Source organism: Parasteatoda tepidariorum, chromosome 1 (genome assembly GCF_982258835.1).
Source record: "Parasteatoda tepidariorum strain Cologne lab strain chromosome 1, Ptep-v5.0, whole genome shotgun sequence".
Lineage (NCBI taxonomy): Eukaryota > Metazoa > Arthropoda > Arachnida > Araneae > Theridiidae > Parasteatoda > Parasteatoda tepidariorum.
The window spans coordinates 117,641,096-117,713,184 of NC_141755.1; the positions used below are offsets into that span (position 1 = coordinate 117,641,096).

Genomic DNA, 72,089 nt, shown 5'->3' on the forward strand with positions numbered 1-72,089 from the left:
TTCCCCTTTCTTAACATTTTTCGTATTTAATTGTCATAAATATTTTGTAAAAATTCAATGACGTATTCTTTCAGAAGTGTGCTCAATAATTTTCAGTTCTCTAGTGGCAATCGAAACGGGCTACAGGTGGCGCAAAGCCGAACTCTCTACCTATGGCTTCACTTCGCATGCTTTCACCATTAGCGTGTGGAAATACATAAAAATCGGAAGTACGTTAGTTTCTGTCTTGATTTTCACATAGATTAAAATCTTTCAAGTTAGGAAACTATACGGAACTGGAAACTACATTAAACATAGCTCTAAAAGAAAGCGCCAAGGAAATTAAAAAATTCTTTTTTAAACATTTAAATGCGAAAAAATAATAAGAAAGGGGAAAATATTGTAGTACATTTCTATACAATTGAAAAGATGAGGAGAGGGAAGGGTCAAAGGCATGGAATTGGTCTTCTCCCCAGATGGCATATTCAAGCATTGCAATCGCCAAGTTTCCTAACTTAAAAGTTTTTAATCAATTTGAAAATCAAGACAGAAACGAACGTACTTTCTTCTCTCGTGACTCTCCACACGCTAATGGTGAAAGAATGCGAAGTGTTGCCATGGGTAGTGAGTTCTGCTCTACACCCCCTGTAACCCATTCCGATTACCAATTCATATAATTCGACAAACTCACATAATAATAATGTAGCACCCTTTGCAGTTTCGTAAAAGTTACAAGTATTTATGACTTTTAACAATACGTATAATTATACAGTAAGTATATTTAATTACTTGAAAGAATTCTAGCGTTTTAATAACTTTTCTTTCTATCGACATCATAAAATGAGTACTTTGTAAATGAACTGCAGATAGAATCTAAGCTAAATAGTGTGTTGAATCATTCGATTCAAATTTTGCGAATCGATATTGATTCGTTAAGTCATACCTAAACGCTCCTAATGTATACCTTAAGTCATGTATACTTAACGTAAAGTATTGTTATTCCAGTAAAAAAATTACTAAGTTCGAATTGAGATCTGAATGACTTGATTTTAACAAATGATTTGAATCACTTAATTTGAATCCCTGGTTCGAATAGTGATACGGATTAGAACATTGGTAGTCTCAAACCAAAAAATTGGGTCGGCTGTTCAACGATGATTGTAAAATAAAATACTTTTTATTAGTTATTTTACAAACCATTAAACAACAGTACAGTATATACTTATAAAGTGCAATTGAGAGATCCTTTGTAAACAGGTTAGTGGCAGGGTAACATTCGTCAGTTTACTCGCAAGAGATTGTAAAGTATGTTGCTGCAATAAGAATGCATTATGATTTAAAGTCGTGAAAGCCAATTAAAAGGAGAAATAATTATTCAGATAAAAATCAAATCAATACTTAGATATTTAATACAGGAAAAATTCTTACGATGTATTTGCTAAAATTATACTTTAATAAACACATATTGATTAGCATGTTCAGTGCCCTACCAATTTTTAGGGAAATTCCCGTCAGGTAACGCGCGCTGCTTCGAAGCACTCAGCATAGTAGTGTAAAGCATACTACTAATAGAATGAAATAAATAAAACTTTCCTTTGTAGTAAATAAAAATTAAATAAATTTTCAGTAATTACTCTTAACAGGGTGTGTAACCAAATCTTTCAACAAAAAATAAGCATCTTTTAAGCACTATATACATTAACAAAATAATTTTCAAAGACTTGAGGTGATGAAACAACTCGTTTCTGACAAAGAACTCTTTTCTTGATTATATTAGCCACCATAAAAAGAATCGAGATATTTTTCGGTTCGATTTCAGAGGGTAGAAAATGAAATTTAGAATATCTTGCAAAGAGTTGCACATGAGACTGCTAGAAACTCACCGTACTCAGCTCAGTAGATTTGGAATCGCAAGTATTTCATCAAACATGCAAAACGATTGCCGTTTTCATACGCTATGGACTGACGGTACAACGAAAGGGATTGTCGTTGAATGAATTGTGAAAACGTTGAATAGAACAATGTGAAAAAGCACGCTTCCGCATAATACATGGCGAAAAATCAACACAATAAAGAAAAAAATCTCATTTTTGAAAAGGGAAAATTAAGCACTTTTTAAAAACACTTAATGGAAAAAGCACCTTTAAGGGCTTTTAAGAAACGAAAATAAGCACCTTTAAGCACTTTTTAAAAACACTACGCACCATGTTTAAAAAGTGAATTATTTAGTTTTATGTATCATATTTTATACAGTCAAACCCAGTCTAAATAGAAATGCAACGTCTAAATAGAATGTAGCTTGCAAAACAAGTTAAAAATAAATTTTCTTCTTCCAGCGTGTGCCAAATGTAAAAGATGAAACAGTTTCCGAACCAACTGATGTTTACACCAGGAAAAGAAAATATATTACAATAGGCATACCTTCTGTGGCGCGGAAAAAAGAAAACTACCTCCACAAAACATTGAAATCACTGCTTGAGAACATGGACAAAGATGAAAGAAAAGATGTCACAATAGTTGTTCTTTATGCTGACAGTGACATCAAAATCCGACACAAAAGACTGAAAGAAACAATGCTTCTATTCAACGAATATGTCCAATCAGGTTTGCTACTTCTCATACAAACCTATCCCGAGATATATCAGCCGATGAAGATAACTCGCCGGCTTTACAACGATACGATAGAGAGAATTGCTTGGCGATCCAAGCAAGTGTTAGATTTTGCTTACTTGTTGAAATATTCCAAAACGTTTTCTGAATATTTTCTAATTTTAGAAGACGACATAGAGTCGTCGCTTCATTTCGTAAGCGCCATCCAACGATTCATTCGAACGAGGGAAAATTCGGAATGGGTGTCTCTGACGTTTTCGAGTTTCTACATTATAGGTAGATTGTTCAAGTCGGAGGATTTGAGGAAACTGTCAGAATTCCCGGTGCTCTTTCACCTAGAAAAGCCAGTAGATCTTCTGATCCTCCAATTCCTTGATATCATGGTTCCTGAGAAAAAGATCGTCACCAGGAGAATACCAGGGCTATTCCAGTATATGGGACTTTACTCTTCACTCGATGGCAAAATCCAAAAAGCAAAAAACAGAAGCTTTTCGAACAACATACGAGTGTACCACTTTCCCAATCCACCGGCAGATGTCGTCACTACAATAGGCGTATACAAAAAGCACTACCCGGAGTATTGCTACGACGAATCCGATAAATTCTTCTGGGGTAGCGTACCGAAGAGGAATGACAGTTTTGATGTGATTTTAAGGAAACCCGCAAATGTACGTAGAATTTTCGTCAGTTCCGGCCTTCCGTCACACAAGGAGGATATTATAAGGTACGCAGAATTAAAAGTGGCAACAGTTTTCAAGAAAATGCTGACAGACAGAAAGGCTGTTTGTTCAGAGTTTAACACCGTGGCTCTTTCTGAAATGGGAAAAGCGGATGCAACGGTCAACACGACATTGCCTAAAGAGAACATTCAGTGTATACGGATAGAATTCATCAAGAAGCAATCAAACTGGTTATTGATTAATGAGATATCGGTTGATATAGAACGTACGGAAAATGATTAACTCTTTTTCTGGAGCATTGAATTTTGTTGTTAAAATGGCTTTTAATCTGAAAACTATGAATAAAATTTATTACCATGGTGAAAAAAACCTTTTCGCTTCTTTTTCTGCAGCTGCACCAAAAAGTAATAAGAGTAACCTATCTATATTGTTTTCTGGTGCTTAAGTTTAATTTTCAGGGGCAAATTCAAAATTGTGTTAAAGATATTTCAGAAAACTGTAAATATATTTTGACATAAATATATTTTCTTGTAATCAAAATAATGTTTAGTTTTTCTATTATGCAATCACAATTTTAAGAATCAGCAAGAAATATTTAAATTGTGTCACGAAAATAATATGATTTTAAGCAGATACATACACTCAAATCTATCTATCTTGGATAGCACTAGAAAGAAATAATTAAAAAAAGAGGTTGAAAGTCATAGAGGCTTTAAATGTGGTCAGTTAAAAAAGTATAGAGAAAAATAAATGAATATATATAATTAAAATACAGAGAAAACATGAAAAACAATAAAAATTAATGAGAATAAGGAAAATTATTAATATAAAATATTTCTAAAAATACTTAAAAAATTATTTATGTATTTAAAAAAACACACACAATTACATCAGCTAAAAAGAGTGCTTTCTCATGTTGTATCAATATAGCCAAAGCAAAATATATCAATACAATAGTGTGAGGAGCATGCAAACATTTTTTTTTTATAAAATTTGCTTTGGTTATATTGATACAATATTAGAAAGCAGCACTTCTTATTGCGGATATAATCATGTCAGCTGATGAAGAGATTATATCTTTTTATTCATTTTGTTTTCCAGCTTTTTAAAAAGCTTTTTTTTAAATAAATAAATAAAATTTGTATTTTAATAAGTTTATTCTTCTCTTTTCATTAATTTTTATTATTTTCCATGTTTTGTCAATATTTTAACTTATTTTATGAGTTCTATCTATCTATCTATATATATATATATATACAATCTATCTATACTCTTTATACAGGGTTCCCACTCATTCAACAATGCAAACATTAAGCACTTTTAAGTACTTTTTTGAAAAATTAAAGACTTAAAAATAGTATGTTTATCATCGAATGCCACCAGAGACAGTGCAAATTGTTTACTTTCCTAAAAAAATCAATCAATAAAAAAAATAATAACTAACAATTTTATTATAATGTAAGCACTGATATAAGTGTATTAATTAACAGGGTTTGCCAAAGAAGTACCACACAGTTTTAGTTTTTGCAAACCCGGGTCGGTTTTTAAAAAAAAAATACATTTTCAGATTGTTAAAAGTTAACATCATTCATATTGTGAAAGTTAACGTATGAAACTAATCTGTATTCCATTTTTAATGATTTCATTGAAATTGATTTGTAAAATTAAGAGCAGAAATTAGGATTTTCAATTTTTTACATGCATATTAAAAAAAAAGAAGAGTAAATATAGAAATTTGGTAAAAACATTGAAAAAATTATTTTTAACAAGTTTACACTACTAGACTAGCAAATGTGTTATATTTACTTTTATGATGAAAGGCACAAAATTATTTCCAGCCAAACCTGTTATTAGGAATTGACTTTACATAATGTAACTAAACATTCTGGTAAAAACATGAACTAATTTTAAAGCAACCAAAAATTGAACAAAAATTAAAAACAGTACATTAAGTTGTAATGTTAACTGAATAAAATGATGAATAAAATCTAAAGATCTTTTAGTTGAGTAGATTTAAATTTTTCTGTAACAATCTGCTTATCCTTAAGAAATAAAAATTATAGAGTAACAATCAAAAACTTTAAAAAAAATTTACATTGTAACATAACAAATTATAAATAGTTACCAAATATTTAACTTTCTTGTTAGAAGTCAATCATGCTTTCTTATTTAGTAATCAGGAAAAAAATTTTAAGTATTTTTGGAAAAAACGAAACAAAAAAACATGAGGTTTACATCAAAAATCCAATAACTCCAGGTTTTTGATGGAAAACCAAGATGGGCTGGGGTTTTTCAAACCCTGTTTCTTACAAATCTGTTTAATTTTCAGTGCAATCATGAATTTTAAAAAATTTTATGCTTTCCATAAATTTACAGTTACTTATTACATATTGAAATATTATACAAATTTATGTAATTCTACAAGATTTTAGGAAATAGATTTTGTTATGGGTTCCAGTACAACATTTTTTTCTGATACTTCTTTTCTTAGCATTTTACTTAATTCCTATAAGCAGATGCGTTACTAGTAGAACTAAATTTCTTGAATTCTGTCAATTTTGAAGGTTAGCGTGGGTCTTCCCTTTAGGTACCTTAAAATCGCCCCCCTCCCCCAAAAGCACTATTTCTTCCATGTGCAGTATCCTCCTTGACATACTATTTTTTTTCTTTTAGAATGCTTCACTCTCCTCATAGAGTATCATTCTAGGTAATAGGCAGAATATATTAATGAAGGACAGGCTTTCTTCCCCTTAATCTTAGGCTTTCTTCTCCCACACATTAATTTTTGTCTCTCTAAAATGCTTTACCTTTGATGCATGGTCTAATTCTAAGTGATAAAAGAGCGACACTTTGTTTTAAAAAATTGAAATGAAAAATTGTTTCTATCAACAATAGTGATGCTAAGAAATTAAAGACTTTTAAAAACCTTAAACCAAAATTAAGTACTTTTAAGGGCCCTTATTTTCCAAAATAAAAATTAAGCAGTTTTTAAGGACTTTTAAGGACTGTGGGAACCCTGTTATATAGTTGCAGTTTATGCACAGTTAATAAAACTTAATCATTTTCTTCATTTTTTTTATTGTGCTATATATATATATAAATTTTACAAATGTTTTTTTTTAATCTGAAACTTTATAGATATATGATAGAAACATTCAGGTAAAGTTCTTTTTATAACTGAACATTTTATTTTCTCAGACAACTCACAATTAGAAGTCATTTAAATAAAAGCTAAGCAAAACTGAATGAGAACTGATATCAAAGATTAAAAAAAAATTTACTACAAACTTTAAATTTAATAATTAACTAAAAATATTTACAAAGATATGTACAAGACGATGACACCAAATGCAGAATTGGTGGTGCATCTTCAATTGTCATCCCCTACATCTGAGATTTCAGAAGAATCAATCCAAAGATATGCATCGGATTCAGCCGCAGTCAGCATAATAGGTTTTGAGGGATGAAACGATATTGAATGAACCACTTTATGTCTTTCATGTTTGAGAATTTCTTTAATGGAACCCTAAAAAAATTACATAAATATTTGATGCAAATGAACACGATTTTGCTAGAATGAAATTATGATAAAAATACTTTCTCAATCTATCAGAGGGTAATGAATTAACAATTGAAGGGTTAAAATTATTAATATTTATGTAGTTTTATAGCTAATTTAAATAGTTTTAGTAAAATTATGTTTTTCAGTATACTTCATATCCTATACAAATACAGAATAGGTTTTTTAGTATGTTCCCTACTATAGTGTACCGCTCATTTTAACAAATGATGCCTAAAGTTCATCTCCTATTTCATAGATACTGTTTTATTTTTATGTCCCTTAGTAGGTACACACTTAACTGTTAAATTCCAATATTAATTATTGGAATTGTTTGAAATTATGATAAAAAATACATAAAGTATTTTTCACAATCTATCAGATTGGATTATAACGTGGTCACAAGAGCAAGCATACAACACACAGAACTTAGATAAAAAATACATATGATAAAAAATACATAAAGTATTTTTCACAATCTATCAGATTGGATTATAACGTGGTCACAAGAGCAAGCATACAACACACAGAACTTAGGTAAAATTATGTTTTTCAGTATACTTCATACCATATACAAACACAGTATACGCTTTTTAGTATGTTTCCTATTATAGTGTACCTCTCATTATAATAATGATGCCTAAAGTTCCATCTTCTATTCCATAGATCCAATTTTCTTTTCACGTTCCTTAGAAGGTACACATTTAACTGTTAAATTCCAATATTAATTATTGGAATTCTTTGAAATTATGATTAAAAAATCTATATAGGTCACAATTTACCAGAGGGTAATGAATCAACAATTGGAGGGTCATAGTAAAGTGTTACAAGAACAAGCATACAACACAAAGAACTTATTTAAATAGTTTTCAATAAATTAAGTTTTTCAGTATACTTCACACCCTATTCAAATAGTTTACGCTTTTTAGTATGTTGTCTAATATCGGACAGTATGCCTCTCATTATAATGAATTATGCCTAAAGTTCTGTCTCTTATTCCATAGGCTCCATTTTATTTTCAAGTCCCTTGGAAGGCACACATTTAAATGTTTAATTCTAATATAGAGACCAAAATTAAATAATTTGATCTAGAAAAAGTTCAATTATGCGATAAATCTTCTTAATTCTTACCTACCAACATTGGAGAAATAAAATAAGGGAGATTTCACAAGCGAAATTTTTTTGGGCTGCAAGTAAAGTTTTGATACATCATGCATAATTATGAAATTAAAAATTGGAAATAATATACAATAATTACATATAGCAAAGTAAAAAATATTTCTATACATCTTAATCTAAAGAAAAGTTTTTAAACTATTATTTATAACTACTTAAACTATAAACTTAACATTATTTACTTAGACTATAAACTTTATATTATTTACTTATAATTTATTTACTTTAACAAAAACTATATTAAATTTAGCAAAGTAAAAAATACGTATACAAATCTTAATCAAAAGAAGATTTTTTAAACCATTATTTATAATTCACTATACTTATACACTCACTATATTTATATTACTTTACTTAAACTATAAACACTCAACATGTTGCGGTACTTGCAGTAGCACCATCTATTGAGGAATAAGAGAAGTATTTTTGCTATCAGCGGACATTTTATCACCAAATATTTTTTTCAAAAATTTCTTCAACAAATACGGAGAAATTTGAGAATTTACAGGTAAACGGGAGATAGTCTTAAAATACAGGAGTCTTCGTTAAAAAACAGGAGACTTGGCAGATATGTATTGTTTAGGAGCTTCCTGGCGGCAGCTGTTGGTTGTAAGATTTTCAATGTTCTCAGGCGAGGGGGTCTTTAGGATCTGGTGTAAGCTTTCCTACACCAGGGGGATGAGTAACAACAACAGAAGAAGTTTTCAATAAATTATTTAAACCATTATTTTCTTTGATTTTAACACATAATAAATGTAAAACTCCTTGAATCCCCTTTGAATGAATGACAAGTGACACAACCCCTTAAATTCTTAAGTCTTGGATAGTTGTAATTTATGACCACTCCTAATCTATGTAACTCTCATTATACAATAAATGTATCAATCACTCTGTCGATTTTTCAAACAATAATAAAGAAAGAGTTGGGCTATCACCATCCTTTTGTTAGTTATCAAATTCTTTTTGGCACAAACCATGAGGCTCATTATATCAAATGTCTACTGTTATTCATAAATTTGTAATGCAGAGCAAGGAAGTTCTTTTAAAAAAAATAACATTTACTTTTCTTTTTTTTAAAAAAAAAAAAAAAAAAAAAAACTACTTTAATTTAGTTAAATTTTTATGCAGAAAATTAAAAACTGCAGAGTTTCAATTATAATAGTTCATTTTTAAAAAGGATTTATGTTATTTCCCTTCGAAATAAATAAATACAAGTGCATTCAGATATACTATGTAGAAATATATATAGATTTTTCTGGTTTACAGCATATCTGTTAACAAGTTTTTTTAAAATAAGTTTTGTTAATAGTTTCTTTGAAAACATTACTTAAGATTTTTTCTTCAACCAGTCAAATTTTCATTGCAATTTGTTTTTTAATATTAATGTATATTTTAGTGATTTTTAAAAATTTTTTTTTTTGGAAATTAATATTAACTATTAAACTAGCAAAATATTTCAGTTATGTATTAATTAAATGATAGTTTTAAAATTTATGGTGTTTTTCTTCTTCTTTTTCTTGGATTGATATAAACCTACTTCTTCTGTGTTAGATTTTAAATTACCTTTTCGACCATGACAGAAAATTTTACATGTTTGAAAGTTAAGAAAACCCTGAACTAGAACAGGAGAAATTCGTTTAAATTAAAATTTTAACTTATTCTATTTATTTTAAATAGGATAAATTATATATTTTTAAATTTATACAGTGCCCTGCAATAAAGGAAGAGACACTTTCAGTTTTTGACATTCTTTTAAAAAATTTTCAAGAAATATATAAAGGATTATTTTGAAACTTTAGAAGTGTTTAGTTCATGATCATGTGATTTTTCATACTTCGCATTAAAATTTAAAGTTTTCAGTGGTTTAGGAGATCTACAATAAATTACGAAAGAAAACAAGTATTTTTGAACACCCTATGTCAGAAAATCAAGCAATGAGCTTGTAAACTTAAGAGTAAATATTAATAGAAGTATGGACATTTTTATAAAATATTTAATTTTTTGAAATTCATTTTTTTTCCTCTATAAGTCTATAAATATTTAAAGCAATTAAATAAAATTTTTGGAGCAATTTAAAATTAATTACAAAATTTTTGATTTAAATTTTTTTAAAAACTTGTTATAACTGGGCATAAAAAGAGTATTTAAGGTAGTTTTTTTACACTGAACAAATGCAGAAAAAATTAAAAAAGTTACCAGCAAATTTCTGAGTAGTTTCTGTACTTCTTAAAAGAAAACTCAAAATGATAAGAGGTTTTCCACAAATTTTATTTTGCACTATTAAACAAGATTTACTAAAAATGAGACTAGCATTGTGGGGGATTAGCTACCATAAAAATATATATTCTTTCCTTATACCGTCAGATTTCCGTTTCCGAATGATTATTATACGGTGTTATCATTTATTGTTAAAATTTGTCTTATGATATAAAATATAATTTGTGCAAACCCCCTGATAATTTCAGGCTTTCTTTTGAAAGTACAAAAACTAGTTTTTAAATTTTTAAGTTTCAAATAAGATTTACTACAAAATTATGAAAAAACTTTTTTAAATTTTTCTGTGCATGCGCAGTATAATAAAACTGCCTTAAATACTTAGATCTATTTGAGTTTTTAATGAATTCTTTTAAAATTTTAAACCAACAATTTCATAATTAATTTTAAATTGCTTCAAAATTTTTGTTTAATTCCATTGACTATTTATAAAGTTAAAGCAAAATTTTTTTTATAAAAATGTCCATATTTCCATAAAAATTTACTCTAGTTTTAGGAAACTTCACGTAGTTATTAAAAATAACAACTAAAGTAATCAATAAAAGTTACGAGCTTATTGCTTGATTTTCTGGTATAGAGTGTTCAAAAATACTCGTTTTCTTTTATAGGTTTCCCAAACCTTTGTAAACTTTAAATCTTAGTGCCAAGTATAAAAAATCACATGAACTAAAAAACACTTCCAAAATAATCCTTTATGTATTTCCTGTAAAATGTAAAGAAATTTCATGTATTACTGTATTTCTTGTAAAATTCAAAAGGCTTTGAAAATGGAGACTGATTGGATGTTAAAAAACGATTGATATACAGCAAAAAGACTAAATGAATAGATCATTTATATGAAAATACATGGATTACACAAATATCCTGCATACAAAAACTATAAATACGGTAGAGAGTTTGATGATTCAAAACAAATTATTTACAAATCATACCATAAATCATGTGAAAGACTTATTAAATTCAAGAATCAGAGATACCCAGTAAAAAGCATTTGATCCTTACTGGTTTGTGTAGAGTAGGGGTATTAGTAACACATTTATGAAAAGAAAAAAAAACAAATTTCAAGTAATAAGTTAGATTCAATGGAAGCAGCCCAATCATTAAAAATTTTCCGCCTGATAATGGACAATTACAGCATCTCTTATTTTTTAAAAATTTCAATCAAAACATATTGAAAATTCTTTCCTGAATCCGAATATCTGATTGATTTTCTCCATCAAATGTGTATTTATTTAATTATTAAACATTTAAATTGCCCAAAAAGACCTCCATAGTTGGTACACTAAAAAACGATTTCTGAGTGATTATGACGTCGCATGTGCTGAATGGAAACATACCTCATCCAGTGTTTTCATTATAGAAAAAAAATGGGAGAGAATTTCTCACCCTTCTTCAAAAACAGGGTGAGATTTCTAAAAATTAAAAAAACACAAATCGATTACAATACAAATAGAAAAACACAAATAGATAAAAATTATTTCTTTAATTATAATATTTAACATCTTCTATTTTTTTAAAAATTGAATATTTTTATTGCATCATCATATGGAAAATGTTCTATATCTACTTTTTCATCAGCTATTCTCATTAGGTTGCTCAAATGCTTATCAGTCAATCTGTTACAATATTTTGTCTTAATTCGGTTTTGGGTGCCAAAAGACCTTCAACAGATGCTGAACTATTCTGAATCACAAATGTTGAAAATAACGAAAGATCAAGGTAGAAAAGTAAAACGGATTTTATTCAAAATGTCACGTGACAAAACTTTTCCCAAAATGCACTAGATTTGCGCATTTTGAAATTGATTAATAGAGTGCGCGAATTTTGGGCGGGAATAATTTTTTTTTGTTGAAAAATAGGGGCCAGATTACTAAGTATAAGATATTGAAGACATCTATTACTACTCAAGAATTCACTTCATTGAAAACTGTACAACTATATTTATTGAATATAAATCTTTAAATATAAAGTAAGAAAAACTACATTCAATTAAACTAAACATAACTCTTGAACATCACATAGCATAAGAGAAGAAACATCTTCTATTCAAAGCAAAGATATAACTGACTAAAAACAGAAACACCCACTTCCTTCTAGCTGAGATAATAGGAAGTGACACAGCCAAGAGGAAAATACTGCCCATCTATTTGTTTACATTTTCCCAACATTTTTAAGGCGAGAAAATAAAAAAAATGCGAGATTCTCGCGCTGTAGTGAAAACACTGCTTCATCTATCCGCTAAGGCTATTTTAATGCTCTTTTGTTTATGATATAACTTACATTGTATGAACATTCTTTGTATAATTTTTGGCAGAGATAACGAAACAGAGACGATGTAATTTCGAAAAAGGCTACATCACATGTGAGATAAATAGAGAGTTAAAGTAGCAAAAAAAAAAAAATAGTGACGACTAAAAAAATTAATGATTTCCACCCATTTAAAAAATATTTGTACAGCAGTAAAATATTATAATTTTCAATTATATCTGTTTTATGATTTAAAAAAAATTTAAAGTATAATCTCACAAATATGCACTGTGTTAATACTGAGGGGCTCAAAGAAGACTGTGAACTTTTAAACAGGAAAAAAAAAATCAAAAGAGATAAATGTACATTTTGCATGAAAAAACAGTTTTGTCAACAAGTGACAGGATTTTTTTTCTAAATGATATTGCGATTGAGAAAAATTATAAGACAATGTTCTTCAAATAACCCCTATCTGCAGTTACAGTCTGAGGACAAAATTAACAGAATGACCTGGCATGTAGTAGAAATTATTGTTTTACAGTTTTAACAATCATCAGCTGATAAATTTTTAAACTAATTTTGAATTTGTTGAGAGTAAACACTGCATTTTTTTAAAAGTGGACTGCAGCAATTCTACATGCGTATTATTTCAATTCGCTTTTCAAATTGTTGGTCATTTTTGGAACTCTTGATAGATATAATTTTAGTCATGTTTTTTAATAAAAAGTTGTCTTTAAAAAAAACAAAATAATACTGACTGACTTCAATTAGGTCCCACATGTAAACACAACCATCTTCAGATCCAGAAACTACGAGGGAATCTGTGTCATTGAGGCAGCTTCCTATCCTCTCATTCTTATGGCCTATGTACCTAATTAAAAATCATGTTCATTTATAATAATGGAAAAGATATTTAATTAAAACCGAAGTAAAAAAGCAATTGTTGAAAAAACAATAATTGGTACTATTATTAATCACAGTTGTTTAAGTTATCAAGTTAAAAGTTCCTATACCTATCATCGTCCGTGAGTTACAATCTGGCAGAATTTTTTCGGGCTTTGTGCGACAATCCTCTCTAGCATTAATATCTTTCTGCAATATACTTTTAATAAAAACAAATATACTCGTTATTAATTTAAAGTAACAGAAGTGTCAACTTCAAAAAAATAATAAATAATAATAATAAAATAATAAAAGTAATAGTAAAGTAAATTTTTAAAATTGAATTTGGAATATTTTTTTTATTCCAATATTATGAGCGATATTCTCGAATTTTGTAGGGGAAAACACAGTAATTTTTTTTTCTTTTCGTAAGTCATAATCAAATTTAAAAATAGTGAAATCCGTAGCAGTAACTACCGAAAAAAATGATCGATGACGAAATCACGCAAATAGACCCCCTCAAAAAAGATTTCCTAAATGCGTGCTTCAATTTTGAGGTTCAGTTGTTGTAATAAAAAATTTCGAATTTTAAAAACTGTGTGGAAATTAATAGTAATAGCTGCAAAGAAAAAAAATACAACAAAAATTTCTGCAGAAAAGAAAACCATGTTTTCATTATTATTATTTTTTTTGTGGTTCTCAAATGAGAATAGAAAAATCAGAAGCATTTTTTCCCCTTCTCGATGCACGAGAAAGGCATCCTTTGAATATAATTAGGTAAAGGAAAGATAAAATCTTCAGAAAATTTCTGCAGAGAAAAGAATTTTTCACTTCCTAAATGAGAAATCTTTCTGAAAGAACTTAGTAACATTCTTTGACAATCTCGCCACGATTCTGCCAAGGGGGTTAGTTACAATAAGCAGCTTTAAAATTAGGCAAAATTGAGAATGATAACAAAGACAGAAACAATACTTGAACAAGTTCCCCCCATATCTTGCTTTTCTCTTAAGTGATGGAAGATTTTCAGTTGCAGTCTAACTTTGCATTGTTATTTTACATTTAATTTTGTGTGACATTTAATTTTATTTTTATATACATGATTACAAATTGGCCCATTTAATTATGAATCTAAAGTTTATAAACATTATCTGTTGAAGGAGTTTCATTGTTGAAATGGCAGCATTATGGCTTAATTTTAATAGATTATTTAATATACCCTCTTCCCAACCAAGAGACACAACTATGCCAAAGTTGCACAAATTATTTATCAGCTAGCTTAGATCTTTTAATGAAGTGCCAAGTATAGTTATCATACTTTTTTGAGATTCCACTAGATGAAGTAATCTTGTTGATGACTTTGCGTTGTCTATGAGGTAAATATTAGTTTAGTTTCTTTTTAATAAACTTTAGCTCTCAATCAATCAGGCACAGAGAATGTTATTCATGTGTTGTAACTGTCAATTAATATTACTATAGCTCAAGTCAGCTAAATAAAAGGATTTAGGATAAAATAATTTTAATTTTGCTTAAGTTGAGTTTGAAACTTTTATTGTGAATTTGTATTTAAAATGAAGAACTTTGAATAACAGCGCATTAAGTGTCATTTGTTTATAACAAGTTATCCCTTTCGAGAGGATGTCTTTTAAAGCAATAATTAGAAGATAGTGATTTTTTTTAAAAAACTTTTTAGAGAAATATAAGCTGACAATTAGTGCACTCAAGTGTTTTGCTATTGTGTCAGAAATCAATTTAAATGTGGAAGGGAGAAAACAAAACACAGTTTCTCAATTTTTACAAAAATATAAGCTGAAAATTAATGTACGGACGGGCTTTACTATAGAGTTAGTTCCGAAAAGAAAAGAAAAAAATACACTATATCTATTTCTGTTCTTTTATTTTTACAGAAATATAAGGTGACAATTAATCAGATTAATTGAAAACTTTTGCTAAGTTCATAAATAAACAGAAAGAAAAAATTAGAGGATGTATACAGCCTACAAAATATATAAAATCTTGCTGATTCTTTACTGCAAATTTACTTGTTTGTATTTATGCTAAAAATTCTGCTACCATAATTGTTATTTTCCCTTCAGTAACACATTTTTGTTAAGGTAAAAACACTCCTGCTAAAGCCAGTAAATTGGAAAAGAAGTCATGCAAGTCAAGGCTTAAGAATAGTATAATTATATTAATGTAACAACTTTTTTTATTTTTTAAAATAGCTATTTTAAAAAATAAAAAATATTCCACCCACATTTAATTTGTTTTGCTTGTATAGTTTTCATTTCTCTTTTTAGATGTATTAAAACCAAATAACAAATACATTCCTTTCATTTACTATAAGTTAATAAAGGTTAAAATGACAGATAAAAACAGATTTGATTTTTTACTTAAAGAGGGTTTGGTCTTTGACACGTCAAGCATCATAAACATATTTTAATTGTCAAAAACTGCTTAAAATTCTCAAAAATTAATGATGAGAGTTACTATGCAAGTTTTAATAATGTATTCAAAATATTTATTAAAATACAGGTATACACTAATATAGAAACATATGCTAATATATAAATATTAATATACAACGAAATACAAGTATATTATGAATAATTATATCAATATAGAAATTGAAGTTTTGAGCACAAACAAAATTTAATCTTATTTTCATTTTCTCTTGAATATCTTATAAGAAAATTCTTCTCTTCCTAAAGAATTTAAATCTTTACGTTGAATTATTTTTATTTTAGTGTTCATACTATTAAAATCAAAATAAATTGTACAATAATAATTAAAGTGGATTAAATCCAAATTATAACAATGGATTTCAACAGAATTGTCAAAATCAGAAAAAAAAGTTAATAAAAGTATAAATTTTTTATATTTTGTAATCAGTAATTTAACTTTTAAACTTAAAAGTTTCAAATCACCCTATTTTATTCTATGTAAAGAAATAATGGCATATATAATTGTTTGAATGTTTAAAGTACTTTACAATCATTAAAATGTATTTTTAAAAGTAACTTGGCAACTATAGAATTTCCAGCAAGCAGATCTTTTGTTAGCATGTCGAGTACATTTAAGCATATAGTAACATATAAAGTACATTTATATATCAAAAGGATATTCTTTTTCTGAGAAAAGAAAAGTAGCAAATGAATATTTAAATACTTGAAATTACTTTCAATGTGCTAATTTTAAGTGAAAATAAACTTTATACTAATAAAGATATGCCGTTTATTAAATTTAAGACAGTATTTTGATGTGATGATTAAATGGTAAAATCAACAAAAACTTGTCAAGAAGTGAAATATAAGTAAACTTACTCAATATCTAAAGTAGTTTTCAAATTAAATGTTAACAAAGTTAAAATAAAAGATGATAATTAATCAGAAAGCACTTCACCTCCTTCTTTATCTGTAAGTCGCAAAGTATTGTCTAAACAGCACTGGCCATCTTTTGTGAAGTTAACACAGTTGACTGAACCTAAAAAATATGATAACATAATTTCAAATCAAGTTAAAATTATTTAATGGAAATATACACCCTTAAAGATCATAATATTTAATGGCCGATGGTCTGTGTAAAAGATATCCACTAATATCCACTCACTTCTTAAGGGAGAAAATAAAATCTTTCATAGGTTTACTATTATAATGTTTATTAAAATCTTTTCCATATTAGAAATAAACAATTTAAAAGTTTTACCCATTTACCTATACCATGGAAAGTAAATATACATTAAAATGTAATGAGTAAATAGTTTTACAGAAGAAAGATTTTCAAAAAGTATTATTTCACTTTCAGATACAGACTTAGGAATCGTAGAATATTTTGTATCATGTCAAACCTAAAATTAAAAATCATACTCAATTAAAAAAACTTATTTCAAAATTAATTTTTTTTAAAAAACCTCTTAGACTTCTTTAATATAGTGAATAAAACTATGTTATAATATAAGAACTTTTTTTTTTCTTCTAAAAGAAATATGTAAATTAAAGTGTTTTTAGCTTTGATATTGACAAAGATGTCATACAACCTTTCATATCATATGAAACCTAAAATTTAAAACCAGACTTAATTAAACAAAATTCATTTAAAAAAAGCTCAACAAATTACAGTTTAATACATTAAATAAAATTATGTTAAAATGCAAGAAGCAATTACTTTTACAAAATGAATAAAAATGTAGTAAATTAAAATATTTGATGCTCTGACACAGACAATGACATACTAGAATCTTTCACATCATGTGAAATTTAAAATAACTGAAAAACAAAATTAATTAAAAAAGCTTTTAAAAAAATTAATTTAATGGATTTAAGAAAATGTAATAAAAATAATAAAGAAAAGGAAACTGAAAACAAGATAAATAGCATTTAAATTCATTATCTTATTAATTTGTCCATTTAAAAATCAACAATAAAAATAAGATAAGTCACCTGAATAGGCTCGCGAGACTTGCTATTACAATCCCATCCACAAACAGTATTATCAACTGAAGCAGATAGTATAACTGTAGATTCTTCATTGAACTTTATAGCATTGACATAACCTAAACTGATGAATTATAGTTAGTTTATGAAAAGTATAAATGTCTGTCAACATTTAGACCAAATTCACATGCATACAAAGAGAACTTTCAAAATGCTAACATTAGCTTAACTAATAAACAGTAAAGTTTATTTTTCCAGGCATTATAATCTTTCTCTCTCTCTCTCTCTTTTTAAGAATTGTTTTCTAAAATTACAAATTCTAATAGAGTTTTTCTGCCTAACATTTTTATCTTAAAAATGACTAGTTGAAAATATACTTTGTTTGAAGTTTTTCTCTAAGGATTTAATTAACTTTAATAATTTAAAATAAACCACATTATTACATTTATGATAATTTAAGAAACACATCTTGCTAAAAATTTATCAAAGACAAATGCTATTTAATTGTACTTAATTAATTTATAAAAAATGGTGGAAAAATCACATATTTGTGTTCGATATAATAAAAAAATTTAAAATTGTAAGTAGAACTCAGACAATTGACAGTAAACATGACATCCAGATTTTTTAATTTTTTTAACAAGCAAAAAGACATTTATGAATAATAATAAAAGGAAGAGTTTGTGTGTGAATCATTTGTACAATCATCCTGAAATTCGAACAGGGGCAGCAAGGAACAATTTTTGTCCCAATTTTAAAAATCGTTAGATATTTTCAATTAGCAGATGAAAAATTGGTGGTTTATTTCATATTATTCTTGTTATTTGAAAAGCACTAACTTTTCATTTGCTTCCCTTTAACAATTTTATAAGAAATTCTTACACATATTTCAGGATAAACTTTGCATAAAATGAACATAATATTCTGAAAATTTAGTGAGACTACATCAACTTGATTCTTATATGTTGCACAAAATATTTATTTTCTACTTTTTCGTAAAAAACCTGAAAAAAAAGTTGTTCTTTCTTGCTTTTAAACATTTTAAAATTCTTTTATCTCAAGTTATCCTCCATCTTGGATAGAACACGAAACACACAACCAATGATTAAATTTCTCTTTATTCCGATACCTATCCAATCACCGAAATTTTTTTTAGACATGGTCATAAGACCACTGAACTTTCTTTTCTTGTATTAGCAACAAACAAGTGCCATGTATAAATGAAGCAACTTAAACTATAAACTAGACAGAAATGAAAAGCTAATAGAACTGTTAAAATAGATGAAGAAAATATGCAATATATACATATATATATTTTTTTGTTCACGTACGTTAATTCTTTTGCACATCATTTGAAGAGATATTTTAGTTTTATTGATTTAATCAGCTATTATATTATTCATTTTAATTTATTGACTTATTTATTTTTAAAATATTTTTATTTTAACAAAGTACCAACTGCTGTGCACACTATTGTTTGCCTAGTCTTGGAGCACCTTTCATAAAAATATCTTTTTAAACTCCTAATATCAAATATATAAGTTTCAAAATAAATATTGCATGTGATAAAAAATGTGGAATTTGAAGAAAAAAAAATATATAAATGCCCTTTTGCTTTAAAATAATATTATGTCATACTACTTGTAACTTGCAAGCTTTACATTTTTATATTCTTAATCAATTATTTTATTTTCTTCTAATGTACAAATTAGAAAAAAGTACATTGCAAAGTGAGGTAAGGAAAAAAATATTTGCTGTAGAACCTTAAAAAAATAGTTCCCTTGTACAAAATTTAATATATTGTTTTTCGAACATCAATTAGAACCTTCAAATTGAAAACTTAGAATTGCGTTACTTTTTCAACCAAAGTATTACAGTTTCAGTAATTTTCAAAAGAAAACATTGTTAAACATTTTAAGACAAAATTGATATAAAGTGAAAATAATATCTGGGAAATTAATTTAGACTACATTAACTGGATTCTTATAAGTTAAACTCAAAATTTATTTTGTAATTTTTCCTTCAAAACCAAAGAAAAGTTGTTGTTTTTTCTTAAAAATTTTATTTTATTTATTATTGATTATTAAACATTAAATTAATAGCGATTTTGTTTGCATTTTAAGCTCATTCATTTCACAAAACCAAAAAACAGATATTTTAGTTAAAAGACATAGTGTTTTAGCTACAGGAGCTCCTTTAGTTCTTTGAGCTTCAAGCTGCTGCCTATCAGGTAAATTTGGTCTCACTATTTGATAATTATAGTCAATAATAATGATTGTGATATTATCTTATCCTATAAGTATTATTATCATTAATAAACATATTTCTTATTTTCAACACCTTTGCATATGGTTGTTAGGCAAGGACCTATTAACCAAAAACTGACATTGTTTGTACTAGGGTTGGCTGGTTTAAACCAAATGTTTTTGTTTTTTTAAGTAATTCTTTTAAAAAGTTATTTTTCATTATTTATACTAATAGTTGTAGTTTGAATAGAAAATGTGGAAAAAATAATAAATTTTCTCATAAAAATTGTACATTTAAAAGTGTAAAATTTTACACTCAATGGAAATCTGCATTTCTTTAAATAGAAACATAGATAATATTTTTTAAATGTTTAAAAAATAACTAAGATGAATTTATTTTTACAAGCTTAATTTGTAGATTAGCTTCGGATTTTCAAAAGAAAATTAGAACATTGTTAAAGTGATTTGAAATAGCTTTTAGTGTTAACGCCAGTTTAATATGTAAAGAAAGTTAGAAATTAAAACATTATAAAAATGTTGAAAATTAAAAAAAAAGAAAGCCTATTGTTTGAAATGTGTATCTATTGATACTGACAATTTAGAAATTGCCAATTAAGATTGTAATATGCAACACTAACAGGAAAAGACGATCCTTACAACACCCTAGTAGCTAGGCCCCTGAAGTTTTTTTCATCTAAATAATAAGAACAAAATGTTCAAAACTTCTCTAAAAAAATTTTTTGAGACAGAAGACATTTTTAAGCAAATTTAATCCCACAATGGTTTTAAAACCAGTTTTGCAGGATTTAATTATTTAAATATACTTCTTTTTTTAATGATTAAATTTTTGGTTTGAGAAGTTTAGAAATACTCTTGTTTCACAAAACTGAGTGTAGATTTAAAAAAGACCTTTGTATTAGTACTTTCCTAAAGTAATTGCTAAGCCTTTGAGATTTTCAGGCAGTGAAAAGTGAGAAACTATAAAAAGAAAAAAAATGCACAAAGGACCAACTTAATAGGTATAACCCTAAGCCACCTCAGACAAACTTCTACATATTTTTATTTACTTTTCTTAAAATTTTGAAGATCAATACTTTTTAGCTTAACAGTAGATGGCTTGAACAGATTCCCTAATGTATTGCGGGGAAAAAAATCTATATATTAAAACAATTAAGATCTCCAATAATCACATATGAAATCAACATTAAGAAAATTGCCCAACTCTCTAATAAAAGAACATACCAGCATGACCTCAAAACTTTCTCACTATTTGGGCGGTACTAACGTCCTAATAAAAAATGCTTTTGTCCATTCCATGCTATATGTGAACTATCAGCTGAAGACTGAACGGACGTCTAACACTTCATATCCGTGTCCCATATAAGTCATAAGTAAAGGATTCCATAGTTTTATTGATATATCAGATCCACCAGTCATGCAATAGTTTCCATCAAATAAAAATAAAATAAAAGGATTCAGCAAGAAAAACAAAGAGCATTGTATTTTAAATGGTTAACAAAACATACAATTAAAGCGGATTGTGCGAACAGCGCCTTGTTTACAAGATAATTGATCTTTTAAAATATTAGGATAACCCATAGCTAAAGAAATATACAAATTAAAAAATAGTTTATTTTGCTCTACCCTTGGCTCTACCCAACTTTCAAACTTTCTGCAGACTTTTGCAATTATATGATGACTTAGTGGAGTCTCAGAGGATTAACTTATAGCTTACATAGTACTACCGAAAAATCTCTATGGAGTATAATAAAGCCACAAGCTCATAATTTTGCAACATATTTTCACACCAAAATTGGTTTGGGGCACGGTAAAGTGAAGTTTTGAATTACACCAAAACAAACATTATGCTTGACCATAGAGGAAAAGCGATATTTTAAAACTTCTTTCATTGTGATTCTAAGACTCCACTTTATTATGGTCTCTAAAGGGACTTCACTAAAGCGCAAACACAAAGATTTGTTTCAGGGCGGGAATGATAATTCTGAACATTACTCGACATGGGTCGAAGAATTTTCACCGACTAATGTTGTAAGACTAAATATTGTACAACTCATCTGTTCCCTTTTCTCAGGAACGGGTAGACTATATTTGAGGGTGCCCCATGATTCTCGCCAAGTTGTGATTGCGGTTGATCGCCAAGCTGGGTGATGTTGAAACCCAATCCAGATTCTGATTGATTTAGAATTAGATTCTAGCGTTATTTTTAAATGTTCAATGGTTTATGTAATTTCAGAGGTCCATTAGTTCTACATTGGATAAGGTTAATCTTGCTTCTGGTCCTAAAAAAAACTGCAGTAAATAAGATAAATCTTAAGTTTCTGTATGATTTGAATAACAATGGAAAAAAAGCAGTGATTGACTGGTGTATGAATGAAGGTTTAAATAGTAATAGATATAAATGTCCTGTTTGTGAGAGTTTTTTTCCTTTTCTTTCCGTGCTTACTCCATTAATTTTTGTTTCAATTCAAAATGCACTTTATTGGGTTTATTAGTTTTGCTTATGTTGGGTTCATTGTAATTTTATAAAGTTTTGGCCGATGCTTTGTTGAAATTTTCCAATGTTTTATTGAAATATTATGTTTTGGCCACATTCCTGTTACCATGGACGGTGTACCACGCTAACAGGAATGGCGCCAGACATAAGTCACCAAGGGCACCCTCAAGTATATTTTTACCCTCTTATTAATTGTACTCTGATTAAAATGTACTTGTACATTTAAGTACACAGATGTACTTGTACATTTTTATCAGTGTGAATCTGAAACTGCTCTCTATTCTTGATCTTAAGTATATCTTATAATTTTTGAGATTTGTACTTGTGAAAAATAAGATCGTTTGGTTTTTTTTTTTATGTTTTGAAATTTTGATCCAAATAGAGTTAAATAAAATTTCCTAAGTGTATATATTGTTGAAATAGCAAATTTATTTGAATATCAATAGTTGTTGTAACTACAGTGACAGTTTTTTTCTTCTATTTGTTTGTTTCTTACAGATTGACTTTTTACCAATTCTTTATTCGATTAATTACTTTTCTAAGTACAATACAGAGACTCTTATCCGGAAATCAGAAAACCAAAAATCCGGAACGAAATTTGATACATTTTCCCCACTATTTAAAAAAAAATTTTCCTCATAAGATTTTTCTGTCTTTTTTAAAAGGTGTTTACTTTATCATCATTTTAGAAATAAGCATTAGTTTCCTACACTGTCAAGAGAGGTGAGAGTCTTGTACTAAATAACATCAATCATTCCCTTCTACATAGGTGTTTCTTCTCAATCATAGCTCTGTGAGAAAGGGTGACTTATTGAGCATCTGTTTTCTTATCATCTGGCCCTTAAGCAGGGAGAGTCATTACTGCCAGCTTCTCACAGTAAGAATATGTCTGTTGATTACTTTGTCCAGAAGAGTTAAAATAAATAATTTTTTTTGTCTTCTTTGATTCTTGGAAATCTCTTAAAGTATGCCCTACAGGGACTGCAGAACTCCTATTATCTCTGTACCCCTTCTTTTTTTCCTGTTATTTCTTACTTTTTTCTTATTTTTTTAAAAAATATCTGTCATTTCTGCTGTTTTCCCTTGACAGCCAAAGAAATGGGAATAATGACTCAAAAGGTCAAGTGTTAAAACTGCACCTGTTTTTCAATTCATTCATTGTGAATGGGGTGTGAGGAGGGGGCAGAACATGGTAGAACATAAATTCTTTTTATTGTGTCTGCTTGCTAATTTAACTGGAAACTGCTGGTTTAACTGGAGTAGAGGAGAAATAAAATCGCTCATCTTAATGAGGAATGAAATTGTGATACACATGTTTTTCCTTCTGATTTCAATTAATTTTTTATCAAAATGTTGAAACCCAAGTTAAACTCTTCTAGATAGTAATTGCTTGCCAGAATCACGGCGATATTGTCACAGAACATTACATACTTTATTGTAGAAAGATTTTTCCTTTGGGAAGTAAAAAATTTTAGATTTCTTTTTCTGCAGAAATTTTCGAAAGATTTTTTTCCCCATCCAGAATTATATTCAAATGATGTCTTTATAGCTCATAGGAGGAAGGAAAAGAAATGCTCCTGATTTTTCCCTTCTCATTTGAGAATAAAAAAAGTTAAAAATTTTGTTTTCCTTTTCTCCAGAAATTTTCGAAAGAATTTATTTTTCATCCAGAATTATACTCCAATGTTGTCTCTCTCAGGCATAGGAGGGAAAAGAAAAGCTCTGAGTTTTCCATTTTCATTTTTTAATGATGAAGTAAAAAATGGAGTGGATGGTTTTGAGTCCTGACGCAGATAATGGCGAAGTAAAAGAAAACAATGTGGAAGATAGAGTCCATGCCCCCCCCCCTTTTTTTTTTCATTTTACCTTTGTTCATTTTATATTAAGCCTGTATGTATTTTTATTTCATTATTTTTTTTCCTTTTTATGTTATTAATCTTATGTGTATTACTTTATCGTTTTTTCTTCTTTTTAAAATTATTTCTAAATAATAATTTATTTTTTTTAGTTGGGTTTGACTATAAAAAAACTGCATTTTGTAGCGATTTAGAAAACCGGAAAAATCAGTTGTTCGGAATAGCGATGGTGCCGATCGTTCCGGATAATGGGTTTTCTGCTGTAGTAAAATTTGCTTGATTTTTTTTTCTTTTACCTAGATATAATAAAATTTCAATAAAGAAGTTTAATAAAAAATTTCTTTTACTTAAAACGATTTTCTCAAAATTAATATTTCATATTTTATTTAATATGTTTTTGTTAAAAATAATGAACTATTGATGAACTATTTTCTTTTTAGGAAGAGCTTGCAATTCATAAAAAAAAAGTTTCTGAAGTACAAGTCTGGTTTCAGACTGCAACTAATAAACAGAATAAAGTAAGTTTTTGCTTTCTTGTTTTATTTTGAAAAGGCAGTTCCTCTCATTTAAATACAAATGCAGTAAAGCAAATTTTAAGTATTTATATTTTTAATTAAATTAATGAAGGGAAAAAGTGGGGCAAGACCTGGTAGCTCGATTGTGTTGGAAATTTGTTGTTTTCTAATGAACAAACTCTGATTTACACTTAACTGGTCAAGAAGAAAGATGATGTATATGTAATTGCTTGTTCCCTTCCTGTCCTGAAAGATGCATTTCTTGCCCTTGAGGTGACTGCAAGATAAATGGGCTTAGTTATAAATGTAGAGGGAAAAAAATATACATTATTCTCAAGAAACAGAATCCCATTCTCCTATCTTGTAATAGATTCTTATGGATTTGAAACAGTAAGGAGTTTTATTTACTTAGGATCAATTATTACCATTGACAGCAGAATGACTCCTAAAATAAAAAACCGACTCTATTTGCCAAATAAGGCTGAGAAGAATTATTAAATCTAGGTTTCTTTCTAGAAAAGCAAAGTTCTTAATCTACAAAACTCTTGTCCGGTCAGTCTTGACATACGCTTCTGAAGCTTGGACAATGACAAAACTGGAGGAAAAGTATTCTCAATATTTGAGAGAAAGATTTTGCGGAGTATACTTGGTGTTGTAAATGAAAACAATTACTGGAGAATGAGATATAACTTTGAACTATACAAGATTTATAAACAACCCTATATAGTATAGGACCTCAAATCCGGCATTCATGGGGCCGATGAAATTCCTCGGAATTCCAGTTTCAAGCTAAAAACTAATAACAATAAAAAAAAAACAAGCTAACAACTAAATACGATTTTAAAAAAAAATTACCAGTTAATAACTAATAAGAAAACAAAAGAGTATAATTTACATCAAATAAAAAACTTCCAACTTCCATTTCTTTATTTTGTTCATTGGAAATGCAGGTGTTTTTACTTTTCCCTTTCACTTTATTTTAAACTGCTTTAGAAACAGATGTTTCCTTTGACACTGATTTATTTTTTTCATGCTTTTTTTTATTTTTAAAAGATAAAATAAAGTTGCTTGCTTCAACAGAATAAAATTCCAAATAAAAAGAGAATATAACTGATTTTTTTTCCTCTTATCAATAAAAATTTCTTAAAACGAAAAAATGGAATGGATCGTATTAAGTGCTGCCGGATTAGGGGTCCCATACTGTATTATTAAATACATAAAATAAATTGGATGGCCCACGTGATTCGAATGAGTGATGACAATACAATAAAAATGATGCTGCTTTTTAAACCAACTGGAGCAAGAAAGCGAGGAAGGCTACGGTTGAGATAGGCTGACTCGGTGGAGTCTGATTTTCTTGCAATTAATAAAAAGAATTGGAGATCAAAGATAAATCAGAAGTCCTCATGGAGAAATCTTCAGAGGAAGGCATTGGCCCACATTGAGCTGTCTGGCCAACTATGATAATGATGAGTAACGAAGGAAGACCTACAATTTCGTTATGTTGTTGATTAATTCAAGTTGTATGTGTAAATAAGTTAGAAGTTTGTTTTATTTTGAATTTTATTAGAAAATGTTAAAAAAAATTCCAGTTATTCAAATATATTTTCTGGTTTATCATTCTCTAAATTGTTTTTAATTTTGAAATGTACTGAGCTATGCACAGTAAATTATAAATAAACATCTCGCAAAGGCATAAAGTAAGCAATTGCTTTTAAATCTGTTGCTACAAGGGGAAAAAAATAGAAATTCAAACTTCTTTTATCATTTGAGGAAATTTTGAGGGTGGGCCCTTTGGCAGAATTTTCTGGCTTTCTGCGACAAACCTAACTAGAACCAATATCTTTCTGCAAGATATTTTTATCATTATAAATATATGTGTAATGAATTTATAATAATAGATGCACTTCGTGGTTATAAAAAGGCATACATGCATAAAATAAAACTGTGTAAATTTTTTTTTCTTAATTTCATAATATAAGTTTACATTTGTTTAAGTTTAAATTTGTATAATCTTATAATAAGGAAAAATTATAAATGTATAGATCTGCAAACAAAAATGCTTACTAGAGCATAAATAAAGATTACCCAGAACCTGTAAAAAGATAGAATAAAAATAGCTAAGAATGGAGAAAAAGATTAAATTTAGATTTAGTTATCAGATTAGTATCAGCTTAAAAAAAATTTAAAGTATCAGTTTAAAACAGTATGATTTAATGTTTTATTACAGTAGTTATATCAGGTACGGAAACAAATCAGGTGAAAAAATTAATATTAAAGTTGAGTAATACATAATATAAAATATTTTTTTAATTATTTAAAGCATGGTAAACAATTGGCTTCTGTATTCACTTTGTTAATTACTTTGGAAGTGACAAAATTTTTCATAATCTTATTACTGTGAAAATTCGTAAAATGTACAGCGTAATTGGGTCCATACATATAAATTAAGCCTGCTTTTATAAACTTTTGATTATTTTTGTATCCAGCTGGTGGTCTATTTATTTGAATAAATGTTCTCTTATCATTTGTTCCAACATCTTCATTTCCTTCTTTAGATCTTAATCTCTGTTTATTTACACGGTCAATAATTGAGCCCCATGTTTTACAAACAGCTTCTGAAATTGGTATGTTAAGTGAAGAAGCAAAGAAATAAATAAAAGTAGGTATCCTACTGTTTAATTCTTGGAATGCGGTTTTGAATAGTAAATTTTGAGAACAAATATTGTCATCACATAAGTAGCAATGTAATTTGGAATACATCCATTTATCAAATATAGAAAATTCAAACCAAAGAATTTCCCTCATAACTGTATCTTTTGAAACAAAAGGAATTTCATCCAATATAGAGTTAAAATTGCTTTATCATTAGGAAATTGCTTTATCATCTGTTGCTACTAGGAAAAAAAATAGAAATTCAAACTTCTCTTAGTCTTGGCTATTTCTGGGCAGAGGCCAGTGAGAGACTAAAAAAAACATCGCAGAAAGGGACTAACTTGAAAGGTATAACTCGAAGCCATTCCTGGACAAATATCTACATGTTTTTTTTTTAATTGCAAGTTTAAAATCTATTTGGCACCTTATTTATTATAGTTAGCGCGACAGATCACAATATGGATATATACCCCCATTTGAGTTAAAATAGCTTTCTCAAAAAGAAAAAAGAAGAATCTGCCCTGACTAAGGATTTCATAATTAATGTTATGAAAGTGATTGAATTATCTTCTTAGCTTAATCAAAAGCTTTCTTCTTTTAATATTCACTTTATTTTTTGCATCAGAAATGATGATAAATCAAATAAACTAGGAAATGTAGGTCCTCTCAATTGGTTGTTGTTTAGGAAAAAAGTTACATGTTATCTATTTAGTTTTTGTGAGGAGCGGTTCTGGTAATAGTATGATAATAATGACAAAGGTAAAGAGCACTTATGATGCTACAGAAACAGATATTTGAATATATGAGCGAATTTTGTTTAATGTAAAAAAAAGTTTTATTAAATGTTACTCAGAAATGATGCATGTTAAAAGAATTATTTTTTAAAATATGAATGTGTGATTTTTTTAAAAATAAATATTCAAACCATTTAAATTATGATTTGAGTAGTAATCAGGCTGATTCTAATTGGTGTTTACTGATTTTTGTATTGTAACACATTGTTGAAAAATTAATGTACATTTTTGTTTAATATAGGAGTGTTTCCTTATTTTGAGTGGCCCACCAGGTGTAGGAAATACTGCAACGGTCAAAGCTTTATGCAAATCTCTTGATATTGAGTTATTCACTTGGTCAAATAAGCATCAAGAAAATGCCAAAAACACATATGATGGTAATTTTTTTTCCTTTCTTGAATTTTATTTAAAAAAATATTTATTATGCGTAAAATTGTTAAAATATAAGGTATACAATTTTTCCTGTGATACTTATGTTTGACTTGCCTTCTTTATTTTAAAAAGCCACTGTCAAAATACATTTTAAAATAAAAATAAATAAATAAAAAGATGAATGATAAAAATCATGATTACAAGGTAAAAAAGAAATCAGATTTATTTGATTGAAATCAATTTTGTACTTATTTATTTTAAATTTACCAATTTAAGATGCAGTACAATTTATAAATATTTTTCAATAACAATATGAACCAAAACTTTTGAATAATTTGGTTAATATTATCATACAATTATTAAAAACAAATCCAACAAATTATAATTTTTATTCAAGCTCAACAACCTCATGAAGTGTTATAACATTAAGGCTATTTTTGAATTCGTTAGATATTTAAAATGGTAAGCAAGTTGCAGACATTGATATAAGAGTATAATAACTATTTCTAATTTGAAGAAATGAAACTTGTAGAATGGACAATTAAAATCTAATTTTTAAAAAAATATTAATCCATTCTAAATCCCTCATAACTTCCAGAAAGCATTTTATAACTTTTCTAAGAGTGCTAATCATTAAGTTATTTTTAAACAAAAAACACTCACTTTCTGAAATAGGGAGTCCATGATTTTTCAGAAACTGACATCATCTGTTCCTGTCTGCCATTCATTTACAATCGTTATGTTGAGAAAGCCATCATGTCTTGTCTTCTTTTAAATTTTCATAATAAAATCCAACGATTTTAGATGGGAAATAACTGTGTGTGAACAAAGATATATAAAATAAACTGTCCCCTAATTTGGCATACTGAAAATGTGAGCTTAATCTAACGTATTTTTATAATATTGTTTAATTTCAATGGTACCCATTGAAACATTTCTTCATAGTTGGCGAGATTTTCGAGTTCAGAATGTTTAAGAATTTTTAGTTCAATAAAAAGGTTTTTGTAATGAGTTATGGATGTGTAATATTACTGATTAAAATGATGCATTATAAATGCAAAATAAATTTGTGCTTTAATTTTTTTAGCCATCTTAAACTTAATTTTAAAGTATATTTCAATTTAATTTTGAAGATTTATTTTCATGTTAAGTTAAAGAAATGTTGAATCTATTTTTTTTTATATAGAATAGTTTTAGATTTAAAAAATGTAGAAAAGCTTAAGTTATTGATTTTATTTATTTATTCTAGCTTGAATTTAATGCAGGAAATTATCTTCAGCATAGCAGTAGACTTTGATAAAACTTGTGAGCCCAGTAAAAATTTTAATTCATTCTTTCAAAATATAAAGATAATAATAATAAATAAATGAATAAAATAAGTAAAAAGAAAAAAATACAAAACTAATATATTATAGTATAATTTATTAATTTTATTTTAATTGCATTAATCCAGAAGAATATTCAAATCAAACATGTGTATTTATTTAGTTCCACATTACAAAAACAGGAATTAAATTTTATAAATACATATAAAAATAATTTTTCGCAGAATTAAAAATGCTCAAAAAAGATATCAACATTACTGTCTCTATAATCATTTAATAAATAATTAAAAAATGTGCATTAGAATTTCTTTTCATTTTGCATAAGTTATTTTTAATTCTTTAGCTTTAGTGAAACAAAAATGTCTAGTTTAAAGCTATTCGCTGAAATTATGTTGCTAAATTAAATTAAAATTTAAGTATAAGCACATAGATTCTTGAAAGTGTTGATTCGTTTTTGGGGTTACTGGATGCTTAACCTGAGATTTTTTTTCACCTGTTTCAATAAACAGTTTTTCCTTAGAAATGTATAATGCATTAATTTTACGATTTTAGAATTCTTCTTTGACAAGCAGATTTGCAGAAATTAGAAGAAAAAATAACAATTACCATATTTTGAAAATACTATATAGCAAGAAAAGGAATTAAAAATTATAAATTTGAAAATAAAAATAATTTCTACGTGGAGAATTTCCTATTTACTCAAAGAATAATATTGAGAATATGTATGAGTCTTAATGTGTATTTAAATATTTAACATATAGCGAAGAAGAAGAAGGAAAAAAGAACTGCATTATTAAATATTTACTTAAAGAAAATCCTTCAACTCTAGTTAAGGAAAAAAAAAGAGGCAAAATTAGATTACATTATCTGATTTTTTGAACATTAGCACAAAGATTGTAAACGATAATGGATAGAATTATTTTAATGTACTAGATTTATGAAAACACTGATTTGTTTTTATGCTATGCCGAATAATAAAATCATCCACCTTATATCTAAATGTGTACTACTTCTATCCAAATTGTGACTGATTTTAATTAAGCTATAGGGCTGCAATGAAAATTATTTTATTTTTTAAAAAAACTTAAATAAAATAATATCAGTGCTCTGTCCAGGACAAATTTGCTACCGTTTAGCTGTACCTTCACAAATTCAACTTAAGGAACTTCAACTTCAGTAATTTCACAAAATATTTTTAAAAAAACAAGTTCCAAGATTCTCTACCCTCGTCTTCTTAAAATTTTGTTGTTATATCCCCGTAAAAACGATAAACCCTGGGTTAGTTACGCATTTCAATTTGAAATGGAACTTTTCTAACTTATGAACTATTATTTTGAACATTATTTTAAATTTATTCTAATTAATTATTAATTTTTTATGAAAGATTTTTTTTTCTCTGTGAAACTTTTTTCTGCATGACCCAGTCGAAAATGTTCTCATAAAATGAAGATAACGTTTAGTGCTAGTACTGTTAAATGTATGTGTTTATAAAATTCAAGTAGAAACTTGTGTATGGATAATAATTTTTATGGATTTTTAAATTAGGATACAATTTAAAGTCCAAAATTTCACAATAGCAAAATTGTTTTTGAACATATGAGAAAAATTTATATAGAAATTTACCAGCCATAAATGATTTTTAATTGCAGTATCAATTTTTGAAAATAATTTCTTATTTCACCATATTTTTGTGTGGGCTTTTTAATATACTTTTTGATTTTCACAAATTATGTCTACATTTTCGCAAAATAGGTACCTCTTTAAAAAGCTTAGACAGACCCCTGAATATTTTCTGTGAATTTTAACACCATTGATTTCACCAAAGAAGAAAAGTTGATTCTCTGTGAAGAGCTGCATAACCATTTCTTTAGTTATTTTAGTGATAAATGTACAGTTAGAAGTTTTAAAATCTTTCTTCTATTTTGGACACCGTAAATTAAATTCACAAAATTTTTACTAACAATATACAAAGCTGACTGTTGATACAAGTGATATCAATGAATTCATCAATATTCAATATATCAATTCTATAAGAACATTGAAATAGCCTTAGCGGATGGATGAGGTATATTTCCATTCAGCACATGCAACGTCATAACCAATCAGAAATAGTTTTTGATTGCATCCACTACGGAGGCCTTTGTGGGCAATTTAAATGTTTAATAATTAAATAAATAAACATTTAAGGAAAAAAACTGTTAGATTTTTTTGTTTAGGAGAGAATTTTCAGTAAGTTAGGATTGAAAATAAAGAAAAGAGATGTTGTAATTGTCCATTATTTATTTATTCGAACTAGGATTTTTACATAAAAAATTTTTATATTTGCCTGTATATGACTTCTCTAACATCTTCTATACCTTCCAAAAATTAAATGATATTTTCTATTTGTATAAATGTTAAATATTTTTAAAATGTCTGCTTGGCTTGTTCTGCTTTGGAGATCAGATAACCACCAGGGAAACTCAAGCACAGTCCTTCCGTCGATTTCTCTTACAATCTTCAAAATATTTCTTATATTCAAACGGTAAAAGAATTATTACTTATTGAGGTGAGACTTCTTTATTCAATTATTTAATTATCAAACAAGGAAATTTTTAGGAGTGGGAACTAAGATCACATTTTATTTTAAAAAAATTAAATTTCTGTGTTATTTTAAAAAAAAAAAATTTTTTTTTAAAACCTCATTCCTGCATCGAGGCCTTTTTTTTTAATAAGGAAATTCATTTTTCTATGGATTGTTGACTTTTCTTTAAAGATGCTTCATAGTGATCTTGTGTACATTTGAAAAACTAAGTTTACATTATGATGAAGATAATTTAATTCATTTTCTGTTGTATGAAAAATTATAAAATATTGTTAAAAACAAACATAAGTTAAATTTTTTAATAAGTTAAGTACTTATTTAAAATATATCCTAAAATACAGACTATTATTATTATTTAAAAAAAAAATTACATTTTTCCCCCTTCCTTCTAATAATAAAAAATTGTAACTTAATGTTAAATGTTTTAAAATAAATCTTTTTTTTTCTTTCACACTTTGTATCATTTTTTCTTTTTGGAACACAATTCTATAAAATGTAATACATTGAAACAAAGAACTCGGATAATTGTTTGTGGATATGAGAACAAAATTTTTTTTTTCACCTTCAAGTTTGACTTAAAACTGTTTCAAACTTTACTTATCAATGAGATTGTTGTAATAATTTAAAAATTGAAGGAGTCCTCCCTTCTTCCCAAAGTTGTTTTGTTGTCCATGGGGACTCAGAAATACAGCACAAGGAAATTATAATTACTGCCCACTTGAATGGTATGGAAGTTTCTAAAAGTTTAAAAGACGAAGTAGGAAAGATAAATTTGTAGAATTCACTTAGAACCAATTCACCTATTTGTAGAATTCACTTCTAACCAAAAGTGACTTATAGGGTTTTCAATTTAATCCCTGAACTGTCTTAAATAAAATTACTAAGAAAATAAACATAACAAAACAAATGTTTTTCCAACTGCATTCTTCATTTACTGATCTACTTGTAACCTTTCTCTCATTATTGGATTGCAACAATTTTGTTTTTAATGTCTTGTTTATTATCATAGGTTCAGTATTTGCTATGAAATGTAATTTTAAATTTGAACAAATAAACTAGGAAAAAAAATTAAAAATTGAAAAAAGAATAAAAATAATTATAAGTGAGACCATCACATTAATTTCAAACTAATTATTAAAACATTTTATTTTATTTTTGATTAGCAGTTTGAAGCAGATGAAAATTTTAATTTCCTGTTTGTTTTTTTACCATTTTTTGCACTCCTATGAATTTGTTATAATTGTTTCAAAATGTTTCCTATGTTCAAATTGTTTCCCATGATTCAAAAATTGCTTTTCATCTGTGATACATAAAAATAATTTATGGTAATTAATTAATTTTCAAGTACATTTTTCTTACAAATGTTATTGCTGGCTGCTTGTGACAAGCTTTTATATATAACAGTGTATTGTGTAAACTTTTTTATATTGGTCTTACTCAAAAAAGTATCAAGTTTAATTCTTTTCTTCTAATAAAAATACTTTGTCGTAATTAATTTTTATTAAAAAAATATTTATCTAAGTTCAATTATTTTCTCGGAGTATTATAACTTTGGATTTTGACATGCAAATATTTTCCGATAATTCATGCATTTTTTTTATTTACTCATTTTTAAACATAAAAATGTTTATGAACAGTAATTTTTTCATAATTTTCTAGTTGGTTTTATGAATGCGTTAATAAAAATTACTTGAAAACTATTGAGTTCCTCATTAAATCATGTTTATAGTTTAAGATTATGTTTCAAATAAATATTGTGTATTATTAATTTTATTTATTTATACTCTTTCAAAAATGAACCAAATACTTTTTAAGTTTTTTCTCTCCATTAGGAGTTTCGAAATGCTTTTATAAGAGATCCAACACTGCTTCATTGCATTCTAAGGTATATTTGTTTTTTATTCATTTGTTTTTACTTTAGATTGAAGAATTCATGTAAAAATAAAGAGAAAATATATTTTTATTTAAAATTTGAATTAATTCTTAGAACAACTTTGTTTCCCCTGTGCATTTTTTTTCACTGTCAAATATTTTTGGCAAATTTTTGCTGCTGCCGCTTTTGTTACATGATAAAAACTAACATATATTGGAACTCTACTAAACTCAAAATTCACTTTTATTATTGGGATACAAAGTTGAAGTGAATTAAATCTTTTGATTTAAGTCATGTTTTAAATCAACTATATATTTTTTTAAGAAAACCGCTGATTTGAAATTGATTTTTTTAAATAATTGAGACCATTTATGATTAATCATTGGGTCGAAAATATGTTTGTAATTACATTCTTTACTGTGCGATGCTTTTTAAAGTCTGATCTCATTGATAATGAAGGTTTTATCCAAAGGGTAAATTATTATATTTCTAAATATTCTAATAAATAAATAAAATTAGAGACTGAAAGTGGATAAGAGTAGTGTCAAACTGTTAAATTATAATTTTCCACTAACTGTATGCAAAACAATCAGCTAGAAATTTAACATAGTTCAATTATACCCATTTAATTTTATGTTTATTTGAATGCCTTAAGTGTTTTTAAAACATATTTACTGGCTATTAGTGTTTAAAAATGATAACTGTTTTGATAAAATATAGCCCAGGGAAACTTTCAATAATATTTTTCTTTAATGTGTTCTGATATTAACTATTTTACTCTTCATTAGGTATCTAACTGTCAAATTGCTTCCCTGTCCTTAAAAGTTTAGATGTTTAGTTTGTAATAATAAATTTTTATTTTATTTTTTGAATAGCATTTGAAATAGAAATATTAATAGTTTTAGCTATATTATTGTTTTAAAATTGCACTTTTAATTCATAACTTATTGTTAATGTATTTTATCAGATAATTTGGCTAGCATATATATATATATATTTTTTTTTTATTTAAATAAAAAAAATTTTTTATTTAAATGAAAATTTGATTTTAAAAAAAATTGGCAACTACGTTGGGATTGTTATTTATTAACATCGCAAAATATACATTTCCTAAATAAAAAATATGGAAGATCAGGGGTGATTGAGCTCCAGAAAAAATCTGGTTTTTTCGCTAACCGCGTTTTGAAAGTTTCCGCAAATCCAAAGGTCAGAAGTATCAAGAAATCATCGATCACATTTATATATAAAAATTCTTGTATATTTTATTAAAAAAAAAATTGAACTAGAATTTATACTTGGCATCTCTTTCATATTTAAATATTTTTTCTGGTAGAATAATAAATGTGATTAGAGATAAAAGTAAACTTACACATAATTATTCATTTAAATTATGTTGCATATAATTCATTTAGAATATCATGTTTTGAAAATTTCAATAAATAAAGAAAATTTTATTTTATATAGTAAATATTTAAATTTATAAAGATATTAATTTTTTTAATGATTTTATTCTAGAAATTTTCAGGATTTATGAGTTGGGCTTACAATCACCCCTGGAAGATCTTTATAAGATTTTTTTTTCTCCTTTGCAAACATTTTGTTACCTCTCAGCCCAAGTTTCATAAAACTATAGCACTATATATGCACAAATCTATGTTGATGTTTGTTAAATGTAAAAGGTGAAAGTGAATTTAAAATATATTATGAACATACATAAAATGAATGCTTTTCTATGTTCACATTTGTGTATAGTGTCTGAAAATATTGGAAATTTAATTTACATTGGTTTTTACATTCAAAACATACCAAAATGTTGCATAAATATGAAAACATCAAATATGTTTGTTGTCGAAAATAGAATTATCCTTACTACTGAGTGCTTACATATTTTCATTATTTTAAAACAAAGTGTTTGTTCTCAAAAGGAGGTACGCTGTTCAGTCTTATCATCCAGTCATTTTCATCATTAGTGATAATGATGAAGGTTCTCTTTTGCCTAAGGATTTGCAGTTTTCTTTGAAAATCAAAAATATTAGGTAAATAGTTTTATTGTAATGCTACTTTTATGTGTATTAAACAGAGATAGATCAGGGAACAGATTTTTTACTGATGCACTACAATTTTTATGTAACATATTTTTTTCATCACCTAGTATTTTGGATTTGTTTTGTTGGTTTTGTAACATAACGTATTTGAACATGTTTGTTGACCACTATATAAAATATGGTAAATTTTAGGATTTTCAGAAGAATGGAGTGCCTAAAAATGAGCATTTCTCAACTAAAAATTCAGTTAACCGATGACAGTTGTGAGCCTCCGTTATCTCATTTTACAAAAGTAAACCATTTTTAAACCCTAAGCACTCTCATAATTACAAAAATATACATTTAAAAATGAGAAGATATTGCCAACTAACATCAAATGATTGCTTCCCTATTAAATAAAAGTTGGCTTTTTTTTTTTAAATTAACACATTTATAAAAGAAAAAGAAAAGGTTTCAGTAAACAGTTTTACTGTTTATTTTATTAATGCTTATTTTGTATAAGTATCTAATTTATTTTGTGTTATTGAAAACTATGAATTCAACGAGTTTTGCTTTAAAGCTTTGTGTTTTACATGTTATTAATAATTTTTTTGTTGAATATTTTTTACTTTTTTTTTAGTTTTAATGCAATTGCCCCAACCCTGATGATGAAAGTGCTCACAAAAATTAATAACTCACCAAAGGTAAGGTGTCTCCTGCATTAAACTTCAGATCTCATTGAAGGAGACAAATTGATAAGTTTCATTTCTTTTAAATTTTAGGTGCATTCCTGCTACAAAAAACTAAGCAAGTCTGAAATTGAAAATATTGTTGCCGATTCTTTGGGAGATATACGGAATGCCATAAATTCTATGCAGTTCATGTGCATGTCTTGTACTTTATCTACATAATGATTCTAATTTTTATAAACATATGATTCTTCATTTTTCGTGTTGCATAAAATTATCTTAGGATTGACTTTATGCATATTGCATTTTTATAAATAACTTAGAAACATTGTTTAAGTTTATCATATAATGAACTTCCATTATATGTTAAATGTTATAGACTTTCTTTAATGCATATAATAATGATTCTAATTTTTATGTAATTTTTTATTTTGTGTGTGACAAAAGCACTATGGTTATGATAGGTTTATCTTGGAATCAAGGGCGCCGGCAGGGGGGTGCAAGGAGGTGCACTTGCACCCCTCTGGCTTTTTTTTTCTAAACAATTAAGCAGATACAGAAAAACTATTTTGTTATAAAATTTTTTTATTAAAAATATTTTTATTCAAAAACAAGTAATTAAATAATTATTGATACATAACAATTAAATTTTTTTTTAATCAAACAAGAATAGTAATCGTCTTGTTTGCTGTCCAAATCTGTTTATAACTTTTTCAATGAATTCTGAGTCATCTTTGAATCTTTTCTTATGCACATTGAGCATGCACAAATTACTTAATTTCTCGTGAGACATTGTAGACCGATTCCATGTTTTGATGCGTCGCATTGTACCAAAAGTGAGTTCAATAGTGTACGTAGTAGCTGGAGGAGTTAGGCCAATTTTGATAGCCTCCGCTACAGCTGGATAAAACGGTGTGCCCTCAATTACCAAATCGATGTATTCAAGGGATTCATAAGAATTTTCTCTATTCCACCACATTTCGTACCACGTTGTAGCTTCAGTGATGAATTTCGGTAAGAGCAGATCTTTACACATAGTATATATATATATATATATATATATATATATATATATATATATATATATATATATATATATATATATATATATAATCTTCTAAAGCTCAATAACAAATCAAACACTACAAATACAAATCTTAAGCGTGCACAAACACGTTAGTATACGAAACTACTGTTTGTAGTTATTTGTGTTTCAAAGTCAGTAGCTATGACGGCGCCATCAATAGTTTCTCGTGGCAAAATTTGCAAGTACAAGAAATTCGCACTTTTTTTTAAATATCTTGTTAACAATGAAAAAATGTATGTTGAAAAAAATTAACAGATTGTAATAAGTAAGATTATATAAGTAATAACAAAACAGTAATAACAGAATATTTGTAAATTTTTTTTTGGGGGGGGGGGGTTAGTTTGTTAGAGGGTTGCACCCCCTTTTACATTATTCTGCCGGCGCCCTTGCTTGGAATTGACTTTTATTTATATTGCATTTTTAAAAATAGCTTAGAAACATTGTTAAATTTTATCATATAATGAACTTCCATTATATATTGGACTTTATAGACTTTCATTAATGCATTTATTAATAATGATTTTTATGTGATTTTTTAATTTGTGTGTCACAAAAGCACTATGGTTTTGATAGTGTTATCCTAGATTTGACTTTTATTTTTATTTAATTTTTTAAAACAACTTAGAAGCATTGTTAAAGTCTATCATATAAAAATAAAGAAACTTTAAAGTTTATTCCGTTAAATGTTTATATATTTATAAGATTTTTTTTCAGTTAGCACAAAAACTTTTTAAGTGCATGAATAAATTGTTACAGAGTATTGAGTGTTATGAATATTGTTTGCAATCAAAGTATGAAATTGGTTTAAACAAATTTTAAGATAAAAATTTTAGGTTAAAACTTTAAAATAATGAGTCAAAATGGAAAAGTGCTAGAAGCAGCTAAAACCAAATCTGTCTTATGTAAACAATTGAAATAAAAAGTTAGAAACCAAAAATAAGCAAACTTTAGTTTAGTTAGTAGTAAAAACTGTTAGTACAAAAACTTTTAGAGTGCAAAAAACAATTTCTTGAGGAGTATTGAGTTTGTTTGCAATCAGAGTATGAAATTGGTTTAAGCAAATTTTAAGATAAAAATTTTTGGTTAAATTAATAAGTCAAAATGGTAAGGCTCTGAAAGCAGTTAAAAACCAAATCTGTCTTATGTAAGCATTTGAAACAAAAAGTTAGAAAGCAAAAGTAAGCAAAACGAAATTTTAAAGATATGTATGTTAGCAAATTTTTTCGGTTAGCATTTATTAACATACATGTGTTTAAAATTTCCTTTTGAATATTTTTGCTTTCTAACTTTTTATTTCAATTGAATATTGTTTGTTTATAAGGAGTAAACGATAGTTTTTTAAACTTCATACCTATTTAAAATGTTGCAATACACTTATTACATAGTGATTTAAAAAATTTCAGAAGCTTTTAGAGATATGTTATCTAAAGCATTAAATTTTTTTAATGTTAAAGGAGAAAAAGAAGAAATATGTGAAAAATCTTCAGTCGAAATTAAACATATATATTTTAAGCATAAAAAATATTTGATAAAAAAGAAAAGAAACCTAAATTACTTATTTTTTAAAACAACAGAACTCTATGAACAAACATTTAAAAATATTATATCTAAGTGAAAGATTCCTGAAAGAGAAAAAATATTCTCATTTACAAGTGAAAGAGTAAAATTACAAAAATTTATTCAATAATTTTTATTTAAAAATATCCAGAAAAAAGAAAAGAAAATGCAGTCAAAGTTCACAGAAATAGGAAAATGACTGAATGACATTAAAGTTGACTTTCAACTAAAGAAATTAAATGTTAACAGAAAAAGTAGAAAAAGAATTTGTTTTTCTTTATTCATTAAGTTTTTGAAATTAAAGTTATATTTTTTTCTGACATTTTAAAAGCCACTTAATATATTTTTTTTTGTCATTTCTATTTTAAATAAGAGTGCAAATATTATTTTTATATGGATTTCATGGCTGCTATAGATTCTTGGTTGTCATAATTTAAAACATTTTGAAAATTGTGTGAACTACATGATGAGGAGAAAAAAGCAAAAAAACAGAACTTGTGGGATGCTTAGTTTAACACTTAACTTTGTTTCTCTGAATGAGTGATATATTCAGTTTATTGAATGTCTTAATTTATTAAAATACAGCAAAAATCATAAAACAATAATAACATATTGTGTAAGGAAAGATTAAATAAAATTTAAATTGTTTCTTTCTCTTACTTACAAGAGGTGCCGACCGGACTATGTAGGGGTCAGGGAACTGACCTTGCACCAGAAAAGTTTTGGGTTAGAATCCCATGCAAAGCATGGATGTTCTGTAGTATCTGTCCTTACTGTGAGAGCAACGTTGGCCCACCTAATATGGTTCCCCTGAAAGAGTGGCCAACAAATCTGCACTGTAAATGTCTAAATTGACAAAATGTTAATATGGGTGGGTATTGGAAATAAAATAAAAAATCTTTTCAGAAGTTTCATATTTATTTTCACATTAAATTTGATGACTTTAACTGCAACTTTTTGCACTTTAGGGATCTTGTATGGGTTAGCATTTCCTTTCGTTGATGTTTATTAATTTTCTTTTTCAATTTTAAAATTATCAATATTTTCTTAAAGATTTTAAGAAGCCCTTATCTGTGCAAGGGAGTGTTTCTTCCTCTAAAGATGGTAGTAAAAGGGATTCCTCTCTGTTTCTGTTTCATGCATTGGGAAAAATTCTTTACTCCAAGCGTAAGTTTAGTTTATTTCCTATGGGATTCGATATTGATTGTGGTACTTGCTAAATAACTTAAATGCTGATATTTATTTTATTTAGGTGATGCATCAAAGAAATCAAATCAAGATGTACTTCTTACTCATCTGAAAATGTTTGAAAAGGATCCTCTCATTTCTAATCCTGAAGTAAAAAATTTAGAAATAAATACTGTCATTATCCAAATCTAAACTACTTTCAAGTGAAAGCCACACTCCAAATTCTTCTTTTGTTTCACATAAAAAATAGGTTTGTTGTTGTTGTTGTTTCTAACGCGACTTGCCATACGGGCAAGCCTGCTTGGTGAAACCAAGCAAATTTAAGGCAGAGTGTGCGATTCTTGTTTTTTCAATGGCACCATCCTAGGGCCAAGAATTCGTCTTCAGCTACACACACGTCACAGCCCGTTTTTTATAGGGCTGACCCATTCATTCATCCACAGATCGTAATTTTTTACCTAAATCAGAGAACGATCAATCTCCAATCCTGTACCCCCAGAGGTATTGATTTGTTATGGGAACATGGAGAACTTTGCGACTCGACAGATTTAACGTGCATCAGTCACCATTTAATACACGGGGAGTCTTCGGCCGGCGGGGTTAGAACTCTCGGACATGGGGCCATCTTCCTACCGACCAGGCTATCCTGACCCATGAGTAATATAGTAATAGTAAAAATAGCGTAAAGAGTTTTATTGATATACATTTATGACATTAAAAGGCCGGGATAGCCTGGTTGATTGGGTGCTAGACTCACGATTGTGAGAACAGGAATTCGAACCCAGCCATGGATTCTCTTTGTAGTAAATGGTGACTGGTGCACATTAAATCTATCGGGTCACAAAGTACTCCATGTCCTCATGACAAATTATACCTCTGGGGTTACTTGATAGGAGATTGATCATTCTCTGCTTCAGGTCAAAATTACGATCTGTGGGTGAAAGAAAGATTGTATGAATGGGTCTGCCTTATAAATAGGTGTGACATATGGGCAGTTTTGTCAGGTACCGGTAACCAATCACCCCAGATGGCGTTGTAAAATGCCCTAAAAATTTTTAAAAAACCCAAAATTTTAAATATGTATAAGTATTATAAAATAGTACAAAAGTTAAATAATGTATAGAAAACGTTGCTTTAATACTTTTTAATATTTTATTATCAAGAAATTATAAATGTGCTGATAATTGAAAAAAGGATGAACAATTGTACTATTAACTGTACTATTAACTGTTGTACTATTAATTGTAAACTGATTTTTGTGTTCCCAATCTTTCTTGTACTTTTGTATGTACTTCTTTTTTTATTTATCCTTTGTCATTATTTTAAACCATGCACATTAAAATTTTTAAATAATTTGTATTCAAATTCACCAAACGTACAGGTTGATCGAGTTAAATAATAAGTTACTACATTCAACAAAGGGGTTAAGTTCTAAAATTAAATCTTAATCTTTTTGTTTTGGTTTAACATTGATTTTAATATTACCATCTCACACATTCAGTTATAAAATTTGATATTAGAATGTAACCAAATTGAAACTAGTAAAATTCCCAAATAACCCTAAAACAAACCCCTAAAACAAATTCCCCTAAAATACTCACTGAAGATAAAACATCCCCCTAAATTTTGGGGGGAAACCCCTAATTTGGCAACACTGCATATGGGTATTGCCTTAAAAAGTCAAAAAATTTTTTTTTTGAAGTTTAATGGAAACCTTGATTTTGCGGTGAACCGCAATTAGCAACTAATGAAAAGAGTACTGATTTGAATATCTTAAAATATTTAAAAATCTCAAGCATTTTTCTAAGTAATTTTTGTATTTTTTAAAAGAAATCACAAAAGGTTAGCGTTTTTCACAAATTTTATTTAGTAGTCTCGTCTATTTTTTCCGACATTTTTAATAAATCTTGTTTTATAATATAAAATGAGACTTGTGGAAAGAACCTTATCATTTTGAGCTTTCTTTTAAAAAATACAAAAACAACTTAGAAAATTGCTAGGCATTTTTTAAATTTTTAAGATATTTAAATTAGATAATTTTCATTAGTTGCCAAAATACAATTCATTACAGAAATATGAATTTTTTTTAAAATTTTCTATGTGTGCGCAATATAAGCGAACTACTTTAAATACTCATATCTTAAGTAGTTTTTATTGATTTTTTTTTTCAAATTTTAAATCCATATTTTTGTAAATAATTTTAAATTTCTCAAACAATTTTGTTTAATTATATTAGATATTGAAGTTATAAAAAAAAAGACAATGGAATTTTTTTTTTTTTTAATGTCTATAACTCCATAAATATTTAGTTAGGTTTATGAAATTTTATGCTGTTATTGCAAATAACAACCAAAATAATCTATACAAGTTACAAGATTCTTGATTGGCTTTCTGGCATAGGGTGTTAAAAAATCCTTTTTTTTTTTTGTAATTTATTGTTGGTTTCTCAAACTTCTGAAAGTTTTAAGCTTTATAGCTAAGTATGAAAAAAAAATCTCATGAACTAAAAACCTTGAGAAATTTAAAAAAAAGTCAAAAACTGAAATTGTCTCTACCATTATTCTAGGGTAAATTATGTATATATGTATATTTGTTTCAGAGTCGTGTGACACAATGAATGATTATATGGTGTCTTTGGCGTCTAGAGGTCTGATGTTCAATTTGTCCTCTGTGAATAATAGGAGGGGGAGAGCACTGCACAAACCTCAATTTTACGAAAATTTATCTAAGGTATATATGAAGATTCTTTGATTGAGCCAAAACTATTGTTTTGTAATTTTATGTCTGCTTTCTTTTTTTTTAAATTTTATTTATTTATTTTTTTTTTTTTTTGCTTTTATGTAAGACTTTATTTTAATAGCTACTTTGTTCCTATTTTTTATTTTTTTAGAGCAAAATTATAAACTTGCTTCCAGCATTACCACTTAGTAAAAATATCTTAACTTCACTGTACTTATGTGAGTAGTTGAAGATTAATTGCAGTTTTGTAAAATGAATTTTGTTATCTATGTTTTAATACATGGTGCATAGAGTTTTTAAAAAGTGCTTAAAGGTGCTTATCTTCGATTTTCTTTTTTTAAAGGCCCTTAAGATGCTTTTTTTATTCAGTGTCTTTAAAGACTGCTTAATTTTCCCTTTTCAAAAATTAGATTTTTTTTCTTTACTTTGTCGATTTTTGACGCATATTATGCAGAAGCGTGTTTTTCACATTATTCTATTCGACGTTTTCACAATTCATTAAACCATAATCCATTTCGATGTACCCTCGATCCGTAGCGTATGAAAGTGCCAATCATTTTACTTGTTTGATGAAATACTTGCGGGTCTGCATGTAAGTCTTCTGAGCTGGGCTCACTGACATTCTTGCTCTCTCATGTGCAACTCTGCTGCATTTTGCTAGATATTCTCAATTTTAGACTTTATTCTACACCACCTGATATCAGACTGGAAAAACTCTTGATCTTTTTATAAAAGCTAATATAATCAAGAAAAGAGTTCGTTGTCAGAAACTGGTTATTTTATCATGATCATGTAAAATTTGAAAATTATTTTGCATTTTGTTAATGTATATAGTGATTAAAAATATATTTTGAACTCTTAAAAAGTACTTAAAAGGTGCTTATTTATTGCTGGAAGATTTGGCAACGCATCCTGCAATAATAATACAGTCGATGCTTCATTGCTGTCTAAACTGTTATGTTGTGAGTTTTGAAAACAATATAACTGTAAATATTCATTAAATTCTCTCAAAATAGTTTTTTTTCTTGGAAAGAAATTATAGTTTTATTTTTTTCTAATAATAAAAGAGACACTATATTACAATGTCACAATTCAAAGAGGAACCAAAGCCAAATCCAAAAGCCACTAATTCTTCCATGCATTATAGTTGATATAAAATTTGCATGGGCATAAATAACATAATTTTCTAAAAAGTTTCATTCTGCTCAAAATCTTTTAAAATAACCTAACAGTTACTATAGATTACAATTCTCAGAGAAAATATTTCTAGTTTTTTTTTTTCGTTATTAGGAAGCATTGATCTTCCTAGAAAGCTTTAACTTTTTTAGACTTTGGAAATTTTTAACTAGATTCTTAGATCCACCTAAAGTATTCAAAATTTGCATTTGCATGTTTTTAAACTTTTTCAGAAGTTTAAACTCACTTGAACTTCGTTTAAACTTCTTGAGAAGGCCAAGGCCCACCCTGGGCTGTCGAGCCATTGATGATGATGTTTTTAAAATGGGTATTCATAGCTGCCAACTCTCCTGGATTTACCAATCGACTACTGGATTTTGCCATTTTTCCCCAGGTCTACTGGTATAATAAAAATTCTCCAGGGTGTATAGCGTTTGTAAAAAGTACTTAAAGGTGCTTTTTTGGGGATTTCGTTTTTAGAAGCTTTTAAAGGTGCTTTTTTCAGCTGGCGTTTTTAAAAAGTGCTTTTTTCCGAATAATTTTTTTTTCTTTCCTTCAGTGATATCTGGTGGATCCCATGCATTTCACGAAAAATGGGGAGTTTGCTACGTAATCATTGACGCGGACTTCATGTCGTACCCATGTTATGACTTGCGCATGCGCACACTTGAAACCGAAACCCGAGTGCTCCAATTCGGATAGAGAATATCGGATCCTTATGAAATGTTTTTCTTTTTAATTTAATTTATTTTTGTTTTTGTTTATTTTATTTTACTTCTAACACTTTTTTTGACGTAGGGGGTAAGGGTACTTTTATTCTGAGTTCAGGGTCAAGTTGAATTCACTCAGTGATGCGGAAAGGTACTGATTGTTTTGATTTACGCCCGTTTCTTTTTTGTTTTTTTTTAACGCTAAAACTGTTTATAAAAAGTTTTTGTTTTTCAATTATATCATTGATAGAATATGAATTTTTTGAGTGCTTGAAAATTTTTGTAAAGTGCTTGAAAAGTTTTTAAAAAGTGCTTATTTTTGATTCAAAGATTTGGCTACGCACCCTGTTCTCCTGGTTTTCATACATTTTAGAAAATTCCCTATAATTGATTAAGTTTTTGAAAAATATCCTTAATCGGAATAAAATTTTTACACAATTTATCACTTGCTTGAATACTTAAATAAGTATAGCTAGTGCATAAGGGAACGAGCCTCACTTATTGTAATTAGTTTAAAGCTTTTCTTTTTTCTGAAAATTTAAGTTTGTTTTATTCTGTACTTAAATAGTAAAATCTTTTAATCATCAATAATGATTTACTTGTCCTTTTTAAAATAAAAGTTAAAAATAATAAAAAGAAGCATTTAAAATTCATTTAATATTAATCATAAATGGAAAATATTGCAGACTATTTATTAGTATAATAAAGTTTTATAGTGTAATAAACTTTATTAGTGTAATAAAGTTTTTGTATTGTGATGACTATAAAAATCCCAAACTTCCCAAAACGGTTAAAAAATTATGGAACAGTTATAAAATTTTTATTTTTTCTTAAAATCTACTGGATTTATTCCTATCCATGTTGGCAGCTATGGGTATTTATGGTTATGAAATGTTGGTAACTTTTTAATTTACATTTTATTGTTCAACTTGGATTTTTTTTTTTTATAGCTTATGAATTAAGTGCATTGCCTATTCTTTTCAGGCTCTTCTCTTAGTATGAGACAGCTACAAGTTGACTTAGTTCCTTATCTTTCAAAATTGCAAAAAAGAGATTTAAATCCTGGTATTAACACTTTAATATTCTATTTGGAAAAAAAAACATAATAAATAGATGAAAATATTTCTTTCAATTTTTTTTAATATTATTATTTTAGCTCATGTAACACTAACAAAAGAATTAGGAGATATGAAAATAAAAAAGTTTTTTAGGTAATTAATTATCATTTTATGTTAATTTTTTAATTTTTAAAACCTTGTAGTGATGCAATCTACTAATTAAGCTGTATTAAGTCCAATATTCTTCAGAGATGATTCTGCTTACCACAATCCGAAAATTTCATAAATTCCAAGTACCAGAAGTTTCAAGAAATCATTGATCACATTTATGCATAAAAATTTTTGTATAATTTATTTAGAAATATTAGGAACTAGAATTTATTCTTGGCGTCTCTTTACAAAATTATTAATTTAAATTATGTTGTATATAATTTATTTAGAATTTCATGTTGTGGTTCACAATGTTTTAATGTGTTCACAATGTGTTCACAATGATTTAAATTTATAAAGACATTTATTTTTTGAAACACGTCATTAATGATTTTACTCAAGAAATTTTCAGGGTTTTTTGACTTCGACTCAAAATCACCCCTGATTCTTTCAAACAATTAAATTCTCTTCAATTTGGTTTTTATTGTTATTGATTTTAGTTTTAAAATTATCAATTATATTTTTTAATAAAATTGTAAATTATATTTTGAAGAAATATGTGTTAAATATTTTTAAATCTAAAAATATTCCAACTTGTTTTAAAGGTGACCACATACAATTGCTATTACTTTGTACTTGTATGCATACTATCTTTCTTTTTATTCTCTAATGTAGTACATTTGCTTTGATGTTAGACCTTGTAAAAGATTGTCTTTTTTGAAGAATTTTGTGTTGTTTTTTTTCAATTAGATGGACTAGATACATTTGTCTTTACACTCTCAAGAAAATGTTTTATAAATATTGAAAATTATATCTTCTGAAACACTGTACCTCAATTTAGGATTATAAATTAGGTTTCGTGCAAAAATTGTGTGCAACATTACAAGGGTTGGTTAATCCCAACGTTTGATCCAGGAGTTTTCTTGTCTTCCGGGTTGGGTTCAAAATTTACAAGGAAACATAGTTAAGCATTGATGGTTGTAAACCTGAAATTGGCTTGACTGTTCAATGCGGTTGTAAAATGAAATATAAAGTTGCGCTAAAGATAAACATATTGAGATAATACTATCTTTAGTTAGAGAAGAAGACTGTTCCATTCTTTTTCTTCTCAGAATCGTAACTCTTAACACTAAAGTTTTCAACAGCAGATTATTTGGAGATCATGGCTTTTCTTTCATCTTCATATTGAAATTGAATGTCCGCTTATTTATGAAAATATTTACGCAATTTGTTCACACCTACTCCTTCTGAATTTACCATCAACTGGCATCAAAACAAATGTTGAAAATAGCATCACACTCATATTCCTGTGCTATTTTCAGAGGTGCTAACCATTACAATTTCTCCAAAATTAAAAACTATTTTAAGATTTCTTCAAGAAAATAAGGGTCTTATGATTGAGAAATAAAAATTATAGTTTTTGATTTTTTTTTGTTTTTTTGCAGCTATTTAACTAATCTATTTTTTACTCCTTGGAATCATTTTTTAAACAATACAAACATAAGAAAGTAACCTTACATAACCGTAGGTAACCGTACAAACATAAAAATAAACCGTATAGGAGAACAAAAGAGCTTAATCTAAAAACAGAAGCTCTGTGAGAAAATATTTTTAAGGATTTAAATGCAGTTGTCTATAAAGGTAATACGGATTAGTTCTAATTTAACCAAAAATTAGAACCTTGATTTCAAATAATAGATACAATTTTATGTATTTTACAATAAAAGTATAAAATTTTAGTGTCATATATTTTTTAATTTAGTATATTTGCCAAGGTATTTTTTATTTTTATTTTATAAATATATACCTAAATGTATTAATTATTCTTTAAATATATAGAATTAAGTAATAAATACATCTTAGAATTGCACGATTTTGGAATGCTAACTTGTATTGAATTCTGTGTTGTAGGGTTATACTGTATTGTTTTTATGGATATTAAATAAATACTGAGCTCAAGGGTCTGTCCAAGGTAAATTTCCTACCGTTTAGCGGTACCTTCACAAATTCAACTTTAGGAAAAACGGCAGTTTCACAAATAAAAAAGCAAGTTCTCATGCAAATCTGTGTTCTTGTTGGAAAAGAAGAGCTTTCCTGCCAGCTGTCTTTTCAGTCAATGTGGGAAACCTAATCAGTCGTTTACGCCATATCAAAGCGAATTTTTTTCCCGCTGAGTTTTTTAAAATTAAACGTGAGGCTCTCCCTCTGTAAGCTTTACAAGAAGTCGAAATTCGAACATTATCATAAACACTATTGTAAATTTCTTTTAACTGACATTTCTAATATTTTTTTCTCTGTGAAACTTTTTTCTGTATGACCCAGAGGAAAATGTTCTCAAAATTAGAATAACTTTTAGTATTAGTACTGTTAAATGCATGTTTTTATTAAGTTCAAGTTGAAATTTTACTATGGACAATGATTTTTTACAGATTTATGCTTTTTGTAATTTAGATAAAATTTTTAGCCCAAAATTTTACAATACCAAAATTGTTTTTGAATATATAGGGAAAAATATATAGAAATAAGTCATAAATGATTTTTATTTGTAGTGACAATTTTCGAAAATATTTTCTTCCTTTACCATATTTTTGTGTTGATTTTTTAAATATAATTTTTTATTTGCACTAATTATGTCTAAATTTTCACAAAATAGGTACCTCTTAAAAAAACCCAGACAGATCAATGATTTTGCTCTTTCATAAACGACACACCTTTCCAAGAAAACAAATATTATTATCATTTCAACGTACACCCCTACTCAAAAAAAGACTTTCTGATATTTTTCACTAGAGTTACATTATTTTTAATTTAACTTTTGTAACTTAGTGATAATTTCATTCACCGCATGTTAGCTAGTTTAGAAAGTTGCATTTTGCTTTTAGGAACCATTTTAAATCAATTTTAAATATTTTCTTGCAAACTGTTTTATGAAATCTGTTTTATGCAATGTACTCCTTCATTTAAAAACTCTGATTGGTTATTACTTTTGTATTTTTGATTATGGCATTGCAGTGCAACTTATATATCTTACAGCAGAATTTACTGTTACAGCACAATCTTCATGTTCTTATATTCAAAATTTCTATATCTTCATTTTCCCAAAATTAGGCACATATATCAAGCAAAAAATGTAAAAGTCATATTTTATGTAAATTTCAGAAATTCCGTAAATAAATAAATAGAAAATTCTTAAATTTTTAAATTTCGTTTAATTTAATATCTTTAAATGAATTAAAGAAAAGTAATTAAAATTTTCATCATAGTTTTGTGTTTGCTGATTTTAATATTAGAAAAAAAATCTGTTAACTTTAAGAAAATCTTCAAATATGCTGAGGAAATAACCCCTACTCTTACTGCAAATAATTTTGTAATATAAAATTGAAGCAATGCGAAAGTGCAAGGTTTATAGAATTATATGAAAATTTTATTTTACTAATGACTTCTTTATACTAGGTAGTATTCTCTCAATTCAGTTTTCTAAATTTAATGAGAAACAAACATAAGTTTAAGGATGTTTTTTTTTTTAAATTGAAAGTTATTCTATATCTTTCAAAAAGGAAAAAAAAATCATTTCTCTATCTTTTAATCTTTATTTTCACCATTATTGATAATCGTTTTCATTACTTTTGATTTAATGATTACTTACTTTTATTGTTGTAAAATTTCATATATTAATAGCCAAGTAGGAAAGACGTTAGATGAAAAAGACCACTTTTGTTTTGGAGAGGAAGAAAGCGACCCAATTGGTGATACTAACATGTCAGATGAAAATATCAAGATATTGCCTGATGAAGAGACTGTTATAGAAGAATACGACTTTTGAACACAGAGATTATTTGTTGTGAAATATTTATATAACGAAGATATTTATTAAATTTTTGATTTCTTTTTTACTTGAATTAAAGTCACTTTCTATTAATGACTTGGTCTCAATTTAGTTGCAAACAAGAGATTGTTTTTTTAATTGATTCTAATTGAAGTTTGATTGAATGAGTGTTATGCAGTGTTCATTTGAATTGATTTTTCGAGTTAAAAAATGCAGTATTTTCATCCCTTTTATTGTAAAAAAATAAAATAATACAAAAGTGATAATTTGTGTCTGGGTTTTAAAAAAAGGTTTTTATACCTTGGATGTTAAGTTTTTTGGATTTCTCAAACTGATTTTTGACAGTAATACTTGAAATTTTCTTCCAAAACTGTCTTAAAGCTCATAATACTATAAATAATCAAAATACTTCTAACATGAAATATTTTCTTATAATAAAAAAATAAATATTGTTTCATATTTGCTTTAAATATTTGTTTATCAAGTAAAACAACGTTGAATTTTTAAGAATACATTTATAAATTATAAATGTCCGTTGATACAGATAAATATTACTATAAACACTGATAATCTAAACTTGACTAATACTAAACTTCAGAGCTTATAATAGTTTTACCAATCTATTATATGCTCTAACTAAACTATTATAAGGGAATATTACTAAAACTTGAAAGCTTGTAATAGTATTGTATAATAAAAAAATAGCAGTTACTTTTAACTGTGCCTCAAAGGAAAAAAATCTCTACCGCGCTCCTGGAATGTCATGAAAAATCATAGAAAGTCATAGATTTCGGTATTAAACAAACTTTGTCATGATTTTAACTATTTCTTTTTTAAAAAAACATGATACGTCATGGATTTAGACTGCCGAAAAATCTAATTTTTAAAATAGAATTTTCACAGTGTAAATATCTGAATTTGTAACAAAATCCGCTCTCCCAGTCATTTTATTAAAATATGGTTTCTTTCTAAAAATGAAAGAAAGAACGTAATTTCTAGAGCAAATTAGCTTTTAAACTTTCGTGATTTCAAAATTTATTTATTTATTTTTTTATTAATTTAAAATTCTAGTTTAAGCGTTTTATATTACACTTTTAAGAAGAAATAAAACAGCTTTAAATAACATATATCTGACTGTATTTAGTTATTTGCTTTCATATTTTTTTTTAGCCACTTCATTGCTGCAACTCTTTCTTTACTTTGTTTTTTAAGTTTAAAATCAATTAATATGAAGATACAGAGTATAACAGTTTTGGTTATATCTATCATTTCAATTATTGTTATTACAATGCTTTTTTAATTTATGGTTGTGTTTTTGTCGGAGAAAATTGTAACTTCAATTGTAAGTGTTTAGTATTTGTGATGTATCGATCTATTAACCAGTGGACTGTAACACACATAATAATTTATTTACAAGTTTAAAGATATAAAATTGACAAAGTCATTGTGAAGTGGCAGCTCCCTGTTCCGGAGTTGAATGGCAACTGAATAATATTGATTTGAGCACCGCCTCGTGACATAATTTCACAATTCTTTACCATAAGTAACTAAAATTTTAAGTAATGAAAAATTCTTAGAATTATTCATGGAAAGTCATGGATTTGAAAATCTAAAATGTAGCAGGTATTTAAAAAATTGATCTCTATTTAATTTTTCTGCCTGTTATACAATTTGCCTTTGTTTTAACTGGAGAGAGTCCCGGTGGTGCAATCTCGTGCACAGCTTCGGACCAGTCAAAGTTGACACATCCATTCAATAAAATGGCAGAGAGAACACAGAAAACCTAAAATTTTCAGGGAATTTTATTTTGACTCTAAAAATCAGGTAATTGTCAAGGAAAGTTGAATAGTCTAGAAAAATCCTTCAACAAACCTGGTAAATGATCAGTCTTCGAATTGTCAGTAACAGTTATCGAGATTCGAGTTAATTCTAGCATCTAGTAGAATTATTTTATAAAGTATGTCTATATTAAAAGTTGAATATATATCTACCTTAGAAGTGGAATTCTTTTTCTAGTGAAACTTTTCTATGTTTCCATTCTCATTATATTATATGTTTTTTTTGCTCACATTACAAGAAATTTGACAAGAATTCAAAGTTTTCTGATGAAAAATTTCATGATATGATAAAATATGGTTTGGATTTCTATCGAAATTTACCTGATATACATGGAAAAGTTAGGACATTTTTTTTCAGAAATTGAGTGGGAAGCCTGCTGCAAGATAGGATTAATTATGTTCAAAAAATTAGAAGAAAAAAAATCAAAAGATAGGAATATGTTATCAAATTAATAAGTTTTTACTCATATCTTTATTTTTCTCTTAAAAAGTTCTCAACTGTAGATCAGGTAACAGATTTGTTTCTGGTAAACCACATTTTTTATGTAATCTTTTGAGACAAATAATTCTGATATCTATTACAGCTATTTGTTGCAAAAATTTCACATTTTAGCCAAACTTGCATTTTTTATTCCTCTTTCCATGATATTGTTTTGCTCACAAAATCTAGTATTTGACACTACAAATAAAAAGTAAAATCATTTCTGATGAAAAATTGCATGGTATAGATAAAATATGATCTGGATTTTCACTGAACTTTTTCTAGCAAAGTCATGGAATTTTTTTTCCTTCTGAAATTGAGTGGGGACCCTGAATAAGTGCCAAACATTGGGGATTTCCACACTTGGTTGACCACCCAACATTTGCTCTGACACTCCAGAGCCTACAGTCACAAAAACTTGGATGTGCACAGTAGGCTTTTACCCTTCATAGGCTGCTGCACCACATAGTGTAGAATTTTTTTAAAAAAAAGACATTTTAGAACATGTTAAAATTAACTCTTTTTAATTCAAATATTTTGTAGTAAATATGATTTACAGGCATGTATCAAGATTTGCTAATAGTTTAAATAAAATATTTTTAGTTTGGCTTTACATTACAAGTTACTGCTATTTTTTTTTCCTTTTCCGAATATTACTCTAAAATTGAGGGTAAGAAAGAAAATAAATAAAGAATAAAACTAAATAAATAATGCAAAGAGATTTATTGGAAAAGTAGTATCAAGCATTGTTTTTCACTGCATTGTAGCTCAAGCAATAAAGCAAAGCATTCTTTCAACAGCCCATTGTATGCCAAGGGGGTGATAAGGGTTAGGGCTCCACAATTTCATGACAATCACAGATTTTTCGGACATTTTTCTTAAATATTTAAACTTCTGTTTTAACATTTGATTTTGACCAACACTTTATGTGAATAGTTGCAATATATATGTTATAAAAAAAAAGAGATTGTTTTCCTAAAAACTGGTGGTTTTCAATAAGCCAAATTGAGTGGTGGAGAAAAAGACTTACATGACGTTCAGAGAATGATCATCTTTTTCTTTTTTTTTTACGACCACTTTTTGGGAGGCACTGACTTTTTTTCATAGATTTTGTGATGAAAAAAAACCTTCTAGGAGAGACCATTAAAACTTCAACCAGTGACCTGACAAACATCTGCATCAAATGCGAGAAAGTTCAAACAAGGAAACGCGAAAAAATATAAAAACAAAAAATTTAACAAAGCAAATTAAGTATATTAAAATGTATTCAAAATATTTGTGCGAAGCTCTAACTTAAAGAGGTCTTTTTGACGATACAACCTCATGTCAGAGTGCACTAAAAACGGTGCTGCCAATGATCTGATTCTAGAGTAGAAAGTTAAATTAGAAAAAAAAAGTTATTTTAGAAAAAAACAAGCATCTCAAATAAACCAACCTTTTCTTTCCTTTTAAAGCTAACTAATTTTTATGATATTAAATTCAATGCACATTAAACATAAAAGATAATTGTTTATTTATTTAAAATTAGTAAAATTGTCATTGAAAATTAGTAAATTTGTTTTTACACATAATTATATCAGTTAGGATCCTTTTTATAAACGCTAAATTGCACAATTTAAAATAAAATTAAATTAAATATTTTTGCCGTACGCAAATTATCTGTATTACAACAAATAAAAAAACATTTATTAAAAACACAAAAATTAATGTTAAGCCTAAAAAATTTAAAAGTCTAAAAATAGGTTATTATCTATCTATATATATATATATATAAACAGAAAGTGCAATGGGGCTATGTATGAGCTCCGGTAGTGTGAAAATGATATTGTAGTTATTTACACAATTATTTTGCCTAATCATGTACATGAGGAGTGCAAGACAGTAGAAACTTCTCACGTGCTGAAGGAATGGAGTAAATTATGTGGTGTCAACAATGGGATTTGAACCCCTGTTTACCTGGATTGACAGCTCACAGCTAAAGTATATACGCTGCTTCAAGAAGCTAAGTGACTTTATGAAACATTTACCTAGAGCCGTGATGGCTCGGGGGATAGAGAGTTCGCCTTCCTATGAGATGAACCGGGTTCGAATTCCAACGATGACTGGTTAATAAAAATTCCGCATCCGTCTTTCACCGATCACAGTGCTGTGTAAAATATCCTCAGTGATATATAACCGTCATTGAACGGCTGACCCAATTTTTGGGTTTACGACTACTAATGTTCAACTAGTTAGCCTTGTAATTTTGAACCCAATCCAGAAGACGAGGGAACTCTTGGATCAAGTATTGGGAGAAATTTGCCTTTGTGGAGGATTTGCAAATTTCTCCAAATACTTGATACAAGAGTTCCCTTGTCTTCTGGATTGGGTTCAAAATGACAAGGATACGGAGTTGAACATTAGTAGTCGTAAACCTAAAAATTGGGTTGACTGTTCAACGGAGGTTATAAAATAAAATAAAATATTTTACGTGAAACTAAGTCCTTCCATCATTAATAGCGCAATTCTTTCATTTAACTGCTATCTATGTAATAGAATGTTTTTGCTTTAACATCTGACGGAACTTCTTTACCTTACAACAGTGTGCATTGATGTTTCTTACAAGATGGTGAACATAAGCTTTGTCGGATCCAATGGTATGTTACGGTGGATATTTATGTGTTTGAACTAGCATGTTTGCATACAGAATTTGTTCGAGCTGGATTTGAAAAAAGAAATTATAAAACAATTTTACAATATATGACAAGTAACTATAAATTTTTGATAACATGAAACTTTTAACTATTCAATACAACGCTGTAAATAAGTTGTGTTTACGTAAAAAAATTTAATAGTGATGAAAATTTATTTATGATTTTATTATTTAGTTTTCTTATAAAATGTAAATAATGTTTTTTATAAAAAATAAAAAAAAATTCATTGAACAGTGACACTTAAGCAAGAAAGAGTAAGAAGAACTTATTTTACTTTTCAGAATTACAAATTATTTATTTTAAATAAGAAAATTAAATAACAACGTTAAAAACATTCTTTTTCCTTTTTGTAACATAACATTTAGGAAAAAGGTGTGGAAAGAAAGATTTAAATCAGCAACTTAGAAACACAATAGAACGTCATGGATGTCATTAAGTATTGAGTATAGTTAAGTGCGGCGAGCTCTCTGCTTATCGCTTATAGCTCTTGACTTGTTTTAAATTTGTTAAGTATCTAACTTTATTGAAAAAGCGATCACAAACAGTCCCTGGCCAAATTATTAGACGAACTATAAGATTCTATGTAAAATCTTAATTATCACGTGATACTATACAGCTTTATTGTTTTTTAGCGTCTGAAACCGGTTTGCACACTAGTTTACGTTTGTGTATCGATTGGTTAACATTGTAATGCAATACGTTAAAATTAATATAAGTAGGAAGTATATAAAACATCTCCTGAATAAAAACCCATTGCATGTATCTTTAAATATAAAAGTATTACGTTTAAACTCGTGCAAATCATATCATTATTAAAAAAAACTACAGCGCGTCTAATAATTTGGTCTAATTATTAAAATATAATACCTGATATAATAAATATTATATATTTATGTAATATATTGTCTAATTTATCCAATTGTCAAATTTATATTATATATTGTCTAATTTACAGATTGATACAGGAGCGCAAACAAGTGTAAACCGCGTGAAAGCTGTACAGTTATTACCCGATAATTACAATTTTGCATAGAATCTTATAGCGCGTCTAATAATTTGGTCAGGGACTGTAAGTTGCACAATAAACAATGTATTCGATAACAGAACAGTTTTCTTCGGCAGCCATGTTTGGACCATAGACCCCTACTTAGGGTCCGAGTTTGAAAATTATACCTTGATATTAAAGGGAGCTAGGGGGTCTCGTAATATGAACCTTACTCGAGCCATTTTATTTTATTCTTCTCTTTTTTATTATTCCATTACGCTTTCTTTGCTGGATTTCACACACAGAAAATACCCCATGCATGCTAGAAAATCCAAAATGTTACAAAAGGAGTCGAAAAAGAGCAAATAAACTGATTTTCCTGGAATTTTCCATTTTTTTTCCCATTTTCGCAATGAAAAAAATTTATTTCCAAAATGCAAGACCCTCCAGAATATCGAAAAACACATTAAAAAAATAATATAATGTAAAATAAGCAAAAGAAGAAAAAAAGAAATTTTTTCGAAAAGGTGCACGTCCCAGGCATTCGAACCCAGGACCCACGGAACAACAAATCTAATTTGCCACACAGCTTTACCAACTGCGCCAAGAATCACATGCCTGACCGCGAATATTTAGCTTAAAACACCACCTCCCGGATAGTAAACAAAACATATTTTAGCAAATTGTGGGCCCACTAATTGGTATATAAAAAAATTCTTCGGTACAATTGTTGGATACATTAAATTCTAATTTTGGGCGGAGTTTGAAATTTATAGGTTAATATTATAGAGAGTTACGGGGTGTGATGTGTGCGTGTCTCCTGATATGACTTCTGTCCCGTTTTCAGCCTTTATTCGCTCTTTAACAAAGAAAAATATTTTTTTTTCACATATAGAAGACCTTATTCGCTTTGAAATATTGAAAAGAAGTTTAAAAAAATAGTATAAATTAAAATAAATAAATAAATAAAATTTATCCGAAATTTATCCGATTATTAGCTATTATTCGCTGTTTCCCAAAGAAAAAATAGTTTTTTTTTATTATACAGAACCCTTGATTCACGTTAAAATATAAAAATATATATTAAAAAAATAATATAAAAAAAAAGAAAAAATTTGAATGTTGACCGTCGCAAGGTTTCGAACCCATGGCTCCTGGAACAACAAATTCAACTTGCCACACAACTTTACCAACTGCGCCATGATTCACATGCCTGACCGCGAATATTTAGCTTAAAACACCTCCTCCCGGAAAGAAACAAAACTTATTTTGGCAGATTGTGGGCCCACTAATTGGTATATAAAAAAATCCTTCGGTACAATTGTTGGATACATTTAATTCTAATTTTGGGCGGAGTTTGAAATTTATAGGTTAATATTATAGAGAGTTACGGGGTGTGATGTGTGCGTGTCTCCTGATATGACTTCTGTCCCGTTTTCAGCCTTTATTCGCTCTTTAACAAAGAAAAATATTTTTTTTTCACATATAGAAGACCTTATTCGCTTTGAAATATTGAAAAGAAGTTTAAAAAAATAGTATAAATTAAAATAAATAAATAAATAAAATTTATCCGAAATTTATCCGATTATTAGCTATTATTCGCTGTTTCCCAAAGAAAAAATAGTTTTTTTTTATTATACAGAACCCTTGATTCACGTTAAAATATAAAAATATATATTAAAAAAATAATATAAAAAAAAAGAAAAAATTTGAATGTTGACCGTCGCAAGGTTTCGAACCCATGGCTCCTGGAACAACAAATTCAACTTGCCACACAACTTTACCAACTGCGCCATGATTCACATGCCTGACCGCGAATATTTAGCTTAAAACACCTCCTCCCGGAAAGAAACAAAACTTATTTTGGCAGATTGTGGGCCCACTAATTGGTATATAAAAAAATTCTTCGGTACAATTGTTGGATACATTAAATTCTAATTTTGGGCGGAGTTTGAAATTTATAGGTTAATATTATAGAGAGTTACGGGGTGTGATGTGTGCGTGTCTCCTGATATGACTTCTGTCCCGTTTTCAGCCTTTATTCGCTCTTTAACAAAGAAAAATATTTTTTTTTCACATATAGAAGACCTTATTCGCTTTGAAATATTGAAAAGAAGTTTAAAAAAATAGTATAAATTAAAATAAATAAATAAATAAAATTTATCCGAAATTTATCCGATTATTAGCTATTATTCGCTGTTTCCCAAAGAAAAAATAGTTTTTTTTTATTATACAGAACCCTTGATTCACGTTAAAATGTAAAAATATATATTAAAAAAATAATATAAAAAAAAAGAAAAAATTTGAATGTTGACCGTCGCAAGGTTTCGAACCCATGGCTCCTGGAACAACAAATTTAACTCTTCACACAGCTTTACCAACTGCGCCATGATTCACATGCCTGACCGCGAATATTTAGCCTAAAACACCTCCTCCCGGTTAGTAAACAAAACTTATTTTGACAGATTGTGGGCCCACTAATTGGTATATAAAAAAATCCTTCGGTACAATTGTTGGATACATTTAATTCTAATTTTGGGCGGAGTTTGAAATTTATAGGTTAATATTACAGAGAGTTACGGGGTGTGATGTGTGCGTGTCTCCTGATATGACTTCTGTCCCGTTTTCAGCCTTTATTCGCTCGTTTACAAAGAAAAATATTTTTTTTCACATATAGAAGACCTTATTCGCTTTAAAATATCGAAAAGAAGTTAAAAAAAATAGTATAAGTTAAAATAAATAAATAAATAAAATTTATCCGAAATTTATCCAATTATTACCTATTATTCGCTGTTTCCCAAAGAAAAAATAGTTTTTTTTATTATACAGAACACTTGATTCACGTTAAAATATAAAAATATATATTAAAAAAATAATATAAAAAAAAAAGAAAAAATTTGAATGTTGACCGTCGCAAGGTTTCGAACCCATGGCTCCTGGAACAACAAATTCAACTTGCCACACAACTTTACCAACTGCGCCATGATTCACATGCCTGACCGCGAATATTTAGCTTAAAACACCTCCTCCCGGAAAGAAACAAAACTTATTTTGGCAGATTGTGGGCCCACTAATTGGTATATAAAAAAATCCTTCGGTACAATTGTTGGATACATTAAATTCTAATTTTGGGCGGAGTTTGAAATTTATAGGTTAATATTATATAGAGTTACGGGGTGTGATGTGTGCGTGTCTCCTGATATGACTTCTGTCCCGTTTTCAGCCTTTATTCGCTCTTTAACAAAGAAACATTTTTTTTTCACATATAGAAGTCCTTATTCGCTTTAAAATATTGAAAAGATGTTAAAAAAATAGTATAAGTTAAAATAAATAAATAAATAAAATGTATCCGAAATTTATCCGATTAATAGCTATTATTCGCTGTTTCCCACAGAAAAAAATTTTTTTTTTATTATACAGAACGCTTGATTCACGTTAAAATATAAAAATACATATTAAAAAAATAATATTAAAAAAAAGAAGAAAAAAGTTGAATGTTGACCGTCGCAGGGTTTCGAACGCATGGTATCGTGGACTACAAATTTAACTTGCCACACAGCTTTACCAACTGCGCCATGATTCACATGCCTGACCGCGAATATTTAGCTTAAATCACCACCGCCCGGTTAGTAAACAAAACTTATTTTGGCAGATTGTGGGCCCACTAATTGGTATATAAAAAAATCCTTCGGGACAATTGTTGGAAATATTAAATTCTAATTTTGGGCGGAGTTTGAAATTTATAGGTTAATATTATAGGGAGTTACGGGGTGTGATGTGTGCGTGACTCCTGATATGACTTCTGTCCCGTTTTCAGCCTTTATTCACATATAGAAGACTTTATTCGCTTTAAAATATTGGAAAGAAGTTAAAAAAAGTTCGCTATTAGTTATTATTCGCTATTTCCCAAAGAAAAAATAGATATTTTTTTTATATACAGAACACTTGATTCCCGTTTAAAAATAAAAATATATATTAAAAAAATAATATTAAAAAAAAGAAAAAATTTCAATGTTGACCGTCGCAGGGTTTCGAATCCATGGTATCGTGGACTACAAATTTAACTTGCCACACAGCTTTACCAACTGCGCCATGATTCACATGCCTGACCGCGAATATTTAGCTTAAAACACCACCGCCCGGTTAGTAAACAAAACTTATTTTGGCAGATTCTGGGCCCACTAATTGGTATATAAAAAATCCTTCGGTACAATTGCTGGATACATTAAATTCTAAGTTTGGGCGGAGTTTGAAATTTATAGGTTAATATTATAGGGAGTTACGAGGTGTGATGTGTGCGTGACTCCTGATATGACTTTTGTCCCGTTTTCAGCCTTTATTCACATATAGAAGTTTTTATTCGCTTTAAAATATTGGAAAGAAGTTAAAAAAAGTTCGCTATTAGTTATTATTCGCTATTTCCCAAAGAAAAAATAGATTTTTTTTTATATACAGAACACTTGATTCACGTTTAAAAATAAAAATATATATTAAAAAAATAATATTAAAAAAAAGAAAAAATTTGAATGTTGACCGTCGCAGGGTTTCGAACCCATGGTATCGTGGACTACAAATTTAACTTGCCACACAGCTTTACCAACTGCGCCATGATTCACATGCCTGACCGCGAATATTTAGCTTAAAACACCACCGCCCGGTTAGTAAACAAAACTAATTTTGGCAGATTGTGGGCCAACTAATTGGTATATAAAAAAATCCTTCGGTACAATTGTTGGATACATTAAATTCTAATTTTGGGCGGAGTTTGAAATTTATAGGTTAATATTATAGGGAGTTACGGGGTGTGATGTGTGCGTGACTCCTGATATGACTTCTGTCCCGTTTTCCGCCTTTATTCACATATAGAATACTTTATTCGCTTTAAAATATTGGAAAGAAGTTAAAAAAAAGTTCGCTATTAGTTATTATTCGCTATTTCCCAAAGAAAAAATAGATTTTTTTTTATATACAGAACACTTGATTCACGTTTAAAAATAAAAATATATATTAAAAAAATAATCTTAAAAAAAAGAAAAAATTTGAATGTTGACCGTCGCAGGGTTTCGAACCCATGGCATCGTGGACTACAAATTTAACTTGCCACACAGCTTTACCAACTGCGCCATGATTCACATGCCTGACCGCGAATATTTAGCTTAAAACACCACCGCCCGGTTAGTAAACAAAACTTATTTTGGCAGATTGTGGGCCCACTAATTGGTATATAAAAAAATCCTTCGGTACAATTGTTGGATACATTAAATTCTAATTTTGGGCGGAGTTTGAAATTTATAGGTTAATATTATATAGAGTTACGGGGTGTGATGTGTGCGTGTCTCCTGATATGACTTCTGTCCCGTTTTCAGCCTTTATTCGCTCATTAACAAAGAAACATTTTTTTTTCACATATAGAAGTCCTTATTCGCTTTAAAATATTGAAAAGATGTTAAAAAAATAGTATAAGTTAAAATAAATAAATAAATAAAATGTATCCGAAATTTATCCGATTAATAGCTATTATTCGCTGTTTCCCACAGAAAAAAAATTTTTTTTTATTATACAGAACGCTTGATTCACGTTAAAATATAAAAATACATATTAAAAAAATAATATTAAAAAAAAGAAGAAAAAAGTTGAATGTTGACCGTCGCAAGGTTTCGAACCCATGGCCCCCGGAACAACAAATTTAACTTGCCACACAGCTTTACCAACTGCGCCATGATTCACATGCCTGACCGCGAATATTTAGCTTAAATCACCACCGCCCGGTTAGTAAACAAAACTTATTTTGGCAGATTGTGGGTCCACTAATTGGTATATAAAAAAATCCTTCGGGACAATTGTTGGAAACATTAAATTCTAATTTTGGGCGGAGTTTGAAATTTATAGGTTAATATTATAGGGAGTTACGGGGTGTGATGGTTGCGTGACTCCTGATATGACTTCTGTCCCGTTTTCAGCCTTTATTCACATATAGAAGACTTTATTCGCTTTAAAATATTGGAAAGAAGTTAAAAAAAGTTCGCTATTAGTTATTATTCGCTATTTCCCAAGGAAAAAATAGATATTTTTTTTATATACAGAACACTTGATTCACGTTTAAAAATAAAAATATATATTAAAAAAATAATATTAAAAAAAAGAAAAAATTTCAATGTTGACCGTCGCAGGGTTTCGAATCCATGGTATCGTGGACTACAAATTTAACTTGCCACACAGCTTTACCAACTGCGCCATGATTCACATGCCTGACCGCGAATATTTAGCTTAAAACACCACCGCCCGGTTAGTAAACAAAATTTATTTTGGCAGATTGTGGGCCCACTAATTGGTATATAAAAAAATCCTTCGGTACAATTGCTGGATACATTAAATTCTAAGTTTGGGCGGAGTTTGAAATTTATAGGTTAATATTATAGGGAGTTACGGGGTGTGATGTGTGCGTGACTCCTGATATGACTTCTGTCCCGTTTTCAGCCTTTATTCACATATAGAAGACTTTATTCGCTTTAAAATATTGGAAAGAAGTTAAAAAAAGTTCGCTATTAGTTATTATTCGCTATTTCCCAAAGAAAAAATAGATTTTTTTTTATATACAGAACACTTGATTCACGTTTAAAAATAAAAATATATATTAAAAAAATAATATTAAAAAAAATAAAAAATTTGAATGTTGACCGTCGCAGGGTTTCGAACCCATGGTATCGTGGACTACAAATTTAACTTGCCACACAGCTTTACCAACTGCGCCATGATTCACATGCCTGACCGCGAATATTTAGCTTAAAACACCACCGCCCGGTTAGTAAACAAAACTAATTTTGGCAGATTGTGGGCCAACTAATTGGTATATAAAAAAATCCTTCGGTACAATTGTTGGATACATTAAATTCTAATTTTGGGCGGAGTTTGAAATTTATAGGTTAATATTATAGGGAGTTACGGGGTGTGATGTGTGCGTGACTCCTGATATGACTTCTGTCCCGTTTTCCGCCTTTATTCACATATAGAATACTTTATTCGCTTTAAAATATTGGAAAGAAGTTAAAAAAAAGTTCGCTATTAGTTATTATTCGCTATTTCCCAAAGAAAAAATAGATTTTTTTTTATATACAGAACACTTGATTCACGTTTAAAAATAAAAATATATATTAAAAAAATAATCTTAAAAAAAAGAAAAAATTTGAATGTTGACCGTCGCAGGGTTTCGAACCCATGGCATCGTGGACTACAAATTTAACTCGCCACACAGCTTTACCAACTGCGCCATGATTCACATGCCTGACCGCGAATATTTAGCTTAAAACACCACCGCCCGGTTAGTAAACAAAACTTATTTTGGCAGATTGTGGGCCCACTAATTGGAATATAAAAAAATCCTTCGGTACAATTGTTGGATACATTAAATTCTAATTTTGGGCGGAGTTTGAAATTTATAGGTTAATATTATATAGAGTTACGGGGTGTGATGTGTGCGTGTCTCCTGATATGACTTCTGTCCCGTTTTCAGCCTTTATTCGCTCTTTAACAAAGAAACATTTTTTTTTCACATATAGAAGTCCTTATTCGCTTTAAAATATTGAAAAGATGTTAAAAAAATAGTATAAGTTAAAATAAATAAATAAATAAAATGTATCCGAAATTTATCCGATTAATAGCTATTATTCACTGTTTCCCACAGAAAAAAAATTTTTTTTTATTATACAGAACGCTTGATTCACGTTAAAATATAAAAATACATATTAAAAAAATAATATTAAAAAAAAGAAGAAAAAAGTTGAATGTTGACCGTCGCAAGATTTCGAACCCATGGCCCCCGGAACAACAAATTTAACTTGCCACACAGCTTTACCAACTGCGCCATGATTCACATGCCTGACCGCGAATATTTAGCTTAAATCACCACCGCCCGGTTAGTAAACAAAACTTATTTTGGCAGATTGTGGGCCCACTAATTGGTATATAAAAAAATCCTTCGGGACAATTGTTGGAAACATTAAATTCTAATTTTGGGCTGAGTTTGAAATTTATAGGTTAATATTATAGGGAGTTACGGGGTGTGATGTGTGCGTGACTCCTGATATGACTTCTGTCCCGTTTTCAGCCTTTATTCACATATAGAAGACTTTATTCGCTTTAAAATATTGGAAAGAAGTTAAAAAAAGTTCGCTATTAGTTATTATTCGCTATTTCCCAAAGAAAAAATAGATATTTTTTTTATATACAGAACACTTGATTCACGTTTAAAAATAAAAATATATATTAAAAAAATAATATTAAAAAAAAGAAAATATTTCAATGTTGACCGTCGCAGGGTTTCGAATCCATGGTATCGTGGACTACAAATTTAACTTGCCACACAGCTTTACCAACTGCGCCATGATTCACATGCCTGACCGCGAATATTTAGCTTAAATCACCACCGCCCGGTTAGTAAACAAAACTTATTTTGGCAGATTGTGGGCCCACTAATTGGTATATAAAAAAATCCTTCGGGACAATTGTTGGAAACATTAAATTCTAATTTTGGGCTGAGTTTGAAATTTATAGGTTAATATTATAGGGAGTTACGGGGTGTGATGTGTGCGTGACTCCTGATATGACTTCTGTCCCGTTTTCAGCCTTTATTCACATATAGAAGACTTTATTCGCTTTAAAATATTGGAAAGAAGTTAAAAAAAGTTCGCTATTAGTTATTATTCGCTATTTCCCAAAGAAAAAATAGATATTTTTTTTATATACAGAACACTTGATTCACGTTTAAAAATAAAAATATATATTAAAAAAATAATATTAAAAAAAAGAAAATATTTCAATGTTGACCGTCGCAGGGTTTCGAATCCATGGTATCGTGGACTACAAATTTAACTTGCCACACAGCTTTACCAACTGCGCCATGATTCACATGCCTGACCGCGAATATTTAGCTTAAAACACCACCGCCCGGTTAGTAAACAAAATTTATTTTGGCAGATTGTGGGCCCACTAATTGGTATATAAAAAAAATCCTTCGGTACAATTGCTGGATACATTAAATTCTAAGTTTGGGCGGAGTTTGAAATTTATAGGTTAATATTATAGGGAGTTACGGGGTGTGATGTGTGCGTGACTCCTGATATGACTTCTGTCCCGTTTTCAGCCTTTATTCACATATAGAAGACTTTATTCGCTTTAAAATATTGGAAAGAAGTTAAAAAAAGTTCGCTATTAGTTATTATTCGCTATTTCCCAAAGAAAAAATAGATTTTTTTTTATATACAGAACACTTGATTCACGTTTAAAAATAAAAATATATATTAAAAAAATAATATTAAAAAAAAGAAAAAATTTGAATGTTGACCGTCGCAGGGTTTCGAACCCATGGTATCGTGGACTACAAATTTAACTTGCCACACAGCTTTACCAACTGCGCCATGATTCACATGCCTGACCGCGAATATTTAGCTTAAAACACCACCGCCCGGTTAGTAAACAAAACTAATTTTGGCAGATTGTGGGCCAACTAATTGGTATATAAAAAAATCCTTCGGTACAATTGTTGGATACATTAAATTCTAATTTTGGGCGGAGTTTGAAATTTATAGGTTAATATTATAGGGAGTTACGGGGTGTGATGTGTGCGTGACTCCTGATATGACTTCTGTCCCGTTTTCCGCCTTTATTCACATATAGAATACTTTATTCGCTTTAAAATATTGGAAAGAAGTTAAAAAAAAGTTCGCTATTAGTTATTATTCTCTATTTCCCAAAGAAAAAATAGATTTTTTTTTATATACAGAACACTTGATTCACGTTTAAAAATAAAAATATATATTAAAAGAATAATCTTAAAAAAAAGAAAAAATTTGAATGTTGACCGTCGCAGGGTTTCGAACCCATGGCATCGTGGACTACAAATTTAACTTGCCACACAGCTTTACCAACGGCGCCATGATTCACATGCCTAACCGCGAATACTTAGCTTAAAACACCACCGCCCGGTTAGTAAACAAAACTTATTTTGGCAGATTGTGGGCCCACTAATTGGTATATAAAAAAATCCTTCGGTACAATTGCTGGATACATTAAATTCTAAGTTTGGGCGGAGTTTGAAATTTATAGGTTAATATTATTGGGAGTTACGGGGTGTGATGTGTGCGTGACTCCTGATATGACTTCTGTCCCGTTTTCAGCCTTTATTCACATATAGAAGACTTTATTCGCTTTAAAATATTGGAAAGAAGTTAAGAAAAAATCGCTATTAGTTATTATTCGCTATTTTCCAAAGAAAAAATAGATTTTTTTTTATATACAGAACACTTGATTCATGTTTAAAAATAAAAATATATATTAAAAAAATAATATTAAAAAAAAGAAAAAATTTGAATGTTAACCGTCGCAGGGTTTCGAACCCATGGTACCGCGGACTACAAATTTAACTTGCCACACAGCTTTACCAACTGCGCCATGATTCACATGCCTGACCGCGAATATTTAGCTTAAAACACCACCGCCCGGTTAGTAAACAAAACTTATTTTGGCAGATTCTGGGCCCACTAATTGGTATATAAAAAAATCCTTCGGTACAATTGCTGGATACATTAAATTCTAAGTTTGGGCGGAGTTTGAAATTTATAGGTTAATATTATAGGGAGTTACGAGGTGTGATGTGTGCGTGACTCCTGATATGACTTCTGTCCCGTTTTCAGCCTTTATTCACATATAGAAGACTTTATTCGCTTTAAAATATTGGAAAGAAGTTAAAAAAAGTTCGCTATTAGTTATTATTCGCTATTTCCCAAAGAAAAAATAGATTTTTTTTTATATACAGAACACTTGATTCACGTTTAAAAATAAAAATATATATTAAAAAAATAATATTAAAAAAAAGAAAAAATTCGAATGTTGACCGTCGCAGGGTTTCGAACCCATGGTATCGTGGACTACAAATTTAACTTGCCACACAGCTTTACCAACTGCGCCATGATTCACATGCCTGACCGCGAATATTTAGCTTAAAACACCACCGCCCGGTTAGTAAACAAAACTAATTTTGGCAGATTGTGGGCCAACTAATTGGTATATAAAAAAATCCTTCGGTACAATTGTTGGATACATTAAATTCTAATTTTGAGCGGAGTTTGAAATTTATAGGTTAATATTATAGGGAGTTACGGGGTGTGATGTGTGCGTGACTCCTGATATGACTTCTGTCCCGTTTTCCGCCTTTATTCACATATAGAATACTTTATTCGCTTTAAAATATTGGAAAGAAGTTAAAAAAAAGTTCGCTATTAGTTATTATTCGCTATTTCCCAAAGAAAAAATAGATTTTTTTTTATATACAGAACACTTGATTCACGTTTAAAAATAAAAATATATATTAAAAAAATAATATTAAAAAAAAGAAAAAATTTGAATGTTGACCGTCGCAGGGTTTCGAACCCATGGTATCGTGGACTACAAATTTAACTTGCCACACAGCTTTACCAACTGCGCCATGATTCACATGCCTGACCGCGAATATTTAGCTTAAAACACCACCGCCCGGTTAGTAAACAAAACTAATTTTGGCAGATTGTGGGCCAACTAATTGGTATATAAAAAAATCCTTCGGTACAATTGTTGGATACATTAAATTCTAATTTTGAGCGGAGTTTGAAATTTATAGGTTAATATTATAGGGAGTTACGGGGTGTGATGTGTGCGTGACTCCTGATATGACTTCTGTCCCGTTTTCAGCCTTTATTCACATATAGAAGACTTTATTCGCTTTAAAATATTGGAAAGAAGTTAAAAAAAAGTTCGCTATTAGTTATTATTCGCTATTTCCCAAAGAAAAAATAGATTTTTTCTTATATACAGAACACTTGATTCACGTTTAAAAATAAAAATATATATTAAAAAAAAGAAAAAATTTAAATGTTGACCATCGCAGGGTTTCGAACCCATGGTCCCCGGAACAGCAAATTTAACTTGCCACACAGCTTTACCAACTGCGCAATGATTCACATGCCTGACCGCGAATATTTAGCTTAAATCACCACCGCCCGGTTAGTAAACAAAACTTATTTTGGCAGATTGTGGGCCCACTAATTGGTATATAAAAAAATCCTTCGGGACAATTGTTGGAAACATTAAATTCTAATTTTGGGCGGAGTTTGAAATTTATAGGTTAATATTATAGGGAGTTACAGGGTGTGATGTGTGCGTGACTCCTGATATGACTTCTGTCCCGTTTTCAGCCTTTATTCACATATAGAAGACTTTATTCGCTTTAAAATATTGGAAAGAAGTTAAAAAAAGTTCGCTATTAGTTATTATTCGCTATTTCCCAAAGAAAAAATAGATTTTTTTTTTATATACAGAACACTTGATTCACGTTTAAAAATAAAAATATATATTAAAAAAATAATATTAAAAAAAAGAAAAAATTTCAATGTTGACCGTCGCAGGGTTTCGAATCCATGGTATCGTGGACTACAAATTTAACTTGCCACACAGCTTTACCAACTGCGCCATGATTCACATGCCTGACCGCGAATATTTAGCTTAAAACACCACCGCCCGGTTAGTAAACAAAATTTATTTTGGCAGATTGTGGGCCCACTAATTGGTATATAAAAAAATCCTTCGGTGCAATTGCGGGATACATTAAATTCTAAGTTTGGGCGGAGTTTGAAATTTATAGGTTAATATTATAGGGAGTTACGGGGTGTGATGTGTGCGTGACTCCTGATATGACTTCTGTCCCGTTTTCAGCCTTTATTCACATATAGAAGACTTTATTCGCTTTAAAATATTGGAAAGAAGTTAAAAAAAGTTCGCTATTAGTTATTATTCGCTATTTCCCAAAGAAAAAATAGATTTTTTCTTATATACAGAACACTTGATTCACGTTTAAAAATAAAAATATATATTAAAAAAAAGAAAAAATTTGAATGTTGACCATCGCAGGGTTTCGAACCCATGGTCCCCGGAACAACAAATTTAACTTGCCACACAGCTTTACCAACTGCGCAATGATTCACATGCCTGACCGCGAATATTTAGCTTAAATCACCACCGCCCGGTTAGTAAACAAAATTTATTTTGGCAGATTGTGGGCCCACTAATTGGTATATAAAAAAATCCTTCGGGACAATTGTTGGAAACATTAAATTCTAATTTTGGGCGGAGTTTGAAATTTATAGGTTAATATTATAGGGAGTTACGGGGTGTGATGTGTGCGTGACTCCTGATATGACTTCTGTCCCGTTTTCAGCCTTTATTCACATATAGAAGACTTTATTCGCTTTAAAATATTGGAAAGAAGTTAAAAAAAGTTCGCTATTAGTTATTATTCGCTATTTCCCAAAGAAAAAATAGATTTTTTTTTTATATACAGAACACTTGATTCACGTTTAAAAATAAAAATATATATTAAAAAAATAATATTAAAAAAAAGAAAAAATTTCAATGCTGACCGTCGCAGGGTTTCGAATCCATGGTATCGTGGACTACAAATTTAACTTGCCACACAGCTTTACCAACTGCGCCATGATTCACATGCCTGACCGCGAATATTTAGCTTAAAACACCACCGCCCGGTTAGTAAACAAAATTTATTTTGGCAGATTGTGGGCCCACTAATTGGTATATAAAAAAATCCTTCGGTACAATTGCTGGATACATTAAATTCTAAGTTTGGGCGGAGTTTGAAATTTATAGGTTAATATTATAGGGAGTTACGGGGTGTGATGTGTGCGTGACTCCTGATATGACTTCTGTCCCGTTTTCAGCCTTTATTCACATATAGAAGACTTTATTCGCTTTAAAATATTGGAAAGAAGTTAAAAAAAGTTCGCTATTAGTTATTATTCGCTATTTCCCAAAGAAAAAATAGATTTTTTCTTATATACAGAACACTTGATTCACGTTTAAAAATAAAAATATATATTAAAAAAAAGAAAAAATTTGAATGTTGACCATCGCAGGGTTTCGAACCCATGGTCCCCGGAACAACAAATTTAACTTGCCACACAGCTTTACCAACTGCGCAATGATTCACATGCCTGACCGCGAATATTTAGCTTAAATCACCACCGCCCGGTTAGTAAACAAAACTTATTTTGGCAGATTGTGGGCCCACTAATTGGTATATAAAAAAATCCTTCGGGACAATTGTTGGAAACATTAAATTCTAATTTTGGGCGGAGTTTGAAATTTATAGGTTAATATTATAGGGAGTTACGGGGTGTGATGTGTGCGTGACTCCTGATATGACTTCTGTCCCGTTTTCAGCCTTTATTCACATATAGAAGACTTTATTCGCTTTAAAATATTGGAAAGAAGTTAAAAAAAGTTCGCTATTAGTTATTATTCGCTATTTCCCAAAGAAAAAATAGATTTTTTTTTTATATACAGAACACTTGATTCACGTTTAAAAATAAAAATATATATTAAAAAAATAATATTAAAAAAAAGAAAAAATTTCAATGTTGACCGTCGCAGGGTTTCGAATCCATGGTATCGTGGACTACAAATTTAACTTGCCACACAGCTTTACCAACTGCGCCATGATTCACATGCCTGACCGCGAATATTTAGCTTAAAACACCACCGCCCGGTTAGTAAACAAAATTTATTTTGGCAGATTGTGGGCCCACTAATTGGTATATAAAAAAATCCTTCGGTACAATTGCTGGATACATTAAATTCTAAGTTTGGGCGGAGTTTGAAATTTATAGGTTAATATTATAGGGAGTTACGGGGTGTGATGTGTGCGTGACTCCTGATATGACTTCTGTCCCGTTTTCAGCCTTTATTCACATATAGAAGACTTTATTCGCTTTAAAATATTGGAAAGAAGTTAAAAAAAGTTCGCTATTAGTTATTATTCGCTATTTCCCAAAGAAAAAATAGATTTTTTCTTATATACAGAAAACTTGATTCACGTTTAAAAATAAAAATATATATTAAAAAAAAGAAAAAATTTGAATGTTGACCATCGCAGGGTTTCGAACCCATGGTCCCCGGAACAACAAATTTAACTTGCCACACAGCTTTACCAACTGCGCAATGATTCACATGCCTGACCGCGAATATTTAGCTTAAATCACCACCGCCCGGTTAGTAAACAAAACTTATTTTGGCAGATTGTGGGCCCACTAATTGGTATATAAAAAAATCCTTCGGGACAATTGTTGGAAACATTAAATTCTAATTTGGGGCGGAGTTTGAAATTTATAGGTTAATATTATAGGGAGTTACGGGGTGTGATGTGTGCGTGACTCCTGATATGACTTCTGTCCCGTTTTCAGCCTTTATTCACATATAGAAGACTTTATTCGCTTTA

At 28.6% G+C, this 72,089-nt stretch overlaps 1 protein-coding gene, 1 long non-coding RNA gene and 1 pseudogene across 3 annotated transcripts; 2 read left to right on the forward strand and 1 right to left on the reverse strand.

The window, feature by feature from the left end:
- The first annotated feature begins 532 nt into the window (after positions 1-532).
- LOC147816770 (alpha-1,3-mannosyl-glycoprotein 4-beta-N-acetylglucosaminyltransferase C-like) lies at positions 533-3,551 on the forward strand. Its single transcript, XM_087157344.1, has 2 exons — positions 533-750; positions 2,316-3,551. The coding sequence occupies exons 1-2, from the start codon at positions 721-723 to the stop codon at positions 3,549-3,551; spliced, it is 1,266 nt and encodes a 421-aa protein (XP_087013470.1). The 5' UTR covers positions 533-720.
- Positions 1,029-21,747, reverse strand: LOC147816771 (uncharacterized). The gene is made up of 6 exons (XR_015429136.1): positions 21,610-21,747; positions 17,844-17,956; positions 16,807-16,887; positions 13,288-13,396; positions 6,590-6,795; positions 1,029-1,292 (listed from the first exon to the last, which is right to left on the reverse strand). It is a non-coding gene; the product is annotated as an uncharacterized LOC147816771 (long non-coding RNA).
- A 132-nt stretch (positions 21,748-21,879) lies between these two features.
- On the forward strand, positions 21,880-50,868 carry LOC147816772 (cell cycle checkpoint protein RAD17-like; annotated as a pseudogene). The gene is made up of 13 exons (XR_015429135.1): positions 21,880-22,132; positions 23,368-23,475; positions 24,895-24,972; positions 28,660-28,793; positions 32,536-32,663; positions 34,532-34,584; positions 36,498-36,608; positions 37,237-37,300; positions 37,379-37,490; positions 40,983-41,096; positions 41,182-41,267; positions 43,719-43,847; positions 50,629-50,868. The product of XR_015429135.1 is annotated as a cell cycle checkpoint protein RAD17-like (transcript).
- Positions 50,869-72,089: the final 21,221 nt, after the last annotated feature.

Coding starts and splice junctions, on each gene's coding strand:
- LOC147816770 (XM_087157344.1), top strand. CDS start 721: ATGACTTTTAACAATACGTATAATTATACA. Junction 751..2,315: donor ACAATACGTATAATTATACA/GTAAGTATATTT, acceptor TTCTTCTTCCAG/CGTGTGCCAAATGTAAAAGA.